Here is a 72089-nt window from a genome sequence, read left to right on the forward strand (position 1 = left end):
CCACCAAGCTGGATACTCATTTTACCGACCTCGGAAGGATGGAATGCTGAGTCAACCTTGAGCCGGCTACCTGAGCCAAGCAGAGATTGAACTCCCAACCTTCAGGTCGTGAGCGAGAGCTTAGGATTGCATTTCTGCTGCATTAGCACTCTGCCCTACATGGGACTCTGTGGTGTAGATTATTGGGGCCACTAATATCAAGACATCCGTCAATCAGTTTATTTTCATGGGACCCTTATAACAAAAAGGGATTGTCAAAAACAAACAGACCCTTTAAATAGTGGCACCTGAGCCATGCTTAACCACCAATGTACAAAGTTAGACTCGTGTAAGTGTTCACCCCCGCTGTTTGTATCAGCCAGAGGCCTCCTGCACACAGGCAGAAATTCTGCAGAATTTCCGACCGTGCCCGCTGCCATAGGATTGCATTAGATAATACAATCCTATGCAGATGGCCACGATTTGACTGCGTGAAAACATGCACGGAAAACAAATCGCGGCATGTTCTATTTGGGGAGACGCCAGGAGCAGGTGAGCAATTCTCGCAACGAGATCCGACCTGGCCATCTGTAGGAGGCCAGATGTAGAGTTAATTCTAGCAATAACTGCTAGCAGAATATGTAGGACGCTCTACCATCTGCAGGAACATCTGATATGTATTATTGTGTAGAGCAGCAGTCCAACCACCATAACACGCCCTGCATCCTCTACACACAACACACCGTCTACACGCACGTTACATCTCAGACTCCTTGCACGCTGGCTGGACCACGTGGCTCATTAACCATGTAATACACATGGCGATGCAAAGAGAAGGGTGCAAAAGTGCAGCTGACTTCTTTATACATGGAATGACATTCAACAGCCAGAAGAACATGAAAAGATAGAACTCTTCAAGTCTTTAATGCACCTTACAGATGTTCTATGTGGGCACCGTTGGTGACATGGCAGAAGTCAAGTCGGTAGTCCAGTTCTACCCAGACACATTCCAGCATATCCTGTTATCAATTCCACTGCAGCGGAGATACGTTGGTTTAGGTCATCTAATGTCACCAATGGAACCACATCGAATGTCTGTGAGGTGCATTAAGAGTTCTTCTATCTTTTCATGTTCTTCTGGCTGTTGTATGTCAATTCATGTATAAAGAAATCAGCTGCACTTTTGTACCATTCGTTTTTAATCACCCTGTAGATATAGCAGAGCTAGAATCTCATATAGACATGTGGTATATACCCCTTAATGTCATACAGCATGTAACACCTCATATTAACCATCTTACACATGCAACCGACTCTATTGGTTTGCACTCCATGGCAGATACTATTATAAGGCCACTGATGTAACTGGCACAAATACATGAGCACTGATATGACTGGCACTTTTCAGCTCAGCTACCATCCACCATCCACCCATTCAATAACCCAGCTACCAGTTAAAATACATTCATCCAACATGTCAGCAACCAGCTCCCCTTCACTCTTCCAATATCTCAGCTACCTTCCTTCATACCCTGTCCAACATCTCAGCTACCATCTTCTATATCTTTCATATACCCAACTAAGATCTCAGCTACCACCTTCCATACCCTTGTCCAGCATCTCAACTACCATCTAAAATACACCTGCCCAACATCTCTGTGACCATCTTGCTCCTTCAATATCTCAGCTACTTTCCATTCTTCCATACACCTGGCCAACATCTCAGCTACCACCTTCCACACACCCATCTAACATCTCAGCTACAATCTTTCGTGCATTTTTGCAACATCTCAGCCACCACCTTCCATACGCTCCTCCAGCGTCTCAGCTACTATCGTCCACATCTTCCATACACCCATTCAATATTTCACTGACCTTACATCCACCTGTCCAACATCTTAGCTACAATCTTACATACTCTCCTCCAACATGTCAGCTACCATCGTCCATACACCTGTAAAACATCTTAGCCACAATCTCCCAAATGCTACTCCCACACCTCAGCTTCAATCTTCCATTCACTAATTCAACATCTCAGCTACCATGTTCTGTACACTCCTCCAACATATCAGCTACCTTCCTCCATAGCTTGTCCAACATCTCAGCTACCATGTTCTGTACACTCCTCCAACATATCAGCTACCTTCCTCCATAGCTTGACCAACATCTCAGCTTCCATGTTCCATATCTTCCATATACACAGCCGATATCTGAGTTTCCATCTTCCATACAATCCTCAAGCATCTCAGCTACCAACTTAAATAGACCAGCCTAAAATCTCAGTGACCATCTTGTATACACTCTTCTAACATTTCAGCCACCATCTCCCATACAGCTGTCTAACATCTAAGTCGCCATCTTCCATATGCTCCTCCAACATCTTAGCTACCATTTTCCATATACCCATTCAACATCTCAGCTACCTTCCTCCATACCATGTTCAACATTTCAGCTACCAACTTTCATATCTTTCACATACCCAATCCACATCTTAGTTACCATCTTCAATAACCCTGTCCAACATCTCAGTGACCATCTTCCATAACCCTGTCCAACATCTCAGTGACCATCTTCCATACACTCTTCCAACATCTCAGTTGCCATCTTAAAATATACCAGTCTGAAATCTCAGTGACCATCTTCCATACACCTGTCCAACATTTCAACCACCATCTTCCATATACTGCTCCAACATCTCACCTACCTTCCCCCATGTCTTCCATGTACCCAGCCGACATCTCAACTACCACCTTCTATAACCCTGTCCAGTATCTCAGTGACCATCTTCCATACATCTTGCCAACATCTTAGCTGCCATAGTAAATATTCCTAAAATCTCAGCAACCATCACCCATATGCTCCTCGACAATCTCAGCTACCATCTTCCATATACCCCATCCCCTTTCAATATCACAGCTTCCATCTAATTTCATTCATATCCATGTTTATACAGATTTTGGGTTGATGTCACCGCTCAGGTAGGTCTGTGTAATTAACCCTAGTAGAAGATAAGGAGAGGTACAAATCTGTAGTAGTTCACCTGGTGTTCCCTATCCTTCTTGGTAACGTTCGTGTGGGCCTGGTGCTCAGTTGCCAACATGAATGTAACAATCTGCGGGTACAAGGGATATAGAGCGACAATTACAGTGTATCATGTGAATGCGGAGGAGCAGTAGACAACAATGAAAGCCTGCAATGGGCTAATATTCTGCAGATGTGTAGAAAGTGCTAACAAGGAGCAATGCTAAAACAGAAGGACAGTTTTGTGGTCGTAAGCTAAATCCAACGATTGAATTACTTACTTAACGAGCTCCAGAGCTTGCTGACAGAAGAACTCTTAACATCTTCTTTGAAAATAATATGCTACATTCATCCACATTACAGAAATTTTAATATAAATATTAATGTGGATTCCAGGCAAGTACTGAAAATTTCAACTAGAGATTGGATATCCTAATTCCTTTACTTAATATTTTCATGGTCCTGCTTTTCCCAGATGAGAGGTGGAAAAAGTATGGTGTAAGCAAGTAAGGTAGGTCGTAATGTTAAAGGGGTTGTCCCGCGCCGAAACGTTTTTTTTTTGTTTTTTTCAAACCCCCCCCCCCCCCGTTCGGCGCGAGACAACCCGATGCAGGGGTTAAAAAAGAACACCGGACAGCGCTTACCTGAATCCCCGCGCTCCGGTGACTTCTTACTTACCCGGTGAAGATGGCCGCCGGCATCTTCTCCCTCCGTGGACCGCAGGGCTTCTGTGCGGTCCATTGCCGATTCCAGCCTCCTGATTGGCTGGAATCGGCACGTGACGGGGCGGAGCTACACGGAGCCCCATTGAGAAGATAAGAAGACCCGGACTGCGCAAGCGCGTCTAATTTGGCCATTAGACGGCGAAAATTAGACGGCAACCATGGAGACGAGGACGCCAGCAACGGAGCAGGTAAGTGAATAACTTTTGATAACTTCTGTATGGCTCATAATTAATGCACAATGTACATTACAAAGTGCATTAATATGGCCATACAGAAGTGTATAGACCCACTTGCTGCCGCGGGACAACCCCTTTAATGGCTTGGAAAAGTGTCCTGGTTGGCTTCTGAAATCATGGGCATATTTGGTACTCAGAAAGTAGTCCTGCACATTGTGACATCATAAGGGAACCCAGGAAGCCATCTATTGCTATGCATACAGGAAAGACTGAGATCAGTAGTCAAAGTAGTCTCTGATGCTCAGGCAGGATTTCGGCGAGGATGCGGCACCCGCGAACATATTGCAAACCTGCGATGGATCATGGAAAAAAGCTTGAGAATACCAAAAGAATATCTACATGTGCTTCATCGACTACATCAAGGTCTTTGACTGCGTTGACCATGACAAGCTATGGCAGGCCCTACAAGAGCTGGGTGTATCACCACATCTAGTCAAGCTGATAAAATCCCTTTATACCAATCAGGAAGCCACTGTGAGAACACAGTATGGGGGCACAGATTGGTTTGTGATCGGCAAAGGCGACCAACAGGGCTGCATCCTCTCACCCTTCTTGTTTAACCTCTATGCGGAGGTGATTATGTGGAAAATGGACCTAGACGAGTTGGAAACCGGGGTGAGAATAGGTGGAAGAAACATCAACAATCTCCATTATGTGGATGACAGAATTCTGCTTGCAGAAACTGAAGCCGGTCTGAAGCCACCGATATGGAAGATTAAAACTGAAACTAAAAAAATGGGCCTCTACCTGAATTTAAAGAAGACTAAAATTATGACAACTGTAAAAAATGGCCAAATGTAAATGGGGTGAAGCGCAATGCGAACATGGACGAAATCTGGAAAAGTAGGGATATCGGCATAGCAACTAAATGCAGGATAGTGCAAACCACTGTTTTCCCCATAGCCATGTATGGATGAGAAAGCTGGACTGCGAAAAAAAGCTGATAGAAGGAGTATTTATGTGCTTGAGCTGTGGTGCTGGTGAAAGCTGTTGCATATGCCCTGGATGGTGAGAGTAAAGGCCCATTTACACGCAAAGATAATCTTTCAAACGTTTGAAAGATTAACAATCGTTTTGCGTAAAGTACTAATGGACACTAATGCCCATTAGTACTTTATCAGCTTAATTTGCAGTCAAATGAGCCTCCAGGAGCTGCTTGCTGAATTCAGCAGGTGGTCTGAGCTCTGCAATCAGCTCTAATGTTCTGGCAAGGGCTGCTAAGAGAAAAAAATGTAATTTACAGCTCTCATGGAGATAACAGCCTCTGGTCTGTTCTCTCTCATGGGCTGCAGAGAGAATACAGTGTTATCTCCTGCTCCCATGAAGAACACAGCATGCGGTCTGAACAATGGTTTTTAAGCTCCCCTAATAATCATCGTTCAGACGAAAAGTGTACAATGGTAGCATTTACACGCAACGATTATTGCTCAAAAGCCATAATTTTAATGAATTTAGATCGATAATCGTTGCGCGTAAATGGGCCTTAACAAACAGAAAAGTCCTGAATCGTATGAGACGCGATATATCACTGGAGGCCAAGATAACCAGACTGAGACTCACATATGTTGGCCATGTAATGTGAGCAGAGTCACTAGAAAAAGCTCTAATGATTGGACAGATCAGTGACAAAAGAAGACCCGGCTGCCAAAGAACACGATGGCTGATACTGTCAGAGCGGATACTGGATATCACACAACTGAAAGAAGCAGTGCAAAACCGAAAAACATGAAGGGAGCTCAGCTTTAGGATTACTGAGGGTTGTGAACAACTAAACAGCTAACAACAATAACAAGCTATACATACACCGCGACATCACAATGGAGTCCTGTACATTGTGACATCATATCAGACAAGAAAAAGAAAAAAAACTTTCTTTCAGAGGGGTGAATGTGGCGCAACCTCCATACACAAATTACCTAACTTGGATAATTACTGTTAGGTTGTGCTGGCTGGGATCTGTTGTACTATGGTTTCTAGCAGCACAAGCCCACAGGTGCAGCATGATTGTGCTGGCTGGGTGTGGTGATCTCCTCCTAGCCAAACACCTGGGTCTTTGCTCACATATAAACCCAGCTCCTGTCAGTGTCTGTTTGGTGTCCAGAGTGAGCAGTCATGTATCCTTGTCCATTGCAGCTTGCTGTGAGTTTGGCGGTTCATGTCTGTTCTTTCGTTTATTTTCTTTAAGTTTTATGTCAGTTTGTCTCTGCTTTGTCCTGCTGAGTTGTTTGCCATTTCTGGGCTAGGGTGGCCCTTTGGGTCCTCTAGTAGATGTATCTTGCTAGTGTAGGGACCACAAGACACAAGGAGCCTTGTCGTGGCGTTGCGGCTTAAGTTCATTGGCCAATGTACAAACCAATTACTCGCACTTTTATAGCTATATCATCTGCTTATGTGTACAGATATGCAAGGTGAGTGTTTTGGTCATTTGTCAGTCCCTATGTTAATGTCTGTCCATCAGTCCAGTCCGCAGTATGCAGTTCTCTGTCCAGTTGGTTTTTCGATCAGCTCATCCAGTCTGAAATCCGTTTTAGGTTCCCTTGTTTGTGTTATACCCTGTTCGTGTGGGCCCTGGTGCTTATTTGCCCACATGAACGTAACAGTTATCAAAAGGATCTCAATTTATTAATAAAACCAGCATGTAAATGTGTTTTGAGGTCCACAGACCTCTTCCTCGGTATTCACTGGGGAGACACTACAGAAATGTATATAAAACCATGATAAAAAAAAGAAAATGGCATTAACCGTGATTGACAGGAAATAAAATGAAGTTCAAAAAATGAACAAGTATGAGAAAGAAAATAAAGAAACGGGGAGAAATAATAATGCATAAATATAGGCATAATTATACCTAAGAATAATAATCACTTCACTCAGGTCACTAGCATAAAAAACGTGAAAAACTCATAATACATAATAATTCTACACACACGATAAATATTAGATATTAAATAATAATTGTGGGATATTAAAAAATATGTTTCTAAAAGAAAACTGAAAATCTAAAAAAACTGCATAGCCTGACGAAGGGCAAATAAACTTCCTAAAATCAAATCAGTATTTTACCAGAAACTGCTGGTTGTTTTCAAAACATCAAATGAATGTTTTGAAATAGTAACAAATCAACTCAAAACTTGGTTCAGAAAATATATGAATGCAAGTATTGTAGCCAAGTGTATGGATCAAAAATGATGACTCGTCAGTGTGTGACCGAAATGCTTTATATCTATACTAGAGATGAGCGAGCGTACTCGGAAAAGCACTACTCGCTCGAGTAATTTGCTTTATCCGAGTATCGCAGTGCTCGTCCCTGAAGATTTGGGTGTCGGCACGGAGCGGGGAGCTGCAGGGGAGAGCGGGGAGGAACGGAGGGGAGATCTTTCTCTCCCTCTCTCCCGCCCGCTCTCCCCTGTTCCCCGCTGCGACTCACCTGTCAGCCGCAGCGGCACCCGAATCTTCAGACCCGAGCACAGCGATACTCGGATAAAGCACATTACTCGAGCGAGTAGTGCTTTTCCGAGTACGCTCGCTCATCTCTAATCTATACGAATGAAATGAGAAAACAGCAGAACCAATAATAACTTCAGATTTGTGTGTATATACATATATAGAGAGAGAGAGCTGTTGGTGGTATGGGGAATGCAATGAATACATGAAGTTCAAGATAAATAATCTTGCTGTCTGGATGGGTAACAATTAGAGGTGAGCGAACGTACTCGTTTAGAGCAATTACTCGAACGCGTATCGCTTTTTTCGAGTAACTGCAAAAAGATTCAGGGGGCGCCGGGGGTGAGTGGGGGAGCGGGGGGAGAGAGGGGGGAACTCTCTCTCTCTCCCCCTGCTCACCCCCGGCGCCTCTCGAATCTTTTCGCCCGAGTAGGCAGTTACTCAAAAAAAGCGATACTCGTTCTAGTAATTGATCTAAACGAGTACGTTCGCTCATCTCTATTACCAATGTATTTTACAGAGAATTCTTCTGACACTGAGATGCTTGAAGGAGTTATAGCATTATTTGTACTGAGTATGAGTGCGGGAAGAATAAAAGAGAAGTGTTGTTTGAATGTGATTGGTTGATAGTAGAGATGAGCGAGCGTACTCGTCCAAGCTTGATGCTCATTCGAGCATTAGGGTGTTCGAGATGCTCGTTACTCGAGGCGAGCACCACGCGGTGCTCGACTCCATTACATTTCCTTCCCTGAGAAATTTGCGCCCTTTTCTGGCCAATAGAAAGACAGGGAAGGCATTACAACTTCCTCCTGTGACGTTCCAGCCCTATCCCACCCCCCTGCAGTGAGTGGCTGGCGAGATCAAGTGACCCCCGAATATTTAAATCTGCCCCGCCCACGGCTCGCCACAGACACATGCTAAGATAGATCAGGGACAGTGCTGCTGCTGCTATAGGGACAGTGTTAGCGTCTTCAAGAACCACAACGGCCCTTCTTAGGGCCACAGCTCACCTAGTGCATTACTGCTGTGGCTGCTGTGAGCAGTTTTGCACAATTTATTTTTTTTATGTATATCGGGCGTGCAGGCTGTAGCGTTCTCAGGCTGCAGTCTGTACTTGAGTATAGGGGCACTATTGGTCAGGCAGGGACAGTGGTAGTGTAGAATCCTGTCTACAAGTACCGCAACGGTTCTTCTTAGGGCAACCTGCGACCGTGTGCATTTAACTCCGTGGTTGCTGGGAGTTGTAGTACCTCTGCATTGCACAGCCTAGCCTGCATGCAGCCTTCATTTAGAAACATTTTTCTGTCCGCACTTTGCGTTGCCTCACTGCAGTATGCCTCTAAGTGTACGCCAAGAAACCACACATTTTCTACAATGCTCTGTTATACGTGTGCTGTCTCAGACGTTCACGGTCTGCCCGACGCCCATAGATTGAAAGTGCAATACACACTGCCTAGCCTCAGCCTGCATTGCAGAGTAAAATAAGGAGATTTTTTTTAAAATTCCTTTTTACGGCTAACGGTTACCCAGTGCATGTCCCTGCGTGGCCTGTGGGACTTCACATCCATCCAAACTGCATAGTTCACAGCCTAGCCTGCGTGCAGCCTTCCTTATAATTTATCTCTGGCTTCATTTAGTGTTATATTACTGCTGGCAGCCACCAACTGCGCGGCAATAATTCACAAACATTTTTACACCGCTCTGTCTCTGCTCGATTCTTATTCCAGCATGCTGAGGGGTAGGGGTAGGGGCAGAGGACGTGGACGCGGTCGCGGTCAAGGACGCAGAGTCCCAAGTGAGTGTGTGGGCATAGGACGAGTTCCTGATCCAGTTGAATCGCAGCCGGCTGTTGCGGGAGTAGGAGAGAGGACAGTTTCTAGGGTCCCCAGCTTCATATCACAATTTTTGGGTCCACGTTGTAGACCTTTATTAAAAACCGAGCAGTGTGAGCAGGTCCTGTCGTGGATGGCAGAAAGTGCATCCAGCAATCTATCGACCACCCAGCCTTCTACGCCGTCCACTGCTGCAAGCCTCCTCACTCCATAAAAATGACACATTCTGAGGAGCAGGCAGACTCCTAGGAACTGTTCTCGGGTCCCTGCTCAGATTGGGCAACAATGGTTCCTCTCCCACCGGAGGAGTTTGTCATGACCGATGCCCAACCTTTGGAAAGTTCCCGGGGTCCGGGGGATAAGGCTGGAGACTTCCGGCAACTGTCTCAAGAGCTTTCAGTGGGTGAGGAGGACGATGACGATGAGACACAGTTGTCTATCAGTAAGGTAGTAGTAATTTCAGTAAGTCCGAGGGAGGAGCGCACAGAGGATTCGGAGGAAGAGCCGCTGGACGATGAGGTGACTGACCCCACCTGGTGTGATAAGCCAACTGAGGACCGGTCTTCAGAGGGGGAGGCAATTGCAGCCGCAGGACAGGTTGAAAGAGGCAGTGGGGTGGCCAGGGGTAGAGGCAGGGCAAGAGCGAATAATCCACCAGCTGTTTCCCAAAGCACCCCCTCGCGCCAAGCCACCGTGCAGAGGCCAAGGTGCTCTAAGGTGTGGCAGTTTTTCACTGAGACACCGGACGACCGACGAACAGTGGTGTGCAACCTTTGTCGCACCAAGATCAGCCGGGGAGCCACCACCACCAGCATGCGCAGGCATATGATGGCCAAGCACCCCACAAGGTGGGACAAAGGCCGTTCACCGTCTCCAGCTTGCGCCACTGCCTCTCCCCCTGGGCCCCAACCTGCCACTGAGATCCAACCCCCCTCTCAGGACACAGGCATGACCGTCTCCTGGCCTGGACCCACACGCTCACCTCCGCTGTCCTCAGCCCCATCCAGCAATGTCTCTCAACACAGCGTCCAGCTGTCGCTAAGAGAATCGTTGGAGCGAAAGCGCAAATACGCCGCCACGCAGCCACACGCTCAAACTTTAAATGTCCACATAGCCAAATTGATCAGCCTGGAGATGCTCCCCTACAGGCTGGTGGAAACTGAGGCGTTCAAAAACATGATGACGGCGGCAGCCCCGCGCTACTCTGTCCCCAGTCGCCACTATTTTTCACGGTGTGCCGTCCCAGCCCTGCACGACCATGTCTCACGCAACATCGTACGCGCCCTCACCAACTCGGTTACTGCCAAGGTCCACTTAACAACGGACACGTGGACAAGCACAGGCGGGCAGGGCCACTATATCTCCCTGACGGCACATTGCGTGAATTTAGTGGAGGCTGGGACCGAGTCAGACCCTGGGACCGCTCATGTACTACCCACTCCCAGAATTGCGGGCCCCAGATCGGTGCTGGTATCTGCGACGGTGTATGCCACCTCCACTAAACCTTCCTCCTCCTCCTCCTCCTCCTCCTCCAACGCAACATCTACCTTGCAATCAAGACTTGTCAGCAGCAGCACGTCGCCAGCAGTCGGTGTCGCGCGGCGCGGCAGCACAGTGGTGGGCAAGCGTCAGCAGGCCGTGCTGAAACTACTCAGCTTAGGAGAGAAGAGGCACAAGGCCCACAAACAGTTGCACGGTCTGACAGAGCAGACCGACTGCTGACTTTCTCCACTGAGCCTCCAACCGGGCATGGTCGTCTGTGACAACGGCCGTAACCTGGTGGCGGCTCTGCAGCTCGGCAGCCTCATGCACGTGCCATGCCTGGCCCACGTCTTTAATTTGGTGGTTCAGCGGTTTCTGAATGGCTACCCACACTTGTCAGACCTCCTCGGCAAGGTGCGCCGGGTCAGCGCACATTTCTGCAAGTCCACCACGTACGCTGCCACCCTGAGCACCCTGCAACATCGGTTTAATCTGCCAGTGCACCGACTGCTTAGCGACGTGCCCACACGGTGGAACTCTACGCTCCACATGTTGTCCAGGCTGTATGAGCAGCGTAGAGCTATAGTCGAATACCAACTCCAACATGGGCGGCGAAGTGGGAGTCAGCCTCCTCAATTCTTTACAGAGGAGTGGGCCTGGATGGCAGACATCTGCCAGGTCCTTGGAAACTTTGAGGAGTCCACCCTAATGGTGAGCGGCGATGCTGCAATCATTAGCGTCACCATTCCCCTGCTATGCCTGTTGAGAAGTTCCCTGCAAAGCATAAAGGCTGATGCTTTGCGGGCGGAAATGGAGGCGGGGGAAGACAGTATGTCGCTGGATAGTCAGAGCACCCTCCTGTCTATATCTCAGCGCGTGGAGGAGGAGGAGGAGGGGGAGGAGCCTGAGGAGGAGGAGACAACTGGGCCCACTGCAGAGGGTACCCATGCTGCTTGCCTCTCATCCATTCAGCGTGTATGGCCTGAGGAGGAGGAGGAGGAGGAGGATACTCAAAGTGATCTTCCTAGTGAGGACAGCCATATGTTGCATACAGGTACCCTAGCACACATGGCTGACTTTATGTTAGCATACCTTTCTCGTGACCCTCGTGTTAGATGCATTCTGGCCACTACAGATTACTGGGTGTACACACTGCTTGACCCATGGTATAAGGAGAACTTTTCCACTCTCATTCCCAAAGAGGAAAGGGGTTTGAGAGTGATGCAATACCACAGGGCCCTGGTGGACAAACTGATGGTAAACTTCCCATCTGATAGCGCTAGTGGCAGAAGGCGCAGTTCCGAGGGCCAAGTAGAAGGGGAGGCGCGGAGATCAGGCAGCATGTTCAGCGCAGGCAGGGGAACACTCTCCAAGGCCTTTGCCAGCTTTATGGCTCCCCAGCAAGACTGTCTCACACCTCCCCAGTCCAGGCTGAGTCGGAGGGAGCACTGTAAGAAGATGGTGAGGGAGTACGCAGCAGATCGTACCACCGTCGTCCGTGACGCCTCTGTTCCGTACAACTACTGGGTGTCAAAGCTGGACACGTGGCCCGAACTCGCGCTGTATGCCCTGGAGGTGTTGGCGTGCCCTGCGGCTAGCGTCTTGTCAGAGAGGGTGTTTAGTGCAGCTGGGGGAATCATCACGGACAAGCGTACCCGCCTGTCAACTGACAGCGCCGACAGGCTAACACTCATAAAGATGAACAGAGCCTGGATTTCCCCAGACTTCTCTTCTCCACCAGCGGACAGCAGCGCTACCTAAAGAACTTTGTCAATCTGTGTATGATATTCGTCCTTCTCCTCCGGCTCCTCCTACTGAAACCTCTGGTAATCACCGCGAACAACCAATTTTTCTTTGGGCCAAAAGGCTCATATAACTTTTCTAAATAATATTTATCTGTTTCAATTCTCATTAAAGCATTGAAACTTCCACCTACTACTGAAATGTTACAAATGCAGTGCTCTCCCTACACTGCTGCAAGGGAAATGTGAATCTGCTGTTTTGTCCCTACTGCTTCTACGTTACTGTTGCTGGGGCCTGTCTTTACTGCTACTACTGAAATCTTACTAATACTATGCTCTCCCTACACTGCTGCCAAGGAAATGTTTGTGCATACTCTTACCGCTGAAATGTTACTAATTCTCGGCTCTGCCTATACTGCTGCTACTGCAATGTTACAGGGTAGTGGAAACGGAGGCTTCCCAAAGACATGATGGTGGCGAGGCCATGCTACTAGGTTCCACAGGCGCGACAACTTTTCAGCGACGCGGTCACTGGGAAGGTGCATATAACCACGGACACGGGGACAGGACACGTACAGCCTCAAAAACTTCCCCGTCCTCCTCCTCCAACAATGAAAACATTCTTGGCCGAAGCCCACCTGCATTTAATCTGACGTTAGCTCTGCTGTCCAGGGCACTGCAATGGGATATATTTATGTACCGCCGGTGGCTTCCTGGCACCCACCCATGCTGTCGGTCCACAGGGACTTCACAATAGGGAGTTGTACCTGCCTGTGTCTATGAATTAAAAACCCCGGTCAGGTTGGGGCATGCAGTGTGGGCCGAAGCCCACCTGTATTTAATCTGACGTTAGCTCTAGTATCCGGGGCACTGCATTGGGACAAACTACAGGAGCAATAGAGGTCCATTGTGACCTCTACGATGCTGTACGGGCTTGTTTTTTGCAGGATAAGCTGACATCTTCATTAGTGTCATTTTCACGTACAGACAGGATTTTTAATTGCTTTTTATTGCATTTAAAGGAGAAAAGCTGTTAAAAACCACATAATTCTTACATTGTTTTTTCTTTTTGGAATCCGTTCCCGATGCGGTGTAAAGTGACATGTTATTCCTATTCTGCAGGTCAATACGATTGCGGCAATACCAAATTTGTACATATTTTTAAGTTATGTTACTACTAGCTTTGTACAATAAGCATTTTTCATACAATTTTTTTTTCTGGTATTGCCATATTCAGAGACACATAACTTTTTCATGCTGCTTGAGGGCTCATTTTTTGAGGGGTGCGTTGACATGTTCTTTCTTTCTATTTTGGGATGCATGTCACTTTTTGATGATTTTTTTATTACAGGATTTGAAAGCTATGGTGTACAAAAATTATTTTTTTACATTTTCTTGCATGCCGTTGACTGTGCAGTATAAATGATAAGTTATCATTTACCAAATCTATACAGTTTTTTTTTCTATCTTACTATTTTGGGACAATTAAAGCATTTTTCATATAAAATGTATTTTTGCATCGCCGTATTCAGAAAGTCAAAAAATGTTTATTTTTCAATGTACGGAGCTGTGTGTGGGCTTAGTTTTTGCAGGGTAAGTTGACGTTCTCATTAATACCATTTTGGGGTGCATACAACTTTTTGATCAATATTTATTTAGTTTTTTTGTGAGGTAGAATGAACAAAAACAGCAATTTTTGGCATTGTTTTTTGTTTTGTTTTTTCTCATTTTAACGGCGTTCACTCTATGGAATAAATGACGTAATAATTTTTTTAGCACCGATCGTTACAAACGTATTGATACCAAAATTATGGGGGGGGGTTTCTTGCATTTTTCCAAAAATAGTCTTATTGGAAAAATGGCGCTAAATTTATTTTTCGTTGGGCAGGGTTTGGACATTTTTTATTAATTTTTTTTTCCAACTTGTTTTTATTCCACAAGGGGACCTGAAGATGCGATTATTTGATTGCATAGATAATATACCGTACTACTTATGTAGTACAGTGTATTATCTCTGTCACGTTCACTACTGACAGTAATGTCTGTTATTGTCAGTGATGACAGCGACCCTCACAGGCCACCATACATGGCAGACCCAGAGTTCATGATTTGAGCTTCATTTCCCATAGTAACCATCGTCACCCCATGATCAGATCGAAGAAGTACCGATGGGTTGAAGGAGGGAGCCCCCTCCATCTCCAAACCCTCTAGATGCCGCTGTCTACATAGACAGCAGCATCTAAAGCAGCATCTAAATCACCGGGATCATAGCTAAGTAGCTTTTGTTAAAAAGTCATACATTTATTTGCAGGAATGCTGCCATCCAATAGGTGGCGCTGCAGAGGTATTGTTCCATCCTCCTTATTTGCAAAAATTACTCAGAGGAGCATGAATGGCCTTATAAGTCTCCTCACTCACCTTTCAGCTGTCTTCTAACATCTTTTCTGGGTGCTCTCCTTGGGGAGAGACAATGCCATTCCCCGAACCAATCACCATGTAGGTGTCTCCACACATTTTTTGAGTGCTCTCCTTAAGGAGATACGACATTTTTCCCGACCCACATCCTAGGCCATTCTAGGTGGCACTGCAGAGGTATTGTTCTGTTTTCCTTGCACGCACGCACGCACGCACGCACGCACGCACGCACGCACTGAACTCCTGGCATCACGGTGCCAAAGATGTGAATGCTGATGCCAGGAGAACAGCAGTGACGCTCAAACCTCTGATTGGCTGTAGCGGTCTGGTGACTTCTGATGACATCATCTTGGCCAACAATCACGGGGAGGACGTCCACAATGCTGGATCCCAATGACAAAGTACTGATCTGTTTAGTATTTTGCTTATTTTACTTTAAGACAGTTGGCGCTATTGCAGCAATGCTGGAAAGTATTGTTTAGCATTATAAAAAACCCCTTTCACAGAAAATTATCATAGTCAAGTTAAACTTTGCTGCATGTGTACATAGAACAGAGGGGCTGGCAATTGTTTCTCTCTTCTTGCCCTTTGCATTATTCTTGGGCCAATGATCCCTCACCCATCTCCGCCAACAATATGCTTCCTTTTTATGGAATGCTCTTGCATAGATTTATGCCTCCAAAAGCATAGGGGATGGACCAACCAGGATCGGGCCCTGCTCTAGCCAAGGGCCCCGTAGCAGTTGCATGGTCTGTCTCTATAATATATACACCTCTGCTAAAGTGGGAAAAGGTGAAAAAAGTTCAGCACCAAAGGGACAACTTTATTTACTGGAGGCTTAGAGAACCCTCCTATAGAGACATAATCATGATATATGTACAAAATAGTTTATGACTACTGAATAATAATTGAAAGGCGGAATTTATTAAGTTTCATACTTAAACAACTAAACATTTCAAAAATTAGGCTCATTTTTCACTTCCCTTTCCAGTATGGTATATGCATGTGATGCAGAACAGTACCTACTTCCAGCCTGTAGATGTCACTGTTGTAGTTGTGTCTATAGAATACATTGATCTGGGCTAACTGCAGCCTCCCGAGGCCCCCAATATATCTAGTAGTTGTCACAAACTATTCTGCATGGCATGTTTGTTTGTTTTTTGCTAATGCTACTCCCCTTATTAATATTTAGTTCTGTACAGTTGCTCATAGATCTCACTAAACGATCTACTTAAATGTCCACCAATGCACAACTATTCACAAATAACATATCATCACTAGAGATGAGCGAGCACCAAAATGCTCGGGTGTTCGTTACTCGAGACGAACTTTTCGCGATGCTCGAGGGTTCGTTTTGAATAACGAACCCCATTGAAGTCAATGGGCGACCCGAGCATTTTTGTATTTCGCCGATGCTCGCTAAGGTTTTCATTTGTGAAAATCTGGGCAATTCAAGAAAGTGATGGGAACGACACAGAAACGGATAGGGCAGGCGAGGGGCTACATGTTGGGCTGCATCTCAAGTTCACAGGTCCCACTATTAAGCCACAATAGCGGCAAGAGTGCCCCCCCCCCCTCCCAACAACTTTTACTTCTGAAAAGCCCTCATTAGCAATGCATACCTTAGCTAAGCACCACACTACCTCCAACAAAGCACAATCACTGCCTGGATGACACTACGCTGCCACTTCTCCTGGGTTACATGCTGACCAACCACCCCCCCACGACCCAGTGTCCACAGCGCACACCAAACTGTCCCTGCCCATCCTTCAGCTGCCCTCATGCCACGCCACCCTCATGTCTATTTATAAGTGCGTCTGCCATGAGGAGGAACCGCAGGCACACACTGCAGAGGGTTGGCACGGCTAGACAGCGACCCTCTTTAAAAGGGGCGGGGCGATAGCCCACAATGCTGTACAGAAGCAATGAGAAATCCAATCCTGTGCCACCTCCATCTGGAGCTGCACACGTGGGCATAGCAATGGGGAACCTATGTGCCACAGACTATTCATTCTGTCAAGGTGTCTGCATGCCCCAGTCAGACCGCGTTTTTTTATAAATAGTCACAGGCAGGTACAACTCCGCAATGGGAATTCCGTGTGCACCCACAGCATGGGTGGCTCCCTGGAACCCACCGGCTGTACATTAATGTATCCCATTGCAGTGCCCTGGACAGCAGAGCTAACGTCAGATGAAATGCAGGTGGGCTTCGGCCCACACTGCATGCCCCAGTCAGACTGGGGTTCTTTAGAAGTGGACACATGTAGTTACAACTCCCTGTGGACCCACAGCATGGGTGGCTCCCTGGAACCCACCGGCGGTACATAAAAATATCCCATTGCATTGCCCATCACAGCTGAGGTAATAATGTCATGTTTAATGCAGGTGGGCTTCGGCCCACACTGCATGCCCCAGTTAGACTGGGGTTCTTTAGAAGTGGACACAGATGCATTTACAACTCCCTGTGGACCCACAGCATGGGTGGCTCCCTGGAACCCACCGGCGGTACATAAATATATCCCATTGCATTGCCCAACACAGCTGATGTAACGTCAGCTGTAATGCAGGTGGGCTAAAAATTAATTTGATTACACTGTAGGCGAGGGCCCCCAAAAATTGGTGTACCAACAGTACTAATGTACCTCTGAAAAATTGCCCATGCCCAACCAAGAGGGCAGGTGAAACCCATTAATCGCTTTGGTTAATGTGGCTTAATTGGTAACTAGGCCAGGAGGCAGCCCAGTTAAAATAAAAATTGGTTCAGGTGAAAGTTTCAACGCTTTAATAAGCATTGAAACGTATAAAAATTGTTTAGAAAAATTATATGACTGAGCCTTGTGGGCCTAAGAAAAATTGCCCGTTCGGCGTTATTATGTGAGGTTTCAGGAGAAGGAGCAGGAGGAGGAGGAGGAATATTATACACAGATTGATGAAGCGAAAAGGTCCCCATTTTTGATGGTGATAGAGAACGATGCTTCCATCCGCGGGTGCAGCCTACGTATTGTTTAGGTATTGCTGCTGTCCGCTGGTGGAGAAGAGAAGTCTGGGGAAATCCAGGCTTTGTTCATCTTGATGAGTGCTAGCCTGTCGGCACTGTCGGTTGACAGGCGGGTACGCTTATCTGTGATGATTCCCCCAGCCACACTAAACACCCTCTCTGACAAGACGCTAGCCGCAGGACAAGCAAGCACCTCCAGGGCATACAGCGCTAGTTCAGGCCACGTGTCCAGCTTCAACACCCAGTAGTTGTAGGGGGCAGAGGCGTCACCGAGGACGGTCGTGCGATCGGCTACGTACTCGCTCACCATCCTTTTACAGTGCTCCCGTCGACTCAGCCGTGACTGGGGAGCGGTGTCACAGTCTTGCTGGGGAGCCATAAAGCAGTCAAGGGCCTTAAAGAGTGTTGCCCTGCCTGTGCTGTACATGCTGCCTGATCTCCGCGTCTCCCCTGCTACCTGGCCCTCGGAACTGCGCCTTCGGCCACTAGCGCTGTCGTATGGGAATTTTACCGCTTTTGTCCGCCAGGGTCCTGTGGTATAGCAACACTCTCGAACCCCTTTCCTCTTCGGGTATGAGAGTGGAAAGGTTCTCCTTATACCGTGGGTCGAGCAGTGTGTACACCCAGTAATCCGTAGTGGCCAGAATGCGTGTAACGCGAGGGTCACGAGAAAGGCATCCTAACATGAAGTCAGCCATGTGTGCCAGGGTACCTGTATGCAACACGTGACTGTCCTCACTAGGAAGATCACTTTCAGGATCCTCCTCCTCCTCCTCCTCAGGCCATACACGCTGAAAGGATGACAGGCCAGCAGCATGTGTACCCTCACCAGTGGGCCAAGCTGTCTCTTCCCCCTCCTCCTCATCATCTTCCTCCTCCTCCTCCTCCTCCTCCTCCTCCTCCTCACCGCGCTGAGATATAGATATGAGGGTGCTCTGACTATCCAGCGACATACTGTCTTCCCCCGACTCTGTTTCCGAGCGCAAAGCGTCTGCCTTTATGCTTTGCAGGGAACTTCTCAAGAGGCATAGCAGAGGAATGGTGACGCTAATAATTGCAGCATCGCCGCTCACCATCTGGGTAGACTCCTCAAACTTTCCAAGGACCTGGCAGATGTCTGCCAACCAGGCCCACTCTTTTGAAAATAATTGAGGAGGCTGACTCCCACTGCGCCGCCCATGTTGGAGTTGGTATTCCACTATAGCTCTACGCTGCTCATAGAGCCTGGCCAACATGTGGAGCGTAGAGTTCCACCGTGTGGGCACGTCGCACAGCAGTCGGTGCACTGGCAGATGAAACCGATGTTGCAGGGTGCGCAGGGTGGCAGCGTCCGTGTGGGACTTGCGGAAATGTGCGCAGAGCCGGCGCACCTTTCCGAGCAGGTCTGACAAGCGTGGGTAGCTTTTCAGAAAGCGCTGAACCACCAAATTAAAGACGTGGGCCAGGCATGGCACGTGCGTGAGGCTGCCGAGCTGCAGAGCCGCCACCAGGTTACGGCCGTTGTCACACACGACCATGCCCGGTTGGAGGCTCAGTGGCGCAAGCCAGCGGTTGGTCTGCTCTGTCAGACCCTGCAGCAGTTTGTGGGCCGTGTGCCTCTTATCTCCTAAGCTGAATAGTTTCAGCACGGCCTGCTGACGCTTGCCCACCGCTGTGCTGCCACGCCGCACGACACCGACTGCTGGCGACGTGCTGCTGCTGCTGACACATCTTGATTGCGAGACAGAGGTTGCGTTGGAGGAGGAGGGTGGTTTAGTGGAGGAAGCATACACCGCCGCAGATACCACCACCGAGCTGTGGCCCGCAATTCTGGGGGTGGGTAGAACGTGAGCGGTCCCAGGCTCTGACTCTGTCCCAGCCTCCACTAAATTCACCCAATGTGCCGTCAGGGAGATATAGTGGCCCTGCCCGCCTGTGCTTGTCCACATGTCCGTTGTTAAGTGGACTTTGGCAGTAACCGCGTTGGTGAGGGCGCGTACAATGTTGCGGGAGACGTGGTCATGCAGGGCTGGGACGGCACATCGGGAAAAATAGTGGCGACTGGGAACTGAGTAGCGCGGGGCCGCCACCGCCATCATACTTTTGAAGGACTCCGTTTCCACAACCCTATACGGCAGCATCTCCAGGCTGATAAATTTGGCTACGTGCACGTTTAACGCTTGAGCGTGCGGGTGCGTGGCGGCGTACTTGCACTTGCGCTCAAACACTTGCGCTAGCGACGGCTGAACGGTGCGCTGAGAGACATTGGTGGATGGGGCCGAGGACAGCGGAGGTGAGGGTGTGGGTTCAGGCCAGGAGACGGTAGTGCCTGTGTCCTCAGAGCGGGGTTGGATCTCAGTGGCAGGTTGGGGCACAGGGGGAGAGGCAGCGGTGCAAACCGGAGGCGGTGAACGGCCTTCGTCCCACCTTGTGGGGTGCTTGGCTATCATATGTCTGCGCATGCTGGTGGTGGTGAGGCTGGTGGTGGTGGCTCCCCGGCTGATCTTGGCGCGACAAAGGTTGCACACCACTGTTCGTCGGTCGTCTGCACTCTCAGTGAAAAACTGCCAGACCTTTGAGCACCTCGTCCTCTGCAGGGTGGCATGGCGCGAGGGGGCGCTTTGGGAAACAGTTGGTGGATTATTCGGTCTGGCCCTGCCTCTACCCCTGGACACCGCACTGCCTCTTGCAACCTGCCCTGCTGCTGCCCTTGCCTCCCCCTCTGAAGACCTGTCCTCAGTAGGCGTAGCAAACCAGGTGGGGTCAGTCACCTCATTGTCCTGCTGCTCTTCCTCAGAATCCTCAGTGCGCTCCTCCCTCGGACTTAATGCCCTTACTACTACCTCACTGATAGACAGCTGTGTCTCATCGTCATCGGCCTCCTCACCCACTGAAAGCTCTTGAGACAGTTGCCGGAAGTCCCCAGCCTCATCCCCCGGACCCCGGGAACTTTGCAATGGTTGGGCATCAGTCACGATAAACTCCTCTGGTGGGAGAGGAACCACTGCTGCCCATCTGAGCAGGGGCCCGAGAACAGTTCCTGGGAGTCTGCCCGCTCCTCAGAATGTCTCATTTTCATGGAGTGAGGAGGCTGGGAGGAAGGAGGAGCAGCAGCCAGAGGATTCGGAGTTGCAGCAGTGGACAACGCAGAACTGTGGGTGGACGATAGGTTGCTGGAAGCACTTTCTGCCATCCACGACAGGACCTGCTCACACTGCTCATTTTCTAATAAAGGTCTACCGCGTGGACCCATTAAATGTGCTATGAATGTGGGGACGCCAGAAACGTGCCTCTCTCCTAATCCCGCAGCAGTCGGCTGCGATACACCTGGATCAGGAGCTCGGCCTGTGCCCACACCCGGACTAGGGCCTCCGCATCCTCGGCCGCGCCCACGTCCTCTAGGCCTACCCCTACCCCTCAGCATGCTGTATTACCAGTAATGCAGAAACAGAACGCTGTAATTAAATGTGCCGCTTATTAGCCTGTGGTTGGAGGCTGAGTTCGCTTACGGAACGCCAGGAAATAATTTTGCGCAAGCCTGCTGTAACACTTAGCTGGCTGCGTATGATTTTGTAGAACTACTACACCCAGCACACACGGACCCAGAACACTGAGCACAGTGACAGGCAGGCCAAATAGATTTTTTGCCCAATATTTTTTAGAAAAGGCCCACTGCGTATATTCAATCAATAATATATGTCTTCTGTCCCTGCCTCCACACTTCTGTCCCTGGAGTATTACTGCAGGGCGCAATGCTCTGCACGGCCGATATACCAAAAAAAAAAAAAAGAGCAACACTGCAAAAAGCAGCCTCCACACTACTGCACACGGTTAGATGTGGCCCTAAGAAGGACCGTTGGGGTTCTTGAAGCCTACAATAACTCCTAACACTCTCCCTACAGCAGCTCCAACACGATAGCACTGACTGGGGGGACTCCCCACCTCATACCCCGCTCCCATTGATAAAAAACACGGGACCACTTCTTATTAATAAAACTTCTTTATTGAAACAACCATATTACTTTATGCTGGCATAACTATGTGGGAAGGCCACAGCTTATTTATTTATTAATATATAACCTTAACTTATTTACTTCTTTCCATGCCTATCGACTATTCTTAACTCCTAACTCTCAAAACCTTTAGAGGCGTGAGAAAGCCCGTTACGGCCTGTACGCACCCTCAATTTTCCAGCTGGCATGGAAATACCGCTATAACCGCCTACTGCTGTGACAACTTAACAACGACACTTCAACTGGGAACCCCTTCCCTTTCCCCCCTCAGCTCAGAGGGCGGGCGGGTGGGCATCTTCACTTTTCTCTTGCTCCACGTTGAATGCCAAACTTCCCCTCTTCCTCTCTCTTCTTCCTGTTCTAACTCCTCCCACCTACTCCGGTCGCTTAACCCTTTCCTGTCCTAACCTCCCGCCCCCCAGTCCCTCGCTCCTACGCTACTTGCTTTGTAGCTATCTATTCCCTCAGCTATGTCACAACGCATCTGTGGCGAGCCGCGGGAGGGGCCGATTTTTATACTCGGGTGACACCTGATCTCCCCAGCCACTCACAGCAGGGGGGTGGTATAGGGCTTGAACGTCGCAGGGGGAAGTTGTAATGCCTTCCCTGTCTTTCAATTGGCCAGAAAAGCGCGCTAACGTCTCAGAGATGAAAGTGAAAGTAACCCGAACATCGCGTGGTACTCGTCACGAGTAACGAGCATCTCGAACACGCTAATACTCGAACGAGTATCAAGCTCGGACGAGTACGTTCGCTCATCTCTAATCATCACATTATTGAAGATGTGTTACCGCTACATTTATCTCAATTACTGACCACCGTAACATAATTACTGTAATTAACTGTATGGCAATCCTTGCATTGTGGTAATATAGGTGCAGTTCTGACATAGACATGGTGGGTGGATGTTAAAAAGTCATTAGATCTGCAGTCACATACAGGAATCCAACATTGGAAGTCATTATTCGGAGGGGATTGCACTGGGAAAAAAGTTTGTACAAACATAGAAACTTTTATTGAGATCCCCCGGCTGGAGCGGGCCTGCTGAGGAGAAGCGTAGTAAGTGGATGTGTTCAGTGTCTATAGAGCTCAATGCTTATGTAGCAACAGGCAGCATCTGAATCTCTTAGGACGTGTGAACAATGAATAGAGATTAACATAAAATGTATCCTCCCTCCGGTAAATGAATATATTGCAAGATATCGTATAATCACCCTGTCTTTACATTGATGGAGACACCAAATAAATGACGGTTACACTTTAATGTCCACAATTCTTCTGCTTTTAGGTCCGCACTTGCTTGCTGATTCATTTTGTAACGTATCCGTATAGTAAAACTTGTGGGTGCGTGTAGCGACCACTAGGGGGAGCTATCTACATATGGATTCATACAGCTAGTAGTGAACTCAACAAGGGGAAGTTATTAAAGGCCATGCGCCACATTTTAGGGGTAAAGTCACAAATTATGGCTCATTCACACAGGTGTATGTAATTTTGGTCCTTAAAAAATACACTGTTTTTACTGCGCCTGTATGTTCATGTTGGATACATTTTTGATGCATCAGCATGTTTTTTGCATCCGTATTCACTGTTTTTACGTGCTCAAAGAAAAAAAAGGCAAGAAGGCACAATTAATGTTACTTTTTTCCCCACTGTCTCTCTCCCGCCAACATATGTAAAAAATACACTGGATATGAATAGAACTGCGTAGTTTCTGTGTTTTTACGTGATTCCATAGACTTTAATGGGCAATTTAGGCCCATCGTACAGACCAAAATGGGACATTGCTTAAAAAAACGCACGTCTGATACACCACTGCATATCAATGGTGTTGTTTGCTGTCCGTAGTAAAAAATACGGACATAATAGGGATAGAAAACTTGCCAGTGTGAATGGGCCCTTAACAAGCATGCGCCTCTTAATAAAATTGGCGCATCTTTCCTCTTTGCTGATAAAGACTTAAGGCATAGGATCTCCAGTGTTTGATAAATTCTCCGCAGTGACAGCAGAAGTAAAACTTTTTGAAAACTTCTAAAATGTCATAGTGCCGTGTCAGAAGTTTTGATTGGTGGGATGAAGTGCTGAGACCCCACTGATAGCTGAAGTGGATGGGCAGAAGTGCTCAGCTGAGTGCTGTGCGTGTTCGACTGCGGTCTACGGACTCTATAGACTTTCTATGACTCTACAGACTTCCAGTAAACGGCTACAGAGCTCAGATGAGCACTTGTGACCGTTCGTTTAGGCAATCAGTAGGGGTCACAGCGCCCGGACCAAAACGTCTGATATATGACCTGTCAAAAGTTTTGAAAAAGTTTTTAGTTACCCTTTTAATTTGTATGCAATTAGCTATGACCATGTCACTGACAGTACAACAATGCCATGACATGGAAACATTAGGTAGGAGATGGTGACCCCCTGTTAACCACAGGCAAGAGTCATATCAAGTGCATCTCTCTACTGGCGTGCTGGCAGGGTCCTTTAAACACAATGAATGCCCATTGAATTTCAATGAGCAATGGGTAATGATTCATTTTCCTCTAGCTATAAGAGCTGATGGCAGGACATGGGGTCCCGGCCGCCCCCCCCCCCCCCCCCTTCTCCATGGTCAGCTTTATCCTGAAAAGGCTTTGTCTAAACGACGCGGCCCCTTTAATTGCTGCCCAATAATGGTGATCCATCAGCCAGAAATGCTAATACTTTACAATAAGAACGGCCTAAGGACACGGCGCTCTTAGCATAATGCAGAAATGCCTTACGACTTCCCTGCTTTAACATCAATTATTTAAACCAGGATGGGGTAAATTATTTGGAAAATCAGTAGGAAAACAGGAAGCAGAACATTTTGTCCTGGGGAAAATGGGTCACGTTGCAAAGTCTGAGATTACTGAATACAGTAGCCCATTTATTATACAGCGCTCGCAGCCAGGATATTACTAACGGAATGAAAAAGAAAGGTTTTGCAATACCGCTCCGTAATCCGTCCTCATGAATTACAAATACACTCAATTTAATGGAGCAGAAACGACATTTCAGAAGCCTTTAAAAAAAAGGTTAGCTCGTTAAGGTGTTCTTAAAGGGACACTAACCATAAAATACATTGTTACACACATTAGCTATTAATCTCTATGCAGCCAGCTGGACTGGCCGATCATTAGGATCATTGTCGTCCAGATCTGACAAGCTTTAGAAATATTTACATATTTGTCTGCGGTGTCGCACGTAGAAGACAAGCGGTGCCATAAGGGCTTATTCACACGGATGATTTTAATGTCCATGTTTGAAACTGACAGAACCTGTACCCATTAAAGTCAATGGGGCTTATTTACTAATACTGTCTAAGACCGTTTTCACAGGGATGTATTTGCACACGCTAAATTTGCGCGCACAATATGCAGGAAATAGAACCCATTATTTTTTAACAGGTTTGCTCACATCTTCGTATTTCGTGCACGCATTTCGGTCATGCAAAAAAATAAAAAATAGAGCATGCTCTATTATTCTGCATATTTGTGCACCAAAGGTCCACATAGAAGTCAATGGGGGTGCACAAATGCATGCAATATGCAAGGAGATGCGTGAAACACTGCGGAATTCCACTGGAGAAAGAACATTTGTGGAACTCATAAAGACTAAATGGTGATTTCAATCAGTGCGCAACATGTCGTGCGAGTGCAAAGCGTAAAGTAAAATGCGCTGATGCACGTGAAAAAACACATAGTTTATTCCGCACAGATGCAGCCCTAGCGTACCCCATGTGAAGCCGGCCGATAGTGCAAACTTAGACTAGGCAGCCTTAAAGGGGTTGTCCCGCAAAACAAAGTTGGGGTATACACTTCTGTATGGCCATATTAATGCACTTTGTAATGTACATTGTGCATTAATTATGAGCCATACAGAAGTTATTCACTTACCTACTCCGTTGCTAGCGTCCTCGTCTCCAAGGTGCCGTCTAATTTTCAGCATCTAATCGCCCGATTAGACGCGCTTGCGCAGTCCGGTCTTCTCCCTTCTGAATGGGGCCACTCGTGCTGGAGAGCTGGTCCTCGTAGCTCCGCCCCGTCACGTGTGCCGATTCCAGCCAATCAGGAGGCTGGAATCGGCAATAGACCGCACAGAAGACCTGCGGTCCACCGAGGGTGAAGATCCCGGCGGCCATCTTCGGAGCGCGGGGATTCGGGTAAGTACTATCCGTTTTTTTTTTTTCAACACATGCATCGGGTTTGTCTCGCGCCGAACGGGGGGGGGGTATTGAAAAAAAAAAAAAACGTTTCGGCGCGGGACAACCCCTTTAAGACACGCTGGTTTATCGCAGTAGCTCTGCTGAATGATGTCTGTTTATATTTCAGGTGGTCTAGTGGAAGTTCAGAACAACTTTTACTTGGCTTAGTTTATGTCCAAAATTACAACAAAATTATGGCGCAATTGGCGTGGAGAATGTATCGCACTTGGATGACACTTGCATGTTAAAAATGCAACATCTGATGTAAAATGCACATCCGCTCACAGTACAATCAGTCCACCCGTGTGAATAAAGCCTTACGAAGATCTGAATGATCTCCCTTAAGCTTCTGGGTTCTGCCAGCCAGATCAGCAGGAAATTAACCCCTATGCTCTGTGTAGAATTTCTGATCAGGTGAGCAATGCTGGCCAATCAGAGAGCCGGTGTAGTGCATCGGAAGTCTAATGCTACCCATGCCCTGGGTGGATTAGGTCGCCCATAGATTGTGGGGTCTTCTTGGATGATTGAAAATGGGCTGCACAGAAAACCAACGGCAGCTTATCTCCCTCCGTCTCTGGTGCATGGACAGAATTATGTCTTGGCATTGTAGATATGCCCGCCAGTTCGCCAGAGGATACTCTGGTGGTCCCGGGCTCCGAGCATGATGGGACCCAATGGTCCAACAGAAGAACACCGGATTTAGAGGTCACTTTAAGGACAATCGCTTGCCATCGGGATCTTTTTTTTATGGATAGGTTATTCATAAATCAATTTGATCTAATTGATGAAGTACTCGGTGTGTCCAATGATGACAATAAAAATTAGGATGCAATTAAAGGGTCACTTTGGCAAAAATACACTTTTATCACTGCCCCCCTCACCTGACTGTCTGTCACACAGTGGAGGTCTCCTCTGTGTATTACAGCTACTTCCATACACTGCAGCCTCCTGCCTGATGCTTATCAAGCATCATCTTGATGGTGAGATTCTTTTGATTTTACTTTCAATCTATCCCATTATGCATCAGCACAACATTAGCTGTGGCTATACCATTTCTGCCTGCAGTGGGGACTAGTTAATATCATTACCTTCTATATTTACCTAAATAAGCTACAGCCCATATGTGTACAGTCAGGAGGATGAGCTGTGATCTCCTCCATTATAACTGTGTGGCAGGAGCTGTGTGATCATCATCAGTAACTGTGATAGGAAGGTCTGTGTTCCCCTCCAGGTAGTTTCAGTGGTAGGATTCATGTAAAAGCATCACACAGACTGAGAAACTGACTTAATTTGGAGACACTTAAACCAAAGCAAATATGAGCAGGTGAGAATCATTTCCTTTGTTGGGTCTGAAGAACCCCAGTCTATGGCCATTTTCACTCTGGCACATTTTACCATGATTAGCGCGGCATCCCACACTCTGCGCTAATCATGGTACAACGCTCCCTTTATGTCAATGGGGCTGTCTGCTCTACTTTTGTGCATCTTCGTATTTTTAATGCACCCCATCACAACTCTGTCGAATGCAGTAACCTGCGTTCCAAAACACGAATCAAAAGCGCAGTAAATCGCTGCGTTTGAAACGCGACGTTTCACCGATGCTGAGTGTGAGAGTGGCCTAACACTACTCATATGTAAGTGAATGAACATGACGCAGGGAGTTATGATGGTATTACTGACTGAAGGAAATATCTTTAATGAAAAAGGGAAAAAAAAACTTTTTCATTTACGGAATGAATAAATGAATGAAAGCAATGCAGTTACAACCAAAATGAATGAATAAAAGGAATGAAAAATGTTCCCTGTGGTTGCTGACAGATAATTCTAAGACTGAACTAGAAAACATAAATGAATGTAGTGATTTGTAGCTCAATAACATGGAAATTCCTAATTCATTTTCTCTCAGATGAATGACACAGTTAATTTGTACCCTCATTTCAACAACTTTTGCTCATTCCCAAAGTCTATCATTAAATGCCCCCTCCCCAGTGTCTGTCAGATTTAGAGAGAGGGTAAAATTATTCTAACTCCCTCGAAGCCATCTCATTACTCTGAGTCCCGGACCCCGAGATGGTGATGCGACGGGGCAGAGCTTGTAGGGTCTTTAAAGGGGAAGCCTCCTCACATGAACACAGAGTGAGGTTTTGGGCATTTGCTTTTTTTCACTTTGCGCAGGAATCGGTTAAACTCTCGGTTGGCCTTGTCCCACTTGTGGATAGCAGTGATAATGTGCTGGCTCTTCACCTTCCGCACAAGGACCAAGAACTGGCCGGTCAGCTGTTCCAGCTGAGGACATGGACAATTAGCTCCATTCTTCAAGTGGAGGACAAGTTCTCTCCAGTCCTTCCTCTCAATGGGACCTTTCTTCAGTGCTTTCTTCTTACGTAGGAGCAGCTTGCGGTTTTCGCTGTCCTTCTTGACCTCCCGGATGGAAACTTTCAGGGCTAGAACAAGAAAGATATGAAAAATATGTTGTGGTTATAATAGCTTTTATTTGGCTATTTACTATTGTCGCTTATACTCTTGACTTAGTGCCATCATTCAGAGTACCACACCTTCTGTTCCTTGATGTGTTTGGTAATTAAGGTGATCCTCCAGTTTTGGGATAAAAGTTTGCCCTTGGACTAGAGGGTCAGTTATATTACTGCTTTGGTCTTCTGTGCCAATGCCCTATCCACCAGTTCCAGGTCTCATTTTCAGTTTCCAATATGGCTGACGCATCCAAGTGTTGGACTACCAATGCACTATACTTGCTCTCTGATTGGCCAGCGTTGCTCTCATGATCAGTACTGGTCAATCATACAGCAATGCACAGTGTAGCTAGAAACATTGCAGCAGCCATCTTGGATAACTGAAAACAGGACCCTGACTCAGCGGCTCGGAGAGACAACAGCAAAGAAGAACGAAGGACAACTTATCGAAAAGTCACAATCACATCTAATTTTTTCATGGACACTTCCAAAAAGCTTCCTATTTCTACAGGCTGCCCTGGAATTTAATGATCATTGGCAACCCTGAGCAATGTATTCCCTATAGATGTTTCTTAGCCAAACTTTAATTTAATGGTCTCCACTTGTAGTTCTCCCACTTTGGTTAAACTACAGCTCCCAGTATGCCCTAGCAGCTGCAAATGGGAGTTGTAGTATAACAACTGCTGGAGAGCTACAAGGTAGCTACAAGAATATATGCATGTTATACATTGTAAAATATGTGGGTACTATTGTCAAAGGTGTGGACCCTCTGTGCCAAAGAACTTTTTGACTTTGGGCTACCCCTGAGGGCAGCACCTTTAGCCCTCCCAGACCCCCTCAGCAGGATCTGTTTTTAGCTGCAGGAGCCCCGAGCCTGTTAACCAAAAAGTAGTCTCAGGTCAGTAGCAGCTGACATGGACAGGTCATGGCTATCATTGAGCGAAAACAGGGGGACATGCAGAGACGTAGTCAATACATAGAACGAAGTCAGGACAGGCAGAGTTCTTGGATAAACGGAGAGACAGCAGAAATAAGACAAACCATGATCAAAGAACAAGTCAATGGTCAGGACAGGAGAAGATGGGAAAGCTGGGTAAATAGGCATGGGTCAGGCAGTATCAGTTCCACAACAAAGACTGGATGGACCATGGGGCTGCAGCAGTGGATCACCAGGGCAGAAGATGGGTAAGTACTAGAGATGAGCGAGCGTACTCGTTAAGGCACATTATTCAAAAGAGTATTGCCATTTTCGAGTACATGCCGGCTTGCCTGAAAAGATTCGGGGGCCGGCGGGGGTGAGCAGTGAGTTGCAGGAGAGAGCAGAGGGGTGCGGGGGGAGAGAGAGAGAGATCTTCCCCCCGCCCCCCACTGGCCCCCCGAATCTTTTCGGGCAAGCAGGCATGTACTCGAAAATGGCGATACTCGCTCGAGTAATTTGCCTTAACGAGTACGCTCGCTTATCTCTAGTAAGTACCACTGTTCTTTTTTTAACACATTAGAGGCTATACTTAAACAGAATGAACTGTTGCCAAACAATTTTTTTTAAGTAACCAGAGAACAATCTGGATTGGCTGGAGACAAGAAAGCTGGGTGCGCATGCTGGACCTTAACAGACGGACCAGTTGTGCTTACCCCAATGGCAGCACTGAGAGTGATAGGGATGGAGGGATGCTGATCACCATGATTGGCATGAGGAGAAGGCAGGGGAAGCCATCGACCATGACCAGCAGCCATAACAACTATATGCTGTAAAATATGTTGGCACTATATACAGCAGTATATGTGAGTACTAAACACAGTAGAATATACAGGTACTATACAGTGCAGAATATATAGGTACTAGACACTGTAGAATATGTGGGTACTATATAGTACTGAATATATAGGGACTATATACAGCAGAATATATGGATATTATACACTAGAATATATAGGTACTACACAGAGTACAGTATATGGACACTATACACTGTGGGATATATAGGTACTATACAGAGCACAGTATATGGGTACTATAGACTGTTGGATATATAGGTACTATGTAAGATGGTGAAACAGTCCTCCTGCTGTAAATGTCCTGGTTTCTGTTGTAACTGTCATTTTGTTTTTGACCACAAGAGGTCACTGTGCTCTGGACTGAGACAGAGAAAAAAGAAGTGCATCATGACCATAGAGAGTAGGAGAGAAAAGCGGTTAGGTGCGTGCGAGCGAGCTGAGATGAGCTGGTGAGGACTGCAGCTGGCGAGACAGACACTGCGATCCACCGGAAAAAGGACCCCAACGAGGACCGGAGCTTCCGTGAGGGGAGCTGCATTAGAGACTGTTCCAGAGTTTGTCAGACTACCATCTTAACGGAGAAGATGGTCATTGCAGACCGGGCTCAGAAGTAACGGCGTCAGTGAGTTCATATGGTTCTTGGATGAAATCCTATTCCTGCGTTCCGGACAAAGTCTAAAGGTACCCACCAGACCCGGGTCAGCCAGAGAACTAAGGCCTCTGGTGTAACCGTGCACGCACCGCCAATCTGACTGAGACTAATAACAAGGCCGGCAGTTAGTTAGTTAGTTAGGCATACTGATGGCCGCCGGCCGCACTGCTGGGGACTGAGCTGTCCGACATAGTCCTAACACACAGAGAACTCTATACTCGTAGAGCTGTCTAAGGATATCTACAAGTCACACGTTAAGCAACTGTACTTTGCCTTGACTTGTGAGCTATATATATTGTTATATCTGTTGAGTGGTGTTGTGTAAGGGGAGAATACGGGTGTGTTGATAAGATTGTAAGCTCTTGTGCTGTGCCGCCGGTGCTTCCCTAGCATCCTCACTGATTGTTCCTACTTCCAGGGTGATAGAAGGTAATAGCGGCTGGTTAGAGACGGCCTGCGGCTAGGCAAAAGCTTGGAGGATATTGAAGGCGCACATTATAGAGCACAGCGCTGCATGGCACAAGAGTCTCAGCTTCCCCGCTGAGTGTATGTAACTTTCTGGGGGAGTTCGGGTTGGTTAAGGGTTCTGCCAAATTAAGTAAAATCTCATTGCTACGGATTGGTTTTGAGTCGCGTCTTTTGTTCAGGACTTCGCTGTATTCTGGAAAGCCCACCCCGGTCGGCGGCTTACAACTATACAGAGCACAGTATATGGGTACTATACACTGTGGGATATATAGGTACTATACAGAGTACAGTATATGAGTACTATACACTGTAGGATATATTGGTACTACACAGAGCACAGTATATGGGTACTATACACTGTAGGATATATAGGTACTATACAGAGTACAGTATATGAGTACTATACACTGTAGGATATATTGGTACTACACAGAGCACAGTATATGGGTACTATACACTGTAGGATATATAGGTACTATGCAGAGTACAGTATATGAGTACTATACACTGTAGGATATATTGGTACTACACAGTGCACAGTATATGGGTACTATACACTGTGGGATATATAGGTACTATACAGAGTACAGTATATGGGTACTATAAACTGTGGGATATATAGGTACTATACAGAGTACAGTATATGGGTACTATACACTGTAGGATATATTGGTACTACACAGAGCACAGTATATGGGCACTATACACTGTGGGATATACAGGTACTATGCAGAGCACAGTATATGAGTACTATACACTGTGGGATATATAGGTACTATACAGAGTACAGTATATAGGTACTGTACACTGTGGGATATATAGGTACTATGCAGAGTACAGTATATGGGTATTATAAACTGTGGGATATATAGGTACTATACAGAGTACAGTATATGGGTACTGTACACTGTAGGATATATAGGTACTATACAGAGTACAGTATATGGAAAATATACACTGTAGGATACATATGTACTATACAGAGCATAGTATATGCACTGTGGGATATATAGGTACTATACAGAGTATAGTATATGGGTACTATACACTGTAGGATACATAAGTACTATACAGAGCACAGTATATGGGTACTATACACTGTCGGATATATATGTACTATAGAGAGCACAGTATATGGAAACTATACACTGTAGGATACATAGGTACTATACAGAGCACAGTATATGGGTACTATGCACTGTGGGATATATAGATACTATACAGAGTATAGTATATGGGTACTATACACTGTAGGATACATAAGTACTATACAGAGCACAGTATATGGGTACTATACACTGTCGGATATATATGTACTATAGAGAGCACAGTATATGGGTACTATACACTGTAGGATATATAAGTACTATAGAGAGCACAGTATATGGGTACTATACACTGTAGGATATATAGGTACTATACAAAGCACAGTATATGGGTTCTATACACTGTGGGATACATAGGTACTATACAGCGCACAGTATATGGGTGCTGTACAGAGTACAGTATATGGGTACTATACACTGTAGGATATATAGGTACTACACAGAGTACAGTATATGGGTACTATATACTGGGATATATGGGTAGTATACAGAGCACAGTATATGAGTACTATACACTGTGTGATATATAGGTACTATACAGAGTACAGTATATGGGTACTATACACTGTGGGATATATAGGTACTATGCAGAGTACAGTATATGGGTACTATACACTGTAGGATATATAGGTACTATGCAGAGTACAGTATATGAGTACTATACACTGTAGGATATATTGGTACTACACAGAGCACAGTATATGGGTACTATACACTGTGGGATATATAGGTACTATGCAGAGTACAGTATATGGATACTATACACTGTAGGATATATAGGTACTATACAGAGTACAGTATATGGGTACTATACACTGTAGGATATATTGGTACTACACAGAGCACAGTATATGGGTACTATACACTGTGGGATATATAGGTACTATGCAGAGTACAGTATATGGGTACTATACACTGTAGGATATATAGGTACTATACAGAGTACAGTATATGGGTACTATACACTGTAGGATATATAGGTACTATACAGAGTACAGTATATGGGTACTATACACTGTAGGATATATAGGTACTATACAGAGCACAGTATATGGGTACTATACACAGAAGATAAAACCAGACACTACATATGTGCAGACTGTATTCTAGCTAAGACATACGTACGGGAAGGAAAGGCTATCACTGGCTGCAGCTGCTCCCGCCAGTCATCTAGCTGGGGCGCGACTGCTGAGAGTTCGGCACGAGGGCCCCTGATACTACAGCTGAGGTCTGCATATACACTTGCAATGAGGGTCTAATAATTATCTTGAAGGCAGATCACACAGTATTGCTCAGCAGTAACAATCCGACCTCCAAACAGCTGGAACAGCAAAGAGCCAGGTGTGAGATGTTCCCGGGGCTCTCCGCTGAGATGGAAAGTGACATTATAGCCCGCTGGACACAAGGAACATGACCAGCCGAACCACTAATGCAATTCTAAGTTGAAGACTCGTATTAAGGCCTAATGCACATTTTAATATTGCAAATCTGTGTGGCATGGACCCATAATACGGCGACATAGCCTACTAGGGGCCCATACTGTTCCTCTGGGTACTTCTAATTTCATATGATTACATGACTTTAGCACTTGATGGGCAAGTTTCTAGGAACTGATAGTTTGTGGACCAGGAGCTACGACTGAGGCCACAGACATTGATGTGATGTTGCTATATGATGCAGTACATTGTGTGATAGCGCTAACAGAAGAAACAATGGTCTCAACACGCTACTACTATCAGTCATGGCCCTATGGAGGTTCTCTTACCAAACTCACTGGCGCACATGTGTTCATAGAGAGAATCGGCTTTTATCTCGCTGTCGCACTGAGGACACACTTCCGTCTCTGCGTAAGACACAAAAACATACATTAAGACATACATCAAGACATTAACGATTGGTTTGTCTACTTTCATCTGGAACCCGTGCATCAAGGAAGATCTCTGGTATGTTTCTTGAAACCATTTATGGACCCACTGCTTGACACTAATTGTGTTACTACCTAAAGTGGTTGTACCAAGATCTTTCCATTAGATAGGGGATAACTTTATGATCAGTGAGGGTTCAACCGCTGGGACCTGCTGAACGTCAGCACTCCATTCATTTCAATGACCGAGCCGGAAACTATCGAGTACAAGCACTTGGCTATCTACAGCCAAGCAGAAAAGGAGTAGTAATACATACGCATGGCCACCATTCCATTCATTCGGGGTTCCTAGGGACTCCTGTCGTCGTGATCAGTGGGGTCGCAGCAGTCGCACCCCCACCAATCATCTTGTGCATAGGGGTCAAGAACTTTCGTGGGACAACCCCTTTGACGATTTAAGCCACTTAAAGGGAATGTCTGGTTTGTAAAATGTCCTATCAGTCAACTTTAAATCAATAGTGGGTTGTCCGCTGTACGAGACTCCATGTAATAGCCTACCTATGGGGATACAGGAGCCTTCGTTATTGACAAATCACAGATATGAGAGCATCATGAAATTATTATTGCACATCTTTAGGAGGTATAATGATTAATAGGACTGTATATCTGAGAGTAATAAAATGACTTGGGCCTGCTATATGGTCTTCTGTCTATGAGGGGTGAATGCGGTGTGTGGCTTTCTTAGCCCTGGGTGTCTCAGGACATGTCGTCCAAATGAAAATGAATATTAAATTTCCTTTTTGTGTGACTACAACGTTATATAATGTGAATGACGAAAAGCCACCACCTAAAGATTAGATTGAAGTTGGCAGAGTAGGAGTCACCATTAGTATAAGAATAATAGAATAAGATGCCCAATGTGTTCAGTTTCTAGAAAAAACAATGCCAAGCAAGTTTACGTCTTTTGGGAAGTTAGTTCATTTTAAATTACGAACAATAGGCCATGATATGTAGGAAGACAATATCACTGGAGTCGATGAGGTGTCCACAGACCTCAATCATGTGCCCGTAATGCCTTGGTACATTACAAATTACACATAACTGAGTTCCAGAACTATAAAAATCTATTAACAGTCTATAATTCCATAAAACACACCAATAGTTACATCCATTACTGTTTATAATGACCCTTCCTATTATGCTATGGAATTTCACCTATATATTGACTAAATTAGCCGCTATAGTTCTCCTATCTTCATGTGACATGACTTTAGCTCACTCCCTCAATGATCTGGTGTAAGGAGTCACACTTACACTCCAGGTGACACATTTAGTTGACTGACTCCCTTTGACTTCTCCATTAGACTCTGATATGTAAATGGGTTTCATTCATGCTTCCTGCTCCATGTTGAAATCCCTAACACAGAGCACAGCTGTCTTTCAAGTGGGAACAAGAAATGTGATCCCATTAGGGAAAAATCAGCCCACCCAGCCTGCCCTTCTATTATTCCTAAATACACCAAGAGCAGATAACATGGCAGCCATTAGCTGAAGCAAGAAAATACTTGAGCTGGTAGTAATGCTAAATCGGCCCATACACCTATAATAGTTGTTGGCCGAAGTGTTGGCGGATGCCTATTTCTCTCTTACTCCCCCAAACCTCTGCCCAGTGTTTATGTGCATTTACTCGGCAGAAGGAAGGAAGTCACAGACAGACAGCTGTAGGGGCAACCTATCTCCAGAAAGAACAAAGGGATCGGACATTAAAATTCAACATAACCAATGCTTCATTATCCCATCTATTGGTAGGCATGGTAGGGAAAGGTAAAGTCCCCTGTCCAGTTATGACTCAGTACAAGCACCAAGTCATAACTGACTCCTCGGGTGATGTCACATAGTGACATTTTCTTGGCAGACTGTTTTTGTGGAGTGGTTAGCCATTGCCTTCCCCAGTCATCTTTTACCCCCCAGCAAGCTGGATACTCATTTTAACAACCTCGGAAGGATGGAAAGCTGAGTTAACCTTGAGCCAACTACCTGAACCACACAGGGATTGAACCTACAACCTTCCGGTCGTGAGCGAGAGCTTAGGACTGCATGTCTGCTGCCTTAACACTCTGTGCCACACAAGAAGAAGAGCTTAGAAGAGCCTCCCTGTTGGGGAATCGGGTTGGGATGACTTTTAGCTAATGTATACATTGACCATCACTATATCAAGTTTACTAAAGGTTCTTTTACATGTGACGTTTCTCAAACTAATGTAAACAAATGCTGATGGACAAGCACGTCAAATGGCGCTTGTCTGCATACAGGTCAATAATCGCTGCAATGAGGATGAATGTTCGTTGGTAAGATGGTTAGTAAAGATGAGCGAGCGTACTCGGTAAGGATAGATACTCGAGCGAGTATCGTCCTTACCAAGTACCTGCCTGCTCGCCCGCAAAGATTCGGGTGCCGGCAGGGAAGAGCGGGGAGGAACGGGAGGGAGATCTCTCTCTCTCCCCCCGCTCCCTCCTGCTCACTCCCGCAACACAACGCTCACCCATGCCGGCACCCAAATCTTTGCGGGCGAGCAGGCAGGTACTCGGTAAGGACGATACTTGCTCGAGTATCTGTCCTTATCGAGTACGCTCGCTCATCTCTAGTGGTCAGTTCTCATAGGCCAGCTGTACATCTTGTTCACACAAGGAGATATACCGCCAACTAGCGAGCATGTTTATGAAAATCAACTATGACCTGACAACCAAGCATTTGGTCCTCAGCTTATCGCTGACCGTTTCACATGGCCTGATTAGGTGGCAAATGAATGTTTGGAATGTTTGCATAGTCGTGCCTGATAATCAGGCCATGTAAAAGGGCCTTAAGAACCAAACAATATGATCATGTTAACGGGATATGATTATAGTGACATCGTTAATAAGGTTGAAAAAAACCACAAGTCCATCCAGCCCAACCTATAACCTATTCGCATTACAAAAATGCAGCGATATCGCAGCATTAAAAAAACGCTAGTGGGTAGAAGCCCAAAATTTGTAATATTATATCTTTTAAGAAAGACATCCAGACCACTCTTGAACTTGTGCAATGAATCAGCCATCACCATGTCCTCAGGCAGAGAGTTCCACAGACTGATAATAACGGTGAAACCCTCTTTTCACTAGGCGTAGAAGATGCCCTACATCCCTTATGTACCTTTTTCTATTAGTCCAGCTTCACATGTGTGTTGGAACCTCTGGACACAGGTTTTGTCGCAGATTCGGCTGAAAATGCAGCTTTTTCTTCCATCCAAAAGCCGGGCAGCTGGGCAGAAAACAGGTGAACCCCATTATAGCCAATAGGGTCCATCTGGCGCTGTTCAGCTATAGGGATTGCCCTTTTCCTGCTTCCTGGATGGAGCAGGAAAACAGAATTCCTGCCGCAGATGTGAATCCATCCTTACATATACTTTGCAAGATCTCTTAGACAAAACTACAGTACCCAAAGGAACAACAAAAAAAACAATGGAAGAACATGCCAACTCCTTGCCCTGTTAAAATTTGAATTCACAGGCCCAACACTTCAAAGGAAGGTATCCTCATCATTGGGCGATGTAGTATTGTGCAAATTTATCCAATACATTGGGGGGGAATTTATTATGAGAGGATTTTTTTAAAGTCAGTATTGCAGCAAGCCGCACCAACTTCACACTTCAGTTTTAAAAACATGGGTGCATGGCGCAAATGGTTAATAAATGTGTCCCACAGGAGATTATACACTATTCTGAAATAAAATATGCCAGAATGAAGGCACAAATAAATTGATAAAAGTGGGTCAATATCTATAAATCTGTCAAAGTATCTGATGGGGGTAAGTAACATGGATTCATCAGGTTGGATCTTGCTTATAAAGTAAATGAAGTAATAGGTGGTTCAAAGTTAGATAAATGTGTCTAAAGATCCACCAGATGTATCACCCAGCTAGAGCATCTGTGATAAATCTGGTGCATTTGAAGATGTCTAACTAATTAGATAGATAGATAGATAGATAGATAGATAGATAGATAGATAGATAGATAGATAGATAGATAGATAGATAGATAGAAAGATATGAGATAGATAGATATGAGATAGATAGATAGATAGATATGAGATAGATAGATAGATATGAGATAGATAGATAGATATGAGATAGATAGATAGATAGATAGATAGATATGAGATAGATAGATAGATAGATAGATAGATAGATAGATAGATAGATAGATATGAGATAGATTGATAGATATGAGATAGATAGATAGATATGAGATAGATAGATAGATAGATAGATAGATAGATAGATAGATAGATATGAGATAGATAGATAGATAGATAGATATGAGATAGATTGATAGATATGAGATAGATAGATAGATATGAGATAGATAGATAGATAGATATGAGATAGATAGATATGATATATGAGATAGATAGATATGAGATAGATATGAGATATGAGATAGATAGATATGAGATAGATAGATAGATAGATAGATAGATATGAGATAGAGATAGATAGATAGATATGAGATAGAGATAGATAGATATGAGATAGAGATAGATATGAGATAGATAGATAGATAGATAAATAGATATGAGATAGAGATAGATAAATAGATATGAGATAGAGATATATATGAGATAGAGATAGATAAATAGATAGATAGATATGAGATAGATATGAGATAAATAGATATGAGATAGATAGATAGATAGATATGAGATAGATAGATAGATAGATAGATAGATAGATAGATAGATAGATAGATAGATAGATAGATATGAGATAGATAGATAGATAGATATGAGATAGATAGATATGAGATAGATATGAGATAGATAGATATGAGATAGATATGAGATAGATAGATAGATAGATAGATAGATAGATATGAGATAGATAGATAGATATGTGATAGATAGATAGATATGATACTATTGAAATATGTATGATCTGTTGATTAAGCCATGGCTTTGCCGAGGGTTACCTCTTGGCCCTGGCCACCTTCACTCATCAATTTTAGATTGCAAACCAATGGGAGTCATTACATTTCTTTACTTTTTTAAAATGAAGGACAGTTGAAGCAGATCTACGTAAACGGTCAAGTCTAAGTGGGAAAAACGACAAGACAAAAATATTCAACAAAGCCTCTTGTCTCATGCGAAGAATATATGTCAATCACAAGTCATAATGAAAGACAGCAATTAACTAATCCTCCTACGGCAGCTGCAGCATTACTGCATTGGCCTTTGTGACTGACAACTACCCTCCCCTGGTGGGTCAAGTCATTAAAACTTCAGCTGTTGGGGGTACAATTGGTCCCCTGCTATCTTGGCCAGTTACCCCCTGCTGATCAAGAACCTCATTGCTAGTCCACATTTAAATTTAGAAGACTTCTACACCTACTGCCAGACCAGAGCAATGTGGCCACATGAGCGGGTGTGGTGTAGACCTTTGTTCCGTTATAATACGTGACCGCATTGACCTTTGTACCTCCTATTCCTCTTCTGTTCCCTTTTTAACAATGCAATGCAAACAACAAATCTGGAAGGAAAAGGTGCAACAAATTTGCTTAAGAAAGAGCTTGGTAGTCTTTTTAAGGGTACTTTTCAAATGCTGTGATAGTCGCCCGAGTAATCGCTCAAAAGAGCAATAATGGGCAATGTCGCACCATGTCAACACAGAACCTGACAGGGCAAGTGAGCAAGAATCGCTTGGTTCACCTAAAAGCCAAGCAACTGTTGGTCCATGTATGAACAACTGCCTGTTTATGATGATCTCCGGCACGCTCCACCACCATTCAGTATGTGAAAGCACAGCAGCAATAATCATTGGACGGTTGTTGGGCGCTTCCTGTGTACAAGTATCCTGAGAACTGGGACAATAAAGTATTGTTAATGCACCCCAAAATAATGGGGTTTTCAAGATATTTACTCCAATGTTGGTAGGATGAAGTACCCTACCCCTCTGTGACAGCAGTGCTGAGACATGTTAATACCATTCCATACCATTTCAGGATGGCCAAAGAGATTTCAGTAATTCAGTAGAGAATGGTGGAAACCGAGGTGAGTTCAACTGTTGGCACAATGTGGAGAAGGTAAGACTTTTTTCGTAGAGCTTTTCTTTGATGTATTGGGTATAATGTTTCAATGCCTCGTGTGCCGCAGAGTGTTAAGGCAGCAGAATGCAGTCCTAAGCTCTTGTTCACGACCTGAAGGTTGCGGGTTCAATACCAGCATGGTTCAGGTAGCCGGCTCAAGGTTGACTCAACCTTCCATCCTTCCAAGGTCGGAAAAAAAAAATACCCAGCTGGGGCGTAATAAATAAAACTAAACTTACCTGAAAGCACTATACAAATAACAAGTCCCTCAATGCAAAATCTGTAAAAGGGCCCCCAAATCCTGCGTACCCTTTATAAACAGGTGACTTCTTTTGTTGTAGATGGGCCTTTGGGCTCCCTCAGGAGCGATTGCCACCTCTGCACATCCTGTAGCTACAGCCATGTACAGCAACCAATCATATTCTATAACCCATTTCCTATAGTCCTTTCTTTAACCTAACCAACTCATGGGTATATTTTTGAAGCATTCTTTTCATATCTAGGCATTGGTTTTGTCATTTGCCAAATTTGTAAGATTGCTTCAAAATATTTCTCCATTGGTAATCAGGAAGTTTGCTATCATATTTTTATATGCTATCCATCCAAGAATTTCAATGTAATACAATGCAAGGCCGTGTCAGACTGGGGTTTCTCGGATTTGACAGAGTAATGATTCTCAGGGTCCACCTCAGGGAACAAGAGGATCCTCCAGTGCGCTGAAGTTCTGCACAATGATGGGCCGTAAAGGTTCAACAGAAGACAACTCTAAATGTAACTATGGGGGGATACACTTGTTCTGCAGAGTTGTATGCTGGTCCCTTAAAATCCTATCCTTTGGTGGATCGAAAGTGCTTTAGTCTCATGCTGAGCTTATTAGACCTTCTTGATGCAATGTCTTGCATGTTCAATGGAGGGTCAGTCCTTAAAATGATCTACTCTGGTGGTCCCAAAGAACACCAATATAACACTACCCCCCCCCCCCCCCATCTATACAAAAAAAAATGTAGATGTCTTTTCATTTTCTTGAGATCTTTGTTGTTCTTATTGCACACGAGACATATCATCAATAAGATTCGAACAGGTTGTTTATTAATCATCGCATAAGAAGTAGACCTTGGTGGTAAGTGACTGTCTTCACTGTCACCTCTAAATGGAGTTGTCTTCTACTGGACCTTTGACACCTATTTTTACCCCAGAGCCTGGGTCCAGCAGAGGATCCTCTGGTACTGTAGTGGACTAGTATGACCCTGATGCAAGTTAATATTTTTGTAGTGCGGGAAACACTTCTCTATGGGTCATATCGGTATGTCCTTTCAGAAAAATATTGAAAATATCATGAAGTTTCTCTGATGAGACATAAAACAACTTTTAACATTGTACTGTCTATTGAGATATATCAGGATTCAGCTCCTTACTTTTGAAATTGTTGCCTCTTTATGCAACACTACTAGTTCCATATTTGACATTGAAGAATGGAATAATTCTGGAAGCCCTACCTTGTGTCAACACGGACATGGACATCTCCTTCTTACATTACAAATAGACTCTTGCATTAAGGCTGAGTTCCCACAGGACGGAAATCCCACAGAAATATCGTGGCTTGGCCGCACCGAAAAGCCGCGAGATTTCCACAGTAGAGCCACAGCTTCAAAACCCGCAGCATTTCACTGTGGGGTTTTGGAGCAGTTCGTCCATCAGCATTCTGTTGTGGCTTTCTCTCCCCATAGAGAGGAGTGAGGCCGCAATGGAAGAAAAAAAGAATTGATATGCTGCGGCTGTCAATTCTGCGCCACATCGCCGGTTCTGCCCGGCTTTGCCGCAATTAATTGGCCGCCCAGTGTGGATAAGATTTTTGCGAAATCTCGTCCACATGGCTGGCTAATCCCAGGATTAGGAGCTGCTGGCCGATTGGCTGTACAAAAATTTCGCACTGAATTTCCGCGGCAAATCCATCCCGTGTGAACCCAGCCTAAGGGTTTTAAACACAACCATGTTGTGAAGATGACAATCTAGGTTGATTTAAAAATATTTCACGTACTATATTCTTCTAAAATGTAAAGTGCAGTGTTTCGACCCTTGTATGTTTGAGAAAGACCCTTGCGAGGGTTGAAACGTCGGATTACACATATAGGAGGACTGAGGCAAGTTGAATATTTCGACACCAACTTGGATACTGTCACTTTCAGTTTTTGTATGGTACCAAGTTTCTTTCAGCATATTGCCAGTCCTGCTTTGAGCGAATCACAAAAGTAATTGGAGAAAGACTCTTCTGGAGAACCTCAAGGTCAGACACAAGACATATTTCCCAGGATATTAAAAAGCCAAGGGTCACTTAAGGAGTGCTAGAGAAAGAAAACAGTCTGGGTGGCCACTTGGTTCTTATCTATATTAAACATGGCCATTCAAAAGAACAATAGGGAAGTTCAACCAAAGTGGGTTGGGTAGTGACAAAATAACTCCCTACTCAACATTCAGTAGCTAATACAAGTGGTGAGGATATAACCTGGATATGGGGAAGCTAGCGTCTTGCCTCTGCAATAACACTTCCCTCCCCTGCCTATATAAATGTAAATGCTTATCCACTGGGCTTCTAGAGATAAGATGTGTTTGCACAAGGAAAGGTAGGAGCTCTGCAGATAAATACTTGGCCTCATTCTATAGAATGTAATAGGGCCCATATTCATTAGCAATATTCCTCACCCACCTCTCGGATATGAGATGTTTTTTCCATATCTGGATTTTAGTACACCATCCTACCAAAAGTATTTGCATCTCCTATCAATAAAATGGATCATGTCTTATTAGCACGTCATGTGTCCTAAACCATGCTGCATAAGATACAGACCCTTGGGGTGTCAGCCATAGTTTGTGATGGGAACTGAACGTTATTGGGTATACGGATTATGCCGCTGCACACAAGCCGTCCATCATAAAGGCCAATGCATCAGCCCGCTACAATGGCACAAGGAGAATCATCACGTGACAGTTGAGCAATGGAAGAACGTTCTATGGAGTGACAAATCACACTACTCCATCAAATTATATGGACGTACCTGGGTGTGGAGGATGTCTGAGAGTGTTGTGTGGGGATATTTTACGTGGTATGGTCTTGGTGTGTTGGTAGTAGTGACAAAAAACATAAACATGGAGGTGTACCTTGTCATTCTAGACAATAATATGGTGTTGACAATCTGTTAATACTCTGGGAATAGTCAGCAATACTTCCAACAAGACAATGCGCCTTGTCATAAATTCAAATATGACATGGATGTTCCACAACTGGACTGAACCCTACTGAACATCATAGGGATGAAATGAAACGCCTAGTCAGGAAATATGAACAGTTTTCATCTTCTTTGAGAAGACTCACCGGATATTTTCAGGATGAATAGGGGGAAATACCACCTGAAGTGTATCAGATATTAGTAGAAGGTATCCCATGGAGAGTATCCGAAGTCATTAGGGCCAAAAGAGGCCCCACTAAGTATTAACATATGGAAAAATACTACTGCTTATTCTTGCTCAGGTGTCCAGTTACTTTTGCTAGGATAGTGTAATTTATTGCTAACCAACCGATGTCTGATGTATCAACAGCTTACAATATATGGGTCTTTGTTGTGAACTATGTCTACATGCTCAGTATCGGTTTTAGAAGGTGGCAAACTGGGCAGTTGCCCAGGGCTTCTACTTTCTAGGGGGCTGCCAAGAATTTCGAGAACGGGAACCCCAGAAGCAAAATAAAACCACCCAGTATTATTTGGTGGTGTAAAGCTGTAGTATTTGTGATCAGAAGTGTAGTAGCTAGAAACTATTTGGCAGAATAAGGTGGCTATTTTATGAGCTGTAAATGGCAAAATTATCCTTGTACTATATAGCAGAATTACACGGGCTGACATCACGAGAAAAGCCTTTTAGAAAAATTGGAGCAGGGGCCTACTTTTCTTGTTAATGCCCCATTTCCTATAAAAAAGGTTCTGCAAACACAAGTATAGGTAGCTAGCATTTCAGATAGGACTTACTCACCACAAGCTGCACAGCAAATGCGTCTATTAAAAGTGCACAAACCAGTCATACATCTTACTTGGAAACTAAATGAACGCTTACTACCTGTTTTCTCCACAGGCTGGGTAACTGGGCCTACAAGCAGCGGAAAACCCTATGAACAACTTATTGGAACACTTGAAGCAAAAGAGAATTCTCTAAATTGTTAAGGTTTTCAAGCATATCCCATAAATCCTAGATATAATGATTGTTGGTCAAAAATGGTGAAAACCTTCTAGAACCATCCTTCACAGTGTTGATTGAACCAAAACAGTAGAACCTGTTTAAGATCAAACTTTACTAACTGTTCGGTTTGTCTCGGCTGAAGCCACCAGAAGAAGAAGTGGAGGAAGAGGAAAAAGAGGAAGAAGAAAACTACTCCCCCTTCTTCCTCTCCTTCTGCTTCCTTCTTCCTTTTCTTTTTCCTCTTTTTCTTCTTCCTCTCTCCCTTTTTCCTCTTCTCTCTTTCTTTTTTTCTTCCTTTGCTTTTTCTTCTTCCTCTTCATTTCCTTTATCCTTCTTCTATGTCTGATGCATTGGATTCCAATGCACCAGATCACATGGCCATATTCCCGAGACGTAAAAGTGCCCAGTCGGCCAATATAGCTTTGGGCGTTTTTATGTCGGGCCAAAAAGATAGTCCTGGAATACATCGGCCGTTGCATGCGCTCCTATCGGAGCCAATTACAGCGGCCGGAGAAGGGAGGTGGGAGGGAGTTTAGCAGCATGACTACTAAACTCCCTCCTTCTTCTCTCCTCCCCTCCGTCTGCTTGCAATGGGAAGGGGCAAGACAGGGGCGGAGCTAAGCTTCCACCCTCTACCCACAGCCAGCAATGGGAGAAGGCGGGACAAGGTGGCACTTAGCTCCACCCCATCCTGCCCCATCCCATTGCTGGCTGCAGACAAGGGGCGGGAACTTAGCCTTGCCCCATACACCCCCTCCCATTGCAAGCAGCCAGAGGGGAGAAGAGAGGAGGTGAGCCAGCGAGGGGAAGGGAAGAGGAAGGGGCCATGGCATGGTGGCCTTGGCGTATATGCCTCGGGTCCTATGCTATCTGAACGGGCACACAAACGTTAGATTTATCCGCCCATTCACAGGTTTTTACTCCCCAGATCGTAGCATATATCTGCTGCCGTGAAAATGGCGGCCGATTTACGCTCATGGCAATAAAGCCTTAGACAGTGTTATATAACACTTTTAGAGGTATTGATGAATTTCCACTTTGATTCAAACTCATTCGGACAAAACCGAACTTTACGCCGAAATTCAGCGAACCGGCTATATTGAACTTTTGTTAAGTTCACTCAACACTAATCTTCAGGATTCATTGAGATGAATGCCAAATATGTCCGTAACATCATATATAGTGTTCCTCTGCTTTTGTTTGTTTCCACAAATAAGATAAAACTGTCAGTAGGTATAGATTAGTATTAATTATTCCATGTTACTTCCATAAGAAAAAGGTTAGGCTGAAGTCAGGGACTGACGTGTTCCTATTCCATCCTCTAAGCTTTGTCATTTATGGTAACTCTACATTAGTCAGACTAGGTAAAGGGTCAGCAATAATGAGTGGTTTACTCTACAGCCAAGTTGAATACACATGCAGTTTGTCATATAAGGCGGGTTGGGTTATTCAGTGGTCTGGCCTCCATTATGAGGTCAATTAAAGTGATAATTGATCAATGAGTAATTCTATTTTTGGTAAGTAATAGCAGCTGTTATATGGCAGGGGATGGCTGGATGTATGAGCATAGTGAAAGCATGACCTATGGAGAAATAATCCAGCTCCCAAGGCCCAATTGCTCGGTTCTATTGCAATTTTCAAAGCTCGTTCCTGGTTATTTCTCCATGTAAACATGGCCAGCAATCAGCTGACTAAGAAGCTAATGCTCGTTTGCTTGTGATGGCATCTTTCATGCAGGCAAATAAACCATCAGCACATCTCTTCGTATCAGCAGGGATGTCCTGCCAACAACAATGAAACTGCATGCGCCCGAAGCCCTTCACAGGTATAGACTAAAAGAATATAGTTTATTAGAAACTCTTAAAAACATATACGGGCTGACTAACAGTACTAACATACACTACCGTTCAAAAGTTTGGGGTCACATTAAAATGTCCTTATTTTTGAAGGAAAAGCACTGTACTTTTCAATGAAGATAACTTTAAACTAGTCCTAACTTTGAACAAATGCACTCTATACATTGCTAATGTGGTAAATGACTATTCTAGCTGCAAATGTCTGGTTTTTTGTGCAAAATCTACAAAGGTAAATAGAGGCCCATGTCCAGCAACTATCACTCCAGTGTTCTAATGGTACAATGTGTTTGCTCATTGGCTCAGAAGGCTAATTGATGATTAGAAAACCTTGTGCAATCATGTTCACACATCTGAAAACAGTCTAGCTCGTTACAGAAGCTACAAAACTGACCTTCCTGTGAGCAGATTGAGTTTCTGGAGCATCACATTTGTGGGGTCAATTAAACGCTCAAAATGGCCAGAAAAAGAGAACTTTCATCTGAAACTCGACAGTCTATTCTTGTTCTTAGAAATGAAGGTTATTCCATGCGAGAAATTGCTAAGAAATTGAAGATTTCCTACAACGGTGTGTACTACTCCCTTCAGAGGACAGCACAAACAGGCTCTAACCAGAGTAGAAAAAGAAGTGGGAGGCCGCGTTGCACAACTAAGCAAGAAGATAAGCACATTAGAGTCTCTAGTTTGAGAAACAGACGCCTCACAGATACCCAACTGGCATCTTCATTAAATAGTACCCGCAAAACACCAGTGTCAACATCTACAGTGAAGAGGCGGCTGCGGGATTTTGGGCTTCAGGGCAGAGTGGCAAAGAAAAAGCCATATCTGAGACTGGCCAATAAAAGAAAAAGATTAAGATGGGCAAAAGAACACAGAAATTGGACAGAGGAAGACTGGAAAAAAGTGTTGTGGACGGATGAATCCAAGTTTGAGGTGTTTGGATCACAAAGAACGTTTGTGAGACGCAGAACAAATGAAAAGATGCTGGAAGAATGCCTGACGCCATCTGTTAAGCATGGTGGAGGTAATGTGATGGTCTGGGGTTGCTTTGGTGCTGGTAAGGTGGGAGATTTGTACAGGGTAAAAGGGATTCTGAATAAGGAAGGCTATCACTCCATTTTGCAACACCATGCCATACCCAGTGGACAGCGCTTGATTGGAACCAATTTCATCCTACAACAGGACAATGACCCTAAACACACCTCCAAATTGTGCAAGAACTATTTACAGCAGAAGCAGGCAGCTGGTATTCTATCGGTAATGGAGTGGCCAGCGCAGTCACCAGATCTGAACCCCATTGAGCTGTTGTGGGAGCAGCTTGACCGTATGGTACGCCAGAAGTGCCCATCCAACCAATCCAACTTGTGGGAGATGCTTCTAGAAGCGTGGGGTGCAATTTCTCAAGCTTACCTCAACAAATTAACAGCTAGAATGCCAAAGGTGTGCAATGCTGTAATTGCTGCAAAAGGAGGATTCTTTGACGAAAGCAAAGTTTGATGTAAAAACAATGTTATTTCAAATACAAATCATTATTTCTAACCTTGTCAATGTCTTGACTCTATTTTCTATTCATTTCACAACGCATGGTGGTGAATAAGTGTGACTTTTCATGGAAAACACAAAATTGTTTGGGTGACCCCAAACTTTTGAACGGTAGTGTACATTAACACAAAAAAGAGGAGAAGATATATTTAGGTGCAAGTTTGAATTATGCATCCAATGTCTCCAATGTAGATAATGGTCACAATAGCATGGTCAGTATAAGTGGATAACTTTAGTGCATATACAGAGTTCCTGCACTGAATGACTGGTGACAGCCGTATGTAGAGGTCGCAGAGAACTACGGCTCTGAATGACTGGTGAAGTCACAGAGAAATACGGCTCATACGGCTCAACGCGTTTCTCCGCTCGCTTTAGAGCGGTTCATCAGGAGCCACAGATGTATATTTGACAAAAAAATCTTTAGTGGGATTAATAGCGTCAATCATTTCATTGACTAAGCTATCTTCATCTTTTAGGATATATAATCAGTAGGATTAAATTGGCAAGAAAGTGGGTTGTCTGCGAAGATATCGCCAACAGGTATATATATATACTAGACACCGTTAGACAAAAAGCCAGCAGGGTATGATGGTATAGTGGCTACGTTGGTAAAGAAGGAAGGAGGACTCGGATAAAGAACTTATGCACTGACAGTAGTCACAAGTCAGATGCGTGTTTAGATATGTCAGCCATCAAGCATGTTGAAATCCAACTGCCCAATCCTTCTCACCCCCTCAAAATCTGCTGTCTGGTTAGAACTAGGAGGCCCTCATACACGTTAGATGGTAAGCTGATCCCACCGGAATTGTCAGGTTCGGCTGACGGTAGTCCAATATGTAAGGGTCTTTTAACGAAGAACCGATCTTTGGTCCAATGAACTAGTGTTGATCGACAAAGCCGTTTTTTGTATTCATTTAGATGGAAATTTGCTGGTATAGGAACAAGCTATCATTACTACGATCATTCACCCCAACAGAACCTTCATTGGTCGGTTGCATATCTCCCCGGGACATTTACAGCTGACCAGAGAGCATTTTTATTTTTGCCAAAAAGTCACAATGGGCTAACGAACAATCCTCTGCTTGTTTGACAGTTGATTGCTGACTAATTTTACACGACCCAATCTGGTGAACAAATATTTGGGAGATCTACCGACCCACATAGGTCTCCACCGGGGCTGCATATACAAAACGATAGGATATTTTCAATGAAGATTATTTGCATAGTTGCTTCCCTAATTCTTGGATTCCCGAATGCATTGGGATGACAAAACGATTACTGGCAATGATGAGCCCATCCTTAAAGGGGTTCTGTCACTAAAAAAGAAAAATGCTCTACTTATCTATTCCTCCCCCATCAGTCTACTTACCTGATCTTCACCTCCCTTATCTTCTCCTGTCTCCTGCAGTCCAGGGGGTCACTTCACCTCCAGCTGCCTGATTCTGCTCCTTCCTGTGAGGTTACATACATTAGGTTGGCAGTCTGCCAATGTACCTTACGTCACAGCTCACAGGCCAGCAGGAGGACTGCCTATCTTCTTCAGAGATTGCTCATGCGATCTGTCTCTGAAATAGATTACCATTCCTTCCTAGGCAGTGAAGCTACAGCACAGGGATGTGACCTTCACTGACCCAGCAGGAAGGAGTTTGTGATGAGCAGCCTTCATAACAAGCTGGGCCCTGCCTGCAGTGAGCTGACCTGGGGCACTGGAGAAGCTCAACCAGGAGAAGATGTGATAAGGAGACTGACAGGGAAGGAATAGGTAAGTTTAGATAATTTTTTTTTAATGACAAAACCCCTTTAATGCTGAAACCATGATTTTTATTTATCACCCTTTATGTGTCTAAGGATAACAAAAAGAACCACAACAGTATGCTTCATTGGACAGAGGGGGAAAAAGTGACAAAGAACAGTTGAAACAATTAGTGCTAACTAGAGTAGGGAAGACAATGAAGTAAACGGCTGACTGGGAAAGTGACACATTTGCACTTTGTTGGTAAATAACCCCCAATGAGATGAAAACGGGGCAGGAAAATCCCAAGTGTCAGCACAAATGGAGCAGTAAGGACATTATTTTCATGTATGTGTCGCTCCTAGTAAGGACTGCGGCACATTCATTTTTAACAGAATACATACAAGTTAAAATTCTCATTGACAGTGAAACTTATACCATTGCTTCTTAAAGGCTACGGCACCTTTTGGGAGGCAAGTTTATTTTACTGAAATACATATATTTTGGGCTGACAATCGTTTTTTCAATAGGGTTTGATTAAACATTTTGGCCTGTTGGTCTTCTGCAGCTTCTACATATCACTGTACATAGAAACCGCAGTCTAAGTTTGAAAAGGAGATCTGTCAGTGAGGCTGGACTGACGGCTTAATATTCTTTTGCCCTCCTGTTCTGCACATTCTTATCGGCTAATTTATGACCACAACAGAGGGAAACTCATGCTGCGTTTACACAGAACTATTATCGTTCAGAAAATTGTTCAAACACGCAAAACTAAACGATAATCATTCTGTTTAAATGCGAGACAGCGAATGAACGATGGATAAGAATCGTGCGCTTCTTGTCGTTCGGTTTCAGCCGCCATAAAAACCAGCGCCGGCTCGTTGGCTTCTCACTGACCGTTTACAGGAATGTGAAACACTGAACGATTAGTGAACGAGAATCACGCAGTCTAAACACGCTGCCCGAACGCGGATGAGCTACTGATGATGTCATCGGCTTGTTCATTTATGTGAAAATGAACTATAATCATTTTGTATACAAGAGCTGTAAAATGTCAGGCCAGCACACGGACTGATTTCCTATCGTGACTTGGACTGCAGTTTCTATATACAGTGATATGTAGAAGCTGGAGAAGACAAATGGTGCCAAGTTTTTAATTAAACCCTATCGGAAAACTAATTATCAGCTCAAAATACATGCATTTAAAGCGACCATCCAGTTTCGAGACAAAATTCAGTCCTGGGACCTGAGGGGGTGGTGGGGTGTATGACCTGCAGATGTTCTTCTGTAGTTTCTCTGATCCGCTGGTTTAAGGTTCCCTTTTCAGCCATCCAAGATCGCCAATTTTCAGACTACCAAATCTCCAGAGTGCATCGTTAATGTTAGATTACCTGCACTCTGATTGGCCAGAGCTGCATAGAATGTCCCACTGATTTCAATGAAGTTTTTAGAGCTCCCAGTTTGTATCAGTTCATGCTCGCTCTGTCAGGTTTCCATCTTTTATGGGAATAGCGCAGTCCGATGCACTAATTTTTTTAGTCCGAAAATAATGGAATCCTTCGGGTTTTTTTTTACATTGTTATCAATGGAGCAAAGCTACAAAGAGAAAAGCCTTCCGCTTCCATCCATCATCTGTACCGTTTAATGGATCCATTTTTCTTCTATGCATGCTCAGGAAGACACTAGAAAAAAAACATTACACTAGAAAACCGCCCATTAACTTGGATGCAAACGGATGCCAAACTCATAAGCAGCCGCTAATGTTTTTGCTTTTACACGGATGCGTCCAACTGATACATTAACCCTTTCCAATCCACTGTCTGACGTCCGAAAAAAATTCTCATTGAAGGCTGTACAGCTCCGATGTCAGAAGACATCCAGCAGGGTAGTCTTACTGTATACTACTGGCCGCTCTGTTGTCGGGGGCCTCTGCAGCATGTCCCATACCACAGTACTGGCTCTAGCCAGCAGATGGGACCATTGTATAATGGCAGAAAGAGAAAGCCCCCTAGGAAACCCTGAATCCAAAGTTGGATTGCAAAGGGTTAATAAAAAGGAAACCTTTGTTTCCATTTGTCTCAGTTTGACATCCATTTTTTAAGCCATTTAAGGGATTGTAGATGGATCCATTAAAAACTGAAATCGGAACGTAGGTGTGAACGGACCTTAGTAGCACGGAGACCAGAACTGCAAGTTTTAGCAAGCTTCCATTCAATTCTGGCATTTTGGCCGGACAGAATGGGGTAGTTGTCTACGCTGCTCTATCCGGTGAAAATGACAGCAAACGAAGACTAATAGCAGCCTGGGGTTCCATCCAGGTAACTGGCCGTCGGTTTTGGCCATATAGAAGGAGCCTTGGGATGAACCCCAGAATAGGGTTTAAAATGCTGTCTGATTGTAATCTAAATGTGCCTTCACACCGGACGAAGTATTACGCAGGATGTTGTTAAATATTCCGCTGTCAAGGTTAGCACTAGAGATGAGCTAGTATACTCGCTAAGGCACATTACTCGAGAGAGAGTAGTGCCTTATTCAAGTACCTGCCCGCTCGTCTCTAAAGATTCGGGTGCCGGCGGGGGGTGGGGAGCGGCGGGGAGGAACGGAGGGGAGATCTCTCTCTCCCTCTCTCCCCCCCGCTCCACCTTGCTCACCGCCGCAACTCACCTGTCACCCACGCCGTCCCCCGAATCTTCAGAGACGAGCTGGAGGATACTCGGCTAAGGCACTACTCGCTCGAGTAATGTGCCTTAGCGAGTATACTCACTCATCTCTAGTTAGCACCATTAGAAAAAAACCCGATAAAAAAAAAAACACTGGATTTCGAACTGAAAAGTGATTTCCCCTCTTCCATCCCTACACCTCTCCTTCCCATCCCCCTCTTTCCTCCCGGTCCTAAACCCTGGTAAAAAGTTTAAATTTTACACATATTATTTAATTCAGCAAGAAGCTTGTACAAGTCGTAAACGATGGGATTAATATTGGGATTAATCTGTCAAACTTGTATTTTCAATAAAAAAAGAATAATAAAAAAAAAAAAATTGCATCAAAATCCACAGGCAGATTTTGCACCTAAATTTGCACATAAATGCAGAACTGCCAGCAAAATTCCATGGTTTTCACTTCCATATCAAAGTCTGCACATTAAACATGCAGATTTTGTCCTGCTGAATATTCTATCCTATGTGAAAGTACGTTAAGGCCACTTTCACGCAGCTGAGAAAATTGTGCATGATTTGAGCGTTGTGGGGCGCACAGATCTTGCATAAACATGAATCCCACTCTTTTGAATGGAGCCATATTCCTGAGCAATTTTTTTCCTGCAGTGCATCGCAGTGTGGGAAAAAGATCGCGGCATGTCCTATCTTTGGGCGTTCCCTTTCATTGGGGCCAGAAAACACATCCCACGGCGTGCGATGCGAGGTTTGCCTTTGAAAACAATAGGAAACACTTGCCAATCCTCTGAAGCAGCTAAAAGCCGTGGCGGAGGATCACAACTGAACTGAAGTGATGGGAGGCATTTTTGACACGAGTTTCACTGCTCGTTATTGCGCTCGGCTGTGTGAAACTAGCCTAAGGGTAACCGTAAGAGCATGCGCTCCCCGATCCAGCGCTGTCACCCCATAGCAATCAATGGGAGGCAGTGCACATGCACAGCGTGCAGCCAGCAGTCCGGTTGCAAATCTGCACTGACTTTCAGAGATGACAGTGCTGGATCAGGAGTCGGGAAAGTATAAGAAACATTTCCCCAGACTACAGACCTGCATATGAGCACCAGAACTTAGTTTGTGGTGCTCATAACTGCTGACAGGTTCCCTTTAAGTCTTCTATAACTTCTCTATACAATGGCATCAGTTTTGTGCAGGTCTTGGCTTCTTTTCTCCTATAGAAATCAGTGGGAGTAAGTAAAGGCACAAACCTGTCACTGCGAGGACATTCCGTCATTACAATAAGCTATAAGGTACAGTCACACATGCTGCAAACAGTTCTGCAATAGGAAAATCCATTCTACGCCCGTGGAAGGAGGTCTCGGCAGCATGTACGGGGGGTTTCTGCAAATCCCATTCAGATCAATAAACCGATGCAGAAATACCCGCTGCACGTGGGTAAATACCCTATTTACCTAAATACTGTATAATCACCATAAGAATAGTGGACTGGCATTGGCGCACGTGGCGTCATACATTTGTTGCAAGACAAAGTTTTGCTTCTTCATCCCACCTCTCAGCTATTGTGCATATTGTATATACAGATGTAGCAAAGTTTAACTTTCTGCAACAAGTTACCTTAAGCCATAAATAAACTATTTGTATCTTTTAACACAACAAAAGCCATTGTAAAGCTATTAAATGGGCACATAAGCTTTCTTAAAGGGAACCTGTCACACCTCCTAAAAGTTGGGCTCAAAGGTGCTGCTGACAGGTTCCCTTTATGGCATTAGGAGTCGGGTTAGTTGTGGCTGCCTCCGCACCAGGATTTTGGACCTTTATAAGTTCCTTTATAAGTGCAAGAGGGTGAATATAAATCACTTTTGTATATCAGCAAGCCAGTCCTGCAAGCCAAAATGTCATATAGAGCCTCATATGCAGTGGAACTGCTGGGATCGTGCGTCCTAAAGTCCTCACCATGATATACGGTAAGGCTGGATTTACGTATAGTCTAAAGCTGCCCATAAGCATTGACTTAATTTTGGCGCATGTTATTAAGGAGGTGTCTGTTGTCCGTGTACCTTTAACAATTATTGCATATCGTAAGATATGTTAACGGCAGTTTCACACAATTCTTATCTTATCACAACGTACATATTGAGATAAGGGTGGATTCACATTTGCGTTGGAAGCTCCGTCGCAGATCCGGGACAAAATACCGGAAGAAAAATGATGAGAAAAAAAAAGACGGGCAGCTGAGCGGAAAGCGGGCGGACCCCATTGTAGTCGAAGGGATCCGTTCGGTGCTGTTCGGTTCCGTCCTAAGACAAAGCCGTTCAGCCAGGGGATTCCCCTTTCCTGCTCCCCAAACAGAGCAGGAAACCAGAACCCCCGATGGAGAAGAGAAACCATCCTAAAGTTACAAAGAACGAAGTGACAAATTCAGCTCTGCTACATGGATCATTGCTTTTTGCAGGGGAGTATAGTGAAACAGTTCACACAGGGTATTTTTTACGGAGTACGGACAGCACAGGGAACCATTGAAGTAAACTGGTGTATTCAGATGTAAATAAAAATATAAATCTTGCTATTCGTATAGCGCCAACTTATTCCACATTGCTTTCAGGTAATTATTACTTATTACCCCCCAACCAAGCTGGGTTCTCATTTTACCGACCTCGGAAGGATGAGTCAACCTTGAGCCGGCTACCTGACGCATGTGGGGATCGAACTTGCAACCTTCAGGTCGTAGGCGAAAGCTTACACTCTGCGTCACATTTTTTATGGGACCAGTGTAAAAAAAATAAATAGCGTCATGTCGTATTTTCAATCGCATTTACAAACCAAATTTGCCCATGAAAGTCTACGGGAGCATTAAAAAAATGCAGCGAACAAAGATGTTACATGTATGTGTGGTGTGTTTTTTTACGCCTGTTGCCAGGTGATGGTGGAAACAAAAAAGTGTCAACAATTGAGCTTTCCTGTGTTTTTTGCGCATGACATGCATACGTAAAAGACCATACATACACAACAAAAACGCATGCAACATGCACATACACACGCAGTCAAGTCAGGAGCGAAATTGCATACGCCCGTGTGAATGAGCCCCGAGAGTTGACATGGCATGAAAGTAAAGGCAACGACCTTGCACAGTTTGCAATACTTACTCCGTGGACTTGAAGCTTGGGTGGCATTTGGTGAGGCAATGCAAATATCCTCGTTTGGGTACTGATCACACCGAAGCATATCTGGCCAGGGGAAGCCAAAGTATTGCATGACTGGCTCACAAGCATCTCTGACCTCTTCACATAACCAGCGGCATGGGTAGAGGGGCTGCTCCAGGCACACTGGGGCAAAGAGAGTGCATAGGAACACCTGTGTACTCGGATGGCAGTTCTTGCTCAGCAGAGGCACCCAACTGCTAGCTTGGTACTTCACCTCCACCATGGTCTCATGGTCAAGAAGATTGGGCAGTACCATCCTCCTATACCCCACTCCATGGCACAGTGCTAAATCCTGGGGAATGTCCACGCACTGTGGCGTTCGGGAATAAAACCTTCCGCTTTGGTAGTGCCGAACCATTGCTGGCTGGAAGCCTACATAGTCATATTCACTCGGATGAGGTTCTCGGGAGAGAAGCCCAGGTGTGACCCACAAGAGTAGTAAGGGCCAAGCGCCACCCTTGGGTAACATTGTTTCCTACACAGTCCTTTCTGCTTCCAGACAAAAAAAAGTTTTTGAAAGTTTTTGACGACTCCCAGTAGTCAGTCCCAGCAGCTCCTTGTGGAAGGGAATGGTGCTGACTGTGCGGTGGCGCAGTAAAATGGGCTGCAGGGTTTAGCTTTGAGCTTCTCCTGCTGGATCTGAACAGTTTGATATTGGAGAATAGAGCGCAGTAAGTGTTAGCCAAGAAAGAATTCGGCAGACCCAATGAGCGAAGTGCAATCCCCCTTCTACTCCTCCCTTTCTCCTCCTTGTGTCACACTCTACTTTCCTCTCACATTGGTGATGTCCAGCCCTTCATGTCTTCTTGCACTTGCAGTCTCTCTTCTCCCATCCTCCTCATTAAATCTCCTATCCTCCACGCCTCCTTCTATTACTTCTCCTCAAGGCGTAATTAATTTACAAGTGTCACTCACAACAGGAATGACCCAAGTGATGAACCAGCATGCTTACCTGCATGGCCGCCCCCAGGGTGACGAGTAGGGGGCAGGAGGAGGTGGTGGTGGTGGGGTCTTTATAACGCTCATCTGATGTGATGTGCAACAATGTATAAGGTGATACAAAATGTTGAATTGGAATCAACGCATGTAAATGACTGAATGGAATTAGATTCATTCATTTCCTGGTACTTCAGTACTGTAGCACCAACATATTCCGTAGTGCTGTACAGAGGTCACTAATATTAGTCCTGTCTTTTCGGATCTACTTGATCTACAGAGCCGGCTTGGGTCCACAATGTTTGTAGTGGGTGTATATGGGCACAGCGTTGTCACCCAGCTTTCCCAACCTCCTGAACGGCAAAAATATACATAGCTAATGCAGCGATTGCCTTTTTTACTTAAACAGGTTGTACTAACGGCGGCGTCACACTGGTGAATTTGTGCACGCAAAATGTGCGCTTGTAATATGCGGAGAATAGAGCCCATTGCTTTTAACGGGTTTGTTCACATTTCCGTATTTTGCGCTTGCATATCAGTCACGTAAAAAAATAAATGTTATCTTTTCTGTGTATTTCTGCACCAAAGGACTCCATAGAAGTCAATGGGGATGTGCAAATGCACCCGCAATATGCAACAACATGCGTGAGACACTACAGAATTGCGCAGGAAAAAGAATAGATGACTGTGCGCGCTTCTGCGGAACATATTTGCGCCGTGAATGAGGTTTGATAAGGTAGAGTTGCGTGCACATCAGCGCATGCAGGACCTGTTCACAGCCTGATGAGCCCAGATGTGTTTTTTTCACGGAATTGCGCATTACACAGGAAAATAGTGCAGGTCCTATTTTTTTTCTGTGCGCACAAAATACGGAGATGAGAACGAACCTATTGAAGTCAATGCGTTCTATTCTCTATGTATTGCGCAGGCAAATATTACGCATGCAAATAGGGTTGTCTGAAGGAGCCCTAAGACTAATTAGCCATTTCAATCGGTGCATCTTTGCTGCACACAAATGAGCGTGTCTTATAGGTGCAAAAAGTACTGGAAAATACGCCAATGCACACGCAAAAAGCATCATTGGTTCTGCAAAAAAGCTACACACATGCACACGTGAACACGCTTACGCTCATGTGAAATCAGCATAAGGTTTTATTCACCCGAGCCTTTTATTGCACCGATTGGGCATCTGAATGGGTAAGAAAACGAGATGCAGCCACATCCATTCACACGGCGGGGTGCGACGTATTAACGATAAAATACGCCACAGCCCAGGAACCCCTCAGTCGGGATGACTTCTAATGCCTAGATAGAGGCACCTGTAAACGTCTCCCTGTGCTGGACGCTGCTATACTCTCTCCCCTCCCTGTATTTCCAGCTCCCATAAAAGTCTATGGACCCGCCAGCGTATATCAGTCGAAAGATAGAGCAGGACCTATCTTTTCCGGCAGCGTATAAATTCGGTTGCTGATTTTGGTCACGTATGTACAGATTTTTCCGGCGCAATGTTTTTACGCAGCTAAAAATCGGTCATGTTAACTCTTTCCAATCCACTGTCTGACGTATAAAGACATTCTGATTGAAGGCTGTACAGCTCCAAAGTTGGGAGACGTCCGGCAGGGTATTTTTACTGTAGATTACTGGCCGCTCTGTTGTCGGGCTGTAGCCAGCAGATGGCGCCATTGTATAATGGCAGAATGAGAAAAACCCCTAGGAAACCCTGAATCCAAAATTGGATTGCAAAGGGTTAATGAATACAGTGACAGCCAATGCTTCAGATGGGCTCTTTCACATGAGTGTATATTGGCCACGTTTTCATGGCGGACCGATAATACGCTACCCATCTGATGCATTGGTCTCCAATGCATCCGTTCAGATGGGTGTATTCCCAAGGCGTAAAAATGTTTGGCCTGCAAAGATTTTTATGCCAGCCAGAAAAGTTAGTCCTGGAACTATCTTCGTCCGGAATACGGCGGCCGCTGCCATAGACTCCTATGGGAGCCTATGACAGCTGCCGGAGAAGGGAGGTGGGAGGGAGTTTAGCAGAGTGACTGGCTGGCTGTCTGCAATGGAAGGGGGCAAGAGCTAGTGTGCTAAAGTCCCGCCCCTTCCCTCTTAGTGGCAGCTCCCATAGACTGGAGTGGAAAGGGGGAGTGACGAGCTCTGCTAAGCTCCTGCCCCCTCCCCTTGTTGTAAGCCTGGCCGATGGTATCCTTCGGCTGTGGCATACATGCATCGCAGCGTTGGCTGTCTGAATGGGCATTAAAGCGGGAGTTGCAGCCGTGACATGGTCATTGCTGCCTCTCATTCACGCGATTTTCGGCGGCGCTGTGGCTGTGACACGACTGTCAGAAAATTGTTGCACCCGTGTAAGTGAAGCCTCAGGGCTCCGCCCCTGTCCCGTCCCCTCTCATTGCTGGCTACGGACAAGGGGCGGGGAAAAGCGGGAGATTAGCTCCACCCCCCCTGCCCCCTGCCATTGCAAAGAGCCGGAGGGGAAGAGAGAGCCGGTGAGGAGGAGGGAAGGAGAAAGACAGCTCAGATGGTAGCATATATCGTCCGGCTGTGAAAACGGCGGCCGATCTACTCTTCTGTGAATAAGCCCCAAGGAGAGGAGGCGGGCCTGGCCAGGATCTAGTACACTGAGCTGCTGCCCCCTCTCGGCCCTCACCACTTCTTGCAATGGGAGAGCAGGATAGGGGCGGAGCTAAGTTCCGTGCATCCCGCTCCCTTCCATTGCAAGCAGTGGTGTGGGCCGGAGAGGGGGTAGAAGCTCAGAGCACTCCCCTCATTGCAAATAGTGCAGAGGAGCGGAGAGGGGCGGGAGCTCAGTGCACTAGATCCTGGCCAGGCCTGCCTCCTCTCCTTGCAGAGAGTTACAGCGTATATCAGCCAGATGGAAAACCCAGCCGATATATGCCTGTTTGAATAAGCCCTCAGGGCTTATTCAGACGACCGTATATCGGCCGGGTATTCACGACGGCCGATATACAGCATTCCTCTCTGCAGGGGGAGGAGGCAGCGATGCAGACCGCGCACTTTTAAGGTGAAAACATTGCAGAATTCTGAAAATTACAGGTTTATAAATGCAATATTGTTCAATTTTCTCAGATCGATATCACATTGGATGATAACAGTCTATCTAAGGGTTTATTCAAACAGGCGTATATCGGTCGGGTTTTCACGCCCGGCTGATGTATGCTGCCTCTCTCTGCAAGGGGAGGAGGAGGAACGGGACGGATGGAATACACCACATTCACACACATTTTTAAAAACATTTACACCGCATTGTTGTACATCGGCATTGCGTATTTGCACGTGCAACAGCGTTTTGTACTTTACTTTTTGTGCACTCAAGCGCAATTGCGCATGCAAAAAAACACGCACCGATGCTCTCATCCATTGAAATGGCCAATTAGGGTAATGAGTTCAAGTTTTGTGCAGAAAAACATAGCGTGCTGCGTATTTTTTTTGTGCAAATGAAATGCGCAAAATACATTTACGTGAAATCAATGGGTTCTGTTCACTGCGTATTGCACGCACAAATACATTCGTGTGGATCCATTGATCATTAGAGATGGAACTATCGTCCCTATTTGGCGGTTGTCTCATTTTGCGAAATCCATTTTTATTCTCTAAAAATGTCAACATTTGACCTAAAACTTTTAGGCTGTTTTTACGCTTCCCATTGTATGGTGGCAATGACAGCACGAGCCTCCTAGCGCCGCCAGCACAAGGCCCGGACCAAATCCTGCAGCATTCTGCACTATTTTTTAATCAGGATAATTTTCAGTCCACGTGCCGGAAGCCGGACTGACCCCATTATAGTCAACATAGTCCGATTGGGGCCATTCAGGTCCAGCAGGTGCCAAATCTGGTAGTTCCAGTGTATTCGCTGTTCAGCTCCACGGACAGAGGTGCGGCTCTGAATGAGGCCTTCAAAAATACATCTAGTGTTATAGTGCCGTATTAGCTTCACAAAATCTACTGATTTTACACACTTAGGCTGCATTCACACAAACGTATATCGGCTCGGTTTTCATGCCGAGCCGATATACGTCGTCCTCATCTTCAGGGGGGGGGGGGGAGGATGGAAGAGCCAGGAGCAGGAACTGAGCTCCCGCCCCCTCTCCGCCCCTCTGCACTATTTGCAATGGGGAGAGGCGGAACGGGGGTGGGGCTAATTCTCGGCACTTAGCCCCACCCTGTCCCGCCTCCTTTCATTGCAAATAGTGCAGAGGGACGGAGAGGAGGCAGAGAGGGGACGGGAGCTCAGTGCCTGCTCCTGGCTCTTCCATCCTCCCCCCCCCCTGCAGATGAGGATAACGTATATCGGCTCGGCGTGAAAACCAAGCCGATATACGTTCATGGGAATGCAGCCTTACACAGAGTCCGCTGCGCTGTAAACCCTTTGATTTACCCCTTTGGGGACCCCAATCAGTAAATTCACCTATCAGCATGTTTTTGGAGTGTGGGAGGAAACCAGAGTACCCAGAAGAAACCTGCACAAACAGGGGCAGAACACACATAGTCCATACACACATAGTCAGGGGTATTGGACTGCAAATTCCCTTTAAGAGGGAGACCTATAAAGTTGTATGCCACCAGCCCTTCATGGCCTTTTCCAGCTGGTTCCCAGTAAAAGGAGGGCTTTGGTACCCCTTTACGAACATCTGCCTGGGTACAAGGCTTGCTCTTTGGATTGCTTCCGCAACCAGGCAGACCAGAAGAGGTGTTTTTGCAGCGCACTTGGCCTTCTTGTCTGCTCTTTTTTGTTAGCAAATTCATGAATTTAAGTGTCGATTTTGGGTAGTTTCATATCTGCGCACAGGGTTCTGGTTTTCTGCTACATTTGTGGAGGCGGAAAGGGGAATCCATGTGGCCAAACGGCTCCGTCTTATGACAGAACTGAACTGTGCCGATCTGGCCCCATTGACTATAATGGGGTCCATTCAGTTTCCACACAGCTGCCCGGTGTTTAAAGGGAAGAAAAAGAGCCGCATGCAGAGTTTTTCTTCCGGTATTTTAAGCCAGATCTGGGGCGGAGGTACCAATGCAGATGTGAAACCGGCCTTATTGCGATTTGTCATTGATTGTTGTTTCTCACCAATTTTTAGTAACGTCACAGCAGGTTTCCTGGGACCTTACAGAGAGAGCAAGAAGTCAGAGACCCCAAACACAGTCCATGTCACATGCCTCCTCTCATTGCAAATAGTGCAGAGGGGCGGAGAGGGGGCGGAGAGGGGGTGGAGAGGAGGCAGAGAGGGGGCGGGAGCTCAGAGCACCGCCCCCTCTCCACCCCTCTGCACTATTTGCAATGAGAGAAGGGGGAACGAGGGCAGGGCCAAGTTCTGGGAATTTGCTCCTCCCCTGTCCCACCTCGCCTCATTGAAAATAGTGCAGAGGGGTGGAGAGGAGGTAGAGAGGGGGCGGGAGCTCAGAGCACTGCTTCCGACTCTTCCAGCCTCCTCCCCCTGCAGAGAGAGACGCCGTATATCGGCTGGGCGTGAGAACCCAGCCGATATATACGGTCGTCTGAATGTGCCCTTATTTTTACTTTTTTTTTTAGTCCTATGGGGGACCTGAACTAACAATCATCTGATCTCTTGTACAATATACTGCAATACTGAAGTATTGCAGTGTAATGTACTATCACAGACATTCTATTAAGTGCTTAATAGGATGAAATCTTTGGCAGGCCTGGGACCTTTACAAGTTCCCAGACTGGTATGATAACGAAATGGCACACTATGATCTTGTTGCAGGGTAGATTTAAATGCCACTATCAGTATTGGCAGAGGTATCTAAAGGGTTAACGGACAGGGCCTACATTGTATCCAATACCGGCCATTGTAGAAAGGTGTCGGCTTTCTTTTACAGCTGATCCAACTCCATAAATGGACAACAGACATCCTCTGTATATGTATGGCAGATGGCCTCAAGTGGTTAAAAGGGTTTTATGTTTTTTTGTTAGAAGTATCAAAAAGGATAAAATGCTCAGAGTGGGGTGCCAATCAGCTGTAATATGTGGGTGAACCTATCTGCAAGTGATCATTTTACCTGCAGCACCCCTACAGGCACAAAGTAGATTATAGCACAGTTCTCATTAAAGTCAGTGAGGTGTCGGTACAATGTATGCACATGCTGGGTCTGGGAAGATCTTTGTAGCCACTCCCTACTGGCGAATAGATAAAAAGGGTTTGCCAAGATTAAAATTTATCCTCTATCCACAGGATAGAGTGTAAGGGGGATGAAAATAATAGTTTAAGGCCCATTTACATGCAACGATTATTGCTGAAAATTCATTCAAACGAACGAATTTTCGCCATAATTGTTACGTTTAAATGCGAATCCATCATGCACTACTTGTTCATTTGTCGTTTATCGTAGAGTTTCAGCCTGCATAAAAATGGTCTTTAGTTTGTTTGATTTTCGCTTTGTTTAAATGGCATTCGTTCAGTCTTTGAAAGACTGAACAACTTGAGGGGAGAGGTGATTGTTTTCCTTGCAAAACACAATGACTACTTGTTCATTTATGCTGGCAGAAGACAAAGCTTATCTTCACACTAATTAAAATCCTGCTGGCCAGAGATTCCTCGCATAAACACACGCCCAACTGAGCAAACAACATATACAGTGTTTACTTTATCTAATGAAGGAAACGGAGAGGATTTCAAACAATTATTTGTACCTCTAAATGCTCAGCATTTCTATGCAAAAAAAGTTGTTAATTTCTTCAATCCTTTGTTCATTGTAATGATCATTGTTGTAAATGAGGCTTTAGTGTGGTCGAATAAATGCAAGTGTTTATTTAGAGAGCTGGAATACAGATATAGCAGCAGCATCCTTGATGGATGGCGCACTATGTTTCCTGCGCAGACTGGCTGGTGTTGCTATGCTGTTTATGTAGTGCAGACGCTGCCATTCAATTTGAATGGAGGTTGTGCAGCATCCAAGGAGCGGGCCCACAACTGAGGAGATGGCACGGTAGATAAGGAAAAATAATTATGTCACAGTGGCTCTACCATCTCCTTCCCCGAGGGTAGCTCGGGTCCCATCCAAGTTACTGCTGGGGAAGGTCACAGGGAAAGTGCAACCGGAGGTTACCTTAAATCTTCTTGTCACTCGTGACGCCACTGTTCCGTCCTCTGCGGTGAAACTTGTTATAGGAAATAACTTAGTCCACACACAGTAATAACTTTCTGGACAAACCGGGAGCGGTCGGTAATGTCTGTTTACTGTAACTTGATAACGGTTCAACAGTAGATTGGCACTGATACAACAGAAGGAGGTGGTGTGACAGGGAGGATACTCGGGGCAATTTGGATGATCCACGGTCTAGTTATCTGTGAGATCCAGCTTCCGGCGACTCTTCTTCTCTCTCCAACTCTCTACCGGTAAACACTCAAGCTTCCTGTGCCTTAATATGCCAAGCAACGATCCCTTCCTCACTCAGTGCTTAGTGGTAGCACTGGCACATCCCTGATAGAATAATTCCAGGCCAAGCAGTGGGGAATCGCTTAGGTTCCTCCATTCTTCACACACACAGACCAATTGGTGTCTGTGCAGCTCACTCACTGACTTACAGAAGAACTAACAGCGGACTGACTTTTGCTAACTCCTCTTGCTGACTCCATCTCTCTTGCAGCCACCTTGCGAATGCATTTATATCACAAGGTCACATGACGCACAACATGATACATTTCTCAGACATAACCCAGGCATTAACCCATTCAGTGCCGCAGAGGTGCAATACACATCAAATGCATACAGCATAGAAGACACTGACAATACCTTTGCCCAAGACAAACATATAACATTATGGAGGGGGCCCATTAACTCTGGGCCACTACAGTTGTACTACCCAAATAACATAGTCGTGCCAGCAAATCACGGTGCCATGCTGATGTGAGATGCGTTAGTGCTGGCACATCCCTGGGATACTGATGTTTATTGTGGAAAATGCTACAGTGACTGATGTTTATTGCATAACTGCTGATGTTTACTATGCAAATCTTTCGTCTGATTGATGGAACAGATGCTCTCATGATCCCCGTGGATATTGTGCAAGTAGTCTCAATGCCAGTCACAGTGGTCATTTTGAAGGTTTATATAACAGGTCAATGTGAATGGTAGAGCATATCTTAATTCACAGAGTGGTATAAATGGCAGGTGTGGCACGCAAAGACAGTGTTTGGGCATTGCGATTTTTGTGCAATGCGTTTTTAACATTAGAAAGTCCTACTGACATTTGTGGGAAAAAAATGCAACAATATTGAGATCGCAAGTGTGCCGGACCCCTTTTGGTCACAGTGGTGGAGATCGAAAACAAGCACAAGAGGTCTGTAAAAGGTTGGATGAAGCCTTGGAGAGACATTGGGTGCACCTGAAGGTGTGTGCTGTGAGACTGGAGCCTCCTAGTCTGAGGTGAGAGCGCCTGGTCAGTCTGCACCATCAAGATGAGGGAGCTGCATTCATAAGCTACTACATTGCTGAGAGAGAGGAAGTCTGCCATAGAGACTGAGTGCATACCATTATAAACTGCTGAGTGTGTCCACAGAGCCACGTGAGGCCTAATGAGCAGCTAAAGAGACTGTGACTTGATTCCACAAGGACTGACAAACCGAGACAGTGTTGCCAAGTTCTAGAGTCAGCATTGCCAAGTGTTGAAACTGAGTTGCAATGTTCTGAAACTGTGACAAGTTAAAGTAACTGTACCACTAGTTCTGCTGTCAAGTAAAGACTGTTACTGTTTATCGAAAAGTGTGCTCTATATCTTAATCTATCTGCATGAGAGGTCTCAACAAGTGGATAACTATTTCACTGGTTGGTGAGCTAACCACTGTGACTCCCACGGATCATGGAGATTGGGGTCCAGTGCACCCTTTGTGAATGAAGTGGTGGATGAACATGCACACTACCACTCCATTCTTTTTAAGAGACAACTGCCAGTGGGCAGCTGACAAATGGGACTCCCACTGATCATGGGGATGGGGGTCTAGTGTGCCCCTGTGTAAAAGAGGTGGTGGTGGTCAAACATGCACACTACCACTCTATTCGTTTTAAGGTGATAGGCAAGCACTTGTACGTAGCCATCTCCGGCAGTCCTGTTGAAATGAATGGAGCGCAGCATGTGTGGTTTTCAAGGACCGTTACACATGACCGGTCACATTAACCTTTCAAGCCTTGGGTTCCAAATTAGTTCATACCTGGATGCATCAGGGAGGCCAAAAACTATATGATTTATAGTAATTAGATCCCACAGATACGTAGAGTTGAGCCGCGGCAGATATACAGCTCACTCTGCTTAAGGCGTACGTACACTGAATCTTTATTAACTTTTCATAGCGTTTCTCAATACAGGAAAGGAATACGTCATTAGTCACGGCTTTAATCTCATTGGGTTAGAAAAACATCAAGAATTGTGCTTTGTTCAACAATCAGCGCAGTGAGAATAAATATGTGAAATGTCCTTCAAATGATTATTCCTCCCTTGTGAGTTTGGATGGTCGCAGCATCTTATTAGCACGATTCATTCTTTTCCCAGAGCTCAGGGCGTGGGAGGGTTTCTTCTGATAACGATTTTTTTCAGGCTTGGCTCTCGGAAGAATAAAAACAAATCATTAGACATTGCACCGAATACCCTGCTGTAAAGTTATTTCTGCTTGAATTATTGTTTCACTACACACAAGCTTATTTACATCTTGTAATGCTCCATTTTGTATCTAGCGGCCATTTTGAGACAGATTCTTCCATTTTATGGACCTGTACCTTCTCATGGTCAACTGTTGCTCCACTCATTTGTGGACCTTTGGGACCTCCCATTCTTGTGATCGGTGGAAATCCCGGCAGTCAGACCCCACTGATCAGATAGGTTTTCCTATCCTGTGGATAGGGAATAATTTTTAGTCTTGGCAACACCCCTTTAATTCAGAATTCCTTAATATACAAGTTCACAATGGGTTTTCTAAACCAGACAACCCCTTTAGCAGAGGTCCTCCAGGTCTAAGGTTGGTTGAGGTCTGAGGTTTCTAACTTGAACCCTTCATGTTACTAATAAAACCTTTGACCTGATTTCTAAAGGGCCATTGAATCATTTTGACCATTTACATATAGTATTAATATTAGCCAACATCTTCAGACCAATTGAATTGGGAATCTCACACGCAATCGCATTGCCAAGGGTTTATCATATAGGAGGAACTAGTTCTAGGCAGTAAGTAATGTCTCTTTATATGTGACAGATGTTTCAGTAGTCTGCACCACTCATCTAAGGTAGGATGCAGCGTGCGCCATCTATACTCACTGTGCGGTTTGACTATATTCTTCTATATCTTACTCCCTACCATGGAAAATGTTATTTTTACTGGGAACAAAAGCTAAGCTCGGAGCAATAAACAGATCAGTTTCACATAAACAGCAGACTTATTAGAAACACATGTTCATTCAATGCTTATCTAACCAACCAGACTGCAGATTAACCTGATCTCTGCTGGGTGCAACAATCTGGGGTCAATACATGGGTTACATTTTCCAAAACTTTGAATTGGGAGAAGTTGCAAGGCTTCATAGTCATGTGACCAAAAGCAAAAAAATGGCTAATATATAGGCTGATGGAGTTATCCCATCTGCATCCTACTAAAAAAGATTTCCATTGAGATAATAGTGCCTATGTAGTACCGCCATATCATATTGCCGGCCATAGTTCCCATATAACGATGAGTGTCACATCAGTGACCCAACCTACTGTATATTAGTGCAAGAACATATATACCATAGAGGCCGCCCTTGCAGAAAAAGGACGTAACATCATAGATTTGCTACTAGGTGGCGACTGAGAGTTCTTGTATGTAGGGTGATTTAACAAGCACCAATTGATAAAGCAAGTCGATCAGCGCTTGTTAACATTTGCTCAACACGCTAAGAACCGCTGCTATAGAGGCGAACAGTCATTGCTACAGTCATTCATGCCCAGGCCGCCTGTACATCTCCGTTCACATGGTTTGCTTGTTCTTTCGCTTATCATTGTCCATTTTACATGGTCCAACGATTGGGTGAACATTCATGCACCATTATAGGGCCATGTAAAAGGGTCTTAAGTGTCCAGGACTCCTTACTCCAGAAGTACATGGTTACTAGCATACGTAACTTTTTGCCTCACTACATGTTGAGAGCTGTAATTTTCTTATATTTGTCAGGTCTTGTTTTTTTTTTTTGCATTCCAGAATGTTTGTTTTTTCTGTATAATTGTTCAATAGCTAAAATTTAGCTTTTAATTTCTATAAACTTTTTATGTGGAACGTACAAAAAAATGAATTCTGTTGTTGACTTGTTTGCACTTTCTGGTAAAACTATGTTTTTTTATGTTTTATGACTTTTATTTAATACAGATTGTTTTAATTATAAATAATCATGTTTATTCTTTATTTTTTCCATCTGTGGTTACTTTTACTACAGAATTCTATTTTGTATGATGATTAATATAATAATGCATTGGAATGCTTATTTATGCCTGAGCATTACTACAGCTGTTGGGACATATTTGATGTATGCCCTAACAGACATACTATATCTCATGTATGCCCTAACTTGCATTACCTCAAGACCACTCTGGAGACTGTTATCAAGCCCAGGCCTGTTGTTCAAAACCATCACTCCCTGAGGTCAGTATTGCTGAGTTTGATGTGATCACTAAGGATCGTGCCATCTTAATGGTTGAACAGCAGCCAGCATTAGAGTATTCTTCAATTCTGACCATGGCTGTAGGGTGACAGCTGTTAATCGTAGCAGGTCTTCCCAATCCACAGGCAATGATCTGAGCACAGCACAGTACATTTATGTCAAATAACATAGTAACATTGTATGTCAGGCCAAAAAAGCATTTGTCCATCTAGTTCAGCCTATTACCCCCCAAATGGGTACTGGTGTATCTTGTCTCCACCGTAAGCTAGGGGTTGACCATGCTTAGCTTGAGGGTACGCCATGGTCACACCCCTAGCTGGCAATTGCCTGCTGGTGGTATAGTGCTGTTCCGTCCCCATTTCCAAGACAGCAGCGGCATCTGACAACCCGGCACACAGCACATAAGACAGCAGCACAGACCCCTGCAGCTGGCCCCACTGTGACTCTCGTCCCAGCACCGGCGTGTCGCTCATAACTGTCCTCCGCTATGGTTCCCCCTGAAGCTGCTGCAGGGAGAAACGCTGTGACTCTCCTCCCCGCTGTCACAGCTGGCCAACCAACAGCAGTAGCGGCCGCAGCTTCAGGGCCGGCCCCACTTTCAGCGGCATGTGTATGTGGGCCAGGAGGATGAGGCAGGAGGGCACGTCTGTGGCAGCCAATCAGCCACTAGGGGCGTGTCCTTCAACTCAGGACTGCCAAACCATGTCTCCACCCATTATTCTGGGGAGATATAATGAACCAGTATCCCCCCCAATGTTGATCCAGAGGAAGGCAAAAAAGAAAACAATGAGATAAAAGCAAATTTTTCACATTCAAGGGAAATAATTCCTACTCGACTCCAATCTGGCAATCAGAATAGTCCCCGGATCACCGACCCTTCTGAATTAATCAGTTACTATAACATGTAATATTATATCACCCAAGAAAGACATCCAGGCCCCTCTTGTACTATTAGTGAGTTTGCCATCACCACGTCCTCAGGCAGAGAGCTGCATAGTCTCACTGCTCTTACAGTAAAAAATCCCTTCTAGGTTGGTGTAGATACCTTTTTCCTCTAGACATAGAGGGCGCCCCCTTGTTACAGTCACAGTCCTGGTATACATAGATGATGGGAGAGATCTCTGTGTATTGTCCCCTGATATATTTATACATAGTTATTGGGTCGCCCCTCAGCCATCCTTTTTCTAAACTAAATAACCCCAATTTTGATACCCTCTCTGGGTATTGTAGTCCGACCAATCCGTTTATTACTTTAGTTTCCCGCCTTTGTACCTGCTGAAGCTCTGATATGTCCTTCTGGAGTACTGGAGCCCAAAACTGTCCACACTGACCAGGACATGTGACTGCTGCAGCCAATCGCTAGCTATAGAAGGTCACTGCTGTGGCCAGTGATTGGCTGGAACATTCACATGTCCTGGTCAGTAGCAACCAGCAAGTACAGAGTGGATGTGAAGGAATTTTAATTCATGGGAAGACCCATTTAAAAGTTCCATTTTAATGTTGCAACTCATAACCCTCTTCTTTATGTATAGATTTAACCCTATCACTACAGGATATAAGTTTATGTCCTGCCTGAGGGGTACTTAATGCAACAGGACGTAAACTTACATCCTGTGGATGGCATGGGTTCAAAAGCGAGCCCACACCATCCTGCAGCAGAAGGCAGCTGTGACTCATACCTGGCTTCCCGCTGAAACAGCAGGCATTGATAATAACAGCGAACCCTGCTGTTAATGCCCTACATGCCGCAATCAATGTACATCGCAACATGTGAATGGTTCACAGAGGGAGTGTGCTGCCTGCGACGTCATCGGCCCTGCGTGATGTAATTGCGGAGGGTTGACAATGTCTGGCAATCGGACGCCAGGCATTGGTCTCCAGGCTATTGTAAGTGATAAGGCATTGCAGTACAGAAGTACTGCAATGTGTTATCATAGCGATCATAGCTCTTATGGTTCAAGTCCCCTGCAGGAATATAAACAATACAAAGAAAAAAATTGAAATAATACAAAAAAAACACAGTTTTTGCACACTCCCGTAACATCGTACCCATAACAAACTGTAAAATAAATTGAGCGCACTATATATACTACTCATCCTACATTTTAAAAAATCCTTAATAAACTGAGGCAAAATGCTTATTTTGCTCATTTTGCCTACCAAAAACCGCAATAAAAGTAAGCACATAAAGTTGTATGTACCCCAAAATGGTACCAGTAAAAACTACAGATCGTCATACAAAAAACGAAATCCTCATAGAGCTCTGTCCATGGAAAAATAAAAAGTTATGAGACTTTAAATGCAACAATGTAAAACAAAATTTCCCAAAAAATGTTTTGTATTGTGCAAAAGTGGAAAAATCTAAAAAAATTATACTTTTGGTAACGTTATAATCGTACCAACTGAAAAAATGTATCATGTCATTTATGCTGCATGTTTAACACTATTTAAAAAAACAATGGCAGAATTGATGTGTTTCTCTCCCTGCCCTCCAAAAAAAATTAATAGAAGTTTTACAATGCATTATATGTATTTGGGTAGAAAAATGGCAAATGAAGTTCAATGTTGATAAATGTAAGGTTATGCACATGGGCAGGAGAAACGGATGTCACCGATATACACTAAATGGGGTACTGCTAGGGAAAAGTGATATGGAAAAAGACCTGGGGGTACTAGTGGTTTGTAGACAAAACTGGAGCAACCAATGCCAGTCAGCTACTGCAAAAGCTAATAGAGTCTTGGGGTGCATTAAAAGAGGTATAGGGGCGAGGGACGAGAACATTATCCTTCCGCTATATAAGGCACTTGTCAGGCCTCACATGGAATACTGCGTACAATTCTGGACACCGGTGCTCAGGAAAGATGTAGCAGTGCTTGACGGGGGTTCAAAGAAGGGCGACTAAACTAATACATGGAATGACAGGACTGGAATACCCAGAGAGGCTATCAAAATTGGGATTATTCACCCTAGAAAAAAGACCGTTATGGGGTGACCAAATAACTATGTATAAATACTAGAGATGAGCGAACGCGTTCGTCCGAGCTTGATATTCGTGCGAATATTAGGGTGTTCGGGATGTTCGTTATTCGTAACGAACACCATGCGGTGTTCTGGTAAATTAAACTTTCTTCCCTGAGACGTTAGCGCTTTTTTTTGGCCAATATAAAGACAGGGAAGGCATTACAACTTCCCCCTGCAACGTTTAAGCCCTATACCACCCCCCTGCTGTGAGTGGCTGGGGAGATAAGGTGTCACCCGAGTATTGAAATCTGCCCCTCCCGCTGCTCGCTATGGATGCATTCTATATGCGCTCAATGGGGCCAGCGGCAGCAGCGCTGACCCCATTGAGAACATATAGAAGACAAATCCTTCTTCTCTGGCACAGCTGTAACAGCTGTAGCAGAGAAGAACGATGTTTGCCCATTGAATTCAATGGAACCGGCAATACAGCCGACTCCACTGAATGCAATGGGCTGCCGGCGATCGCAGGATGAATGGTCGGAAAGGGGTTAAATATATAACCCCTTTCCTGCAATTCATCCAGAAATGTGTTACACTAAAAATATATACCGGCGTATAAGGCGACGGGGCGTATAAGACGACCCCCCAACTGTCACCTTATACGCCGGTAATACAGTGGAGCAAAGAATAAAAATCATTACTTACGTTTTTAGATGATCTGCGGCGCTCCTGCAGGCTGTCACTCC

At 45.0% G+C, this 72089-nt stretch overlaps 1 protein-coding gene across 1 annotated transcript; it reads right to left on the minus strand.

Moving 5' to 3' along the window:
* Window positions 1-27746: 27746 nt before the first annotated feature.
* Window positions 27747-56427, minus strand: SFRP1 (secreted frizzled related protein 1). The gene is made up of 3 exons (XM_066593175.1): window positions 55707-56427; window positions 34324-34401; window positions 27747-28529 (listed from the first exon to the last, which is right to left on the minus strand). Exons 1-3 carry the CDS (start codon window positions 56230-56232, stop codon window positions 28207-28209), a joined length of 927 nt encoding a protein of 308 aa, XP_066449272.1. The 5' UTR covers window positions 56233-56427; the 3' UTR covers window positions 27747-28206.
* Between the last annotated feature and the right edge of the window lie 15662 nt (window positions 56428-72089).

This window comes from Eleutherodactylus coqui, chromosome 2 (assembly GCF_035609145.1).
Source record: "Eleutherodactylus coqui strain aEleCoq1 chromosome 2, aEleCoq1.hap1, whole genome shotgun sequence".
NCBI classification, from domain to species: Eukaryota; Metazoa; Chordata; class Amphibia; order Anura; family Eleutherodactylidae; genus Eleutherodactylus; species Eleutherodactylus coqui.

Excerpts from the sequence above, each read along its gene's own strand:
- SFRP1 (XM_066593175.1), bottom strand. The coding sequence starts at position 56,232 with ATGTTACCCAAGGGTGGCGCTTGGCCCTTACTACTCTTGTGGGTCACA. Across the intron at positions 34,402-55,706 it reads CCAAGCTTCAAGTCCACGGA|AGACGGAAGTGTGTCCTCAG; the intron begins GTAAGTATTGCA and ends TGTCTTACGCAG. Across the intron at positions 28,530-34,323 it reads CATGTGCGCCAGTGAGTTTG|CCCTGAAAGTTTCCATCCGG; the intron begins GTAAGAGAACCT and ends TTCTTGTTCTAG.